The 72,089-nt window shown below is 40.7% G+C and overlaps 2 protein-coding genes and 1 long non-coding RNA gene across 3 annotated transcripts; all 3 read right to left on the reverse strand.

The window, feature by feature from the left end:
• Positions 1 to 43,302: 43,302 nt before the first annotated feature.
• On the reverse strand, positions 43,303 to 49,243 carry LOC142910240 (cyclin-J-like). Its single transcript, XM_076059946.1, has 6 exons — positions 49,047 to 49,243; positions 47,274 to 47,397; positions 46,552 to 46,762; positions 46,317 to 46,429; positions 45,339 to 45,510; positions 43,303 to 43,466 (listed from the first exon to the last, which is right to left on the reverse strand). Exons 2-6 carry the CDS (start codon positions 47,337 to 47,339, stop codon positions 43,303 to 43,305), a joined length of 726 nt encoding a protein of 241 aa, XP_075916061.1. The 5' UTR covers positions 47,340 to 47,397; positions 49,047 to 49,243.
• A 4,274-nt stretch (positions 49,244 to 53,517) lies between these two features.
• On the reverse strand, positions 53,518 to 54,211 carry LOC142910274 (uncharacterized). Its single transcript, XR_012932811.1, has 3 exons — positions 54,123 to 54,211; positions 53,735 to 53,796; positions 53,518 to 53,572 (listed from the first exon to the last, which is right to left on the reverse strand). It is a non-coding gene; the product is annotated as an uncharacterized LOC142910274 (long non-coding RNA).
• Positions 54,212 to 62,549: 8,338 nt separating this feature from the next.
• Positions 62,550 to 66,454, reverse strand: LOC142910241 (uncharacterized). The gene is made up of 3 exons (XM_076059947.1): positions 66,451 to 66,454; positions 63,432 to 64,491; positions 62,550 to 62,565 (listed from the first exon to the last, which is right to left on the reverse strand). Exons 1-3 carry the CDS (start codon positions 66,452 to 66,454, stop codon positions 62,550 to 62,552), a joined length of 1,080 nt encoding a protein of 359 aa, XP_075916062.1.
• Between the last annotated feature and the right edge of the window lie 5,635 nt (positions 66,455 to 72,089).

The raw sequence follows: 72,089 nt of genomic DNA on the forward strand, positions 1-72,089 counted from the left end.
TTTGTATGTTACATTTCCATATTTAGTAAAACTTTTATAAACATCACAAAATATACAGCCTCAATCCAGATTGTATGTTTCATTTCCATATTTAGTTAAACTTTTATAACATCACAAAATAAACAACGCCAATCCAGATTGTATGTTACATTTCCATATTTCGTAAAACTTTTATAACATCACAAAATATACAACCTCAATCCAGATTGTATGTTTCATTTCCATATTTAGTTAATCTTTTATAACATCACAAAATATTTAACCTCAATCCAGATTGTATGTTACATTTCCATATTTATTAAAACTTTTATAACATCACAAAATACACAACCACAATCCAGATTGTATGTTTCATTTACATATTTAGTAAAACTTTTATAACATCACAAAATATACAACCTCAATCCAGTTTGTATGTTACATTTCCATATTTAGTAAAACTTTTATAACATCACAACATATACAACCTCAATCCAGATTGTATGTTTCATTTCCATATTTAGTTAAACTTTTATAACATCACAAAATAAACAACGCCAATCCAGATTGTATGTTACATTTCCATATTTCGTAAAACTTTTATAACATCACAAAATATACAACCTCAATCCAGATTGTATGTTACATTTCCATTTTTAGTAAAACTTTTATAACATCACAAAATACACAACCCCAATCCAGATTGTACGTTACATTTCCATATTTATTAAAACTTTTATAAAATCACAAAATATACAACACCAATCCAGATTGTATGTTACATTTCCATATTTATTAAAACTTTTATAACATCACAAAATACACAACGCCAATCCAGATTGTATGTTTCATTTCCATATTTAGTAAAAATTTTATAACATCAGAAAATAAACAACGCCAATCTAGATTGTATGTTACATTTCCATATTTATTAAAACTTTTATAAAATCACAAAATATACAACACCAATCCAGATTGTATGTTACATTTCCATTTTTAGTAAAACTTTTATAACATCACAAAATACACAACCCCAATCCAGATTGTACGTTACATTTCCATATTTATTAAAACTTTTATAAAATCACAAAATATACAACACCAATCCAGATTGTATGTTACATTTTCATATTTAGTAAAACTTTTATAACATCACAAAATACACAACGCCAATCCAGATTGTATGTTACATTTCCACATTTAGTAAAACTATTATAAGATCACAAAATATACAACGTCAATCCAGATTGTATGTTACATTTCCATATTTAGTAAAACTTTTATAACATCACAAAATATTCAACCTCAATCCAGATTGTATGTTACATTTCCATATTTATTAAAACTTTTATAAAATCACAAAATATACAACACCAATCCAGATTGTATGTTACATTTCCATATTTATTAAAACTTTTATAACATCACAAAATACACAACGCCAATCCAGATTGTATGTTTCATTTCCATATTTATAAAAAAATTTATAACATCAGAAAATAAACAACGCCAATCCAGATTGTATGTTACATTTCCATATTTATTAAAACTTTTATAAAATCACAAAATATACAACACCAATCCAGATTGTATGTTACATTTCCATAATTATTAAAACTTTTATAACATCACAAAATACACAACGCCAATCCAGATTGTATGTTTCATTTCCATATTTAGTAAAACTTTTATAACATCACAAAATATACAACCTCAATCCAGTTTGTATGTTACATTTCCATATTTAGTAAAACTTTTATAACATCACAAAATATACAACCTCAATCCAGATTGTATGTTTCATTTCCATATTTAGTTAAACTTTTATAACATCACAAAATAAACAACGCCAATCCAGATTGTATGTTACATTTCCATATTCAGTAAAACTTTTATAAAATCACAAAATATACAACACCAATCCAAATTGTATGTTACATTTCCATATTTATAAAAACTTTTATAACATCACAAAATACACAATGCCAATCCAGATTGTATGTTTCATTTCCATATTTAGTAAAACTTTTATAACATCACAAAATAAACAACGCTAATCCAGATTGTATGTTACATTTCCATATTTAGTAAAACTTTTATAACATCACAAAATACACAACCTCAATCCAGATTGTATGTTACATTTCCATATTTAGTAAAACTTTTATAACATCACAAAATATTCAACCTCAATCCAGATTGTTTGTTACATTTCCATATTTATTAAAACTTTTATAAAATCACAAAATATACAACACCAATCCAGATTGTATGTTACATTTCCATATTTATTAAAACTTTTATAACATCACAAAATACACAACGCCAATCCAGATTGTATGTTTCATTTCCATATTTAGTAAAACTTTTATAACATCAGAAAATATACAACCTCAATCCAGTTTGTATGTTACATTTCCATATTTAGTAAAACTTTTATAACATCACAAAATATACAACCTCAATCCAGATTGTATGTTTCATTTCCATATTTAGTTAAACTTTTATAACATCACAAAATAAACAACGCCAATCCAGATTGTATGTTACATTTCCATATTCAGTAAAACTTTTATAAAATCACAAAATATACAACACCAATCCAAATTGTATGTTACATTTCCATATTTATAAAAACTTTTATAACATCACAAAATACACAATGCCAATCCAGATTGTATGTTTCATTTCCATATTTAGTAAAACTTTTATAACATCACAAAATAAACAACGCTAATCCAGATTGTATGTTACATTTCCATATTTAGTCAAACTTTTATAACATCACAAAATACACAACCTCAATCCAGATTGTATGTTACATTTCCATATTTAGTAAAACTTTTATAACATCACAAAATATTCAACCTCAATCCAGATTGTATGTTACATTTCCATATTTATTAAAACTTTTATAAAATCACAAAATATACAACACCAATCCAGATTGTATGTTACATTTCCATATTTATTAAAACTTTTATAACATCACAAAATACACAACGCCAATCCAGATTGTATGTTTCATTTCCATATTTAGTAAAACTTTTATAACATCAGAAAATATACAACCTCAATCCAGTTTGTATGTTACATTTCCATATTTAGTAAAACTTTTATAAACATCACAAAATATACAACCTCAACCCAGATTGTATGTTTCATTTCCATATTTAGTTAAACTTTTATAACATCACAAAATAAACAACGCCAATCCAGATTGTATGTTACATTTCCATATTTCGTATAACTTTTATAACATCACAAAATATACAACCTCAATCCAGATTGTATGTTTCATTTCCATATTTAGTTAATCTTTTATAACATCACAAAATATTTAACCTCAATCCAGATTGTATGTTACATTTCCATATTTATTAAAACTTTTATAAAATCACAAAATATACAACACCAATCCAGATTGTATGTTACATTTCCATATTTATTAAAACTTTTATAACATCACAAAATACACAACCACAATCCAGATTGTATGTTTCATTTACATATTTTGTAAAACTTTTATAACATCACAAAATATACAACCTCAATCCAGTTTGTATGTTACATTTCCATATTTAGTAAAACTTTTATAACATCACAACATATACAACCTCAATCCAGATTGTATGTTTCATTTCCATATTTAGTTAAACTTTTATAACATCACAAAATAAACAACGCCAATCCAGATTGTATGTTACATTTCCATATTTCGTAAAACTTTTATAACATCACAAAATATACAACCTCAATCCAGATTGTATGTTACATTTCCATTTTTAGTAAAACTTTTATAACATCACAAAATACACAACCCCAATCCAGATTGTACGTTACATTTCCATATTTATTAAAACTTTTATAAAATCACAAAATATACAACACCAATCCAGATTGTATGTTACATTTCCATATTTATTAAAACTTTTATAACATCACAAAATACACAACGCCAATCCAGATTGTATGTTTCATTTCCATATTTAGTAAACATTTTATAACATCAGAAAATAAACAACGCCAATCCAGATTGTATGTTACATTTCCATATTTATTAAAACTTTTATAAAATCACAAAATATACAACACCAATCCAGATTGTATGTTACATTTCCATTTTTAGTAAAACTTTTATAACATCACAAAATACACAACCCCAATCCAGATTGTACGTTACTTTTCCATATTTATTAAAACTTTTATAAAATCACAAAATATACAACACCAATCCAGATTGTATGTTACATTTTCATATTTAGTAAAACTTTTATAACATCACAAAATACACAACGCCAATCCAGATTGTATGTTACATTTCCACATTTAGTAAAACTATTATAAGATCACAAAATATACAACGTCAATCCAGATTGTATGTTACATTTCCATATTTAGTAAAACTTTTATAACATCACAAAATATTCAACCTCAATCCAGATTGTATGTTACATTTCCATATTTATTAAAACTTTTATAAAATCACAAAATATACAACACCAATCCAGATTGTATGTTACATTTCCATATTTATTAAAACTTTTATAACATCACAAAATACACAACGCCAATCCAGATTGTATGTTTCATTTCCATATTTATAAAAATTTTTATAACATCAGAAAATAAACAACGCCAATCCAGATTGTATGTTACATTTCCATATTTATTAAAACTTTTATAAAATCACAAAATATACAACACCAATCCAGATTGTATGTTACATTTCCATAATTATTAAAACTTTTATAACATCACCAAATACACAACGCCAATCCAGATTGAATGTTTCATTTCCATATTTAGTAAAACTTTTATAACATCACAAAATATACAACCTCAATCCAGTTTGTATGTTACATTTCCATATTTAGTAAAACTTTTATAACATCACAAAATATACAACCTCAATCCAGATTGTGTGTTTCATTTCCATATTTAGTTAAACTTTTATAACATCACAAAATAAACAACGCCAATCCAGATTGTATGTTACATTTCCATATTCAGTAAAACTTTTATAAAATCACAAAATATACAACACCAATCCAAATTGTATGTTACATTTCCATATTTATAAAAACTTTTATAACATCACAAAATACACAATGCCAATCCAGATTGTATGTTTCATTTCCATATTTAGTAAAACTTTTATAACATCACAAAATAAACAACGCTAATCCAGATTGTATGTTACATTTCCATATTTAGTAAAACTTTTATAACATCACAAAATACACAACCTCAATCCAGATTGTATGTTACATTTCCATATTTAGTAAAACTTTTATAACATCACAAAATATTCAACCTCAATCCAGATTGTATGTTACATTTCCATATTTATTAAAACTTTTATAAAATCACAAAATATACAACACCAATCCAGATTGTATGTTACATTTCCATATTTATTAAAACTTTTATAACATCACAAAAAACACAATGCCAATCCAGATTGTATGTTTCATTTCCATATTTAGTAAAACTTTTATAACATCACAAAATACACAACCTCAATCCAGATTGTATGTTACATTTCCATATTTAGTAAAACTTTTATAACATCACAAAATATTCAACCTCAATCCAGATTGTATGTTACATTTCCATATTTATTAAAACTTTTATAAAATCACAAAATATACATCACCAATCCAGATTGTATGTTACATTTCCATATTTATTAAAACTTTTATAACATCACAAAATACACAACGCCAATCCAGATTGTATGTTTCATTTCCATATTTAGTAAAACTTTTATAACATCAGAAAATATACAACCTCAATCCAGTTTGTATGTTACATTTCCATATTTAGTAAAACTTTTATAAACATCACAAAATATACAACCTCAATCCAGATTGTATGTTTCATTTCCATATTTAGTTAAACTTTTATAACATCACAAAATAAACAACGCCAATCCAGATTGTATGTTACATTTCCATATTTCGTAAAACTTTTATAACATCACAAAATATACAACCTCAATCCAGATTGTACGTTACATTTCCATATTTATTAAAACTTTTATAAAATCACAAAATATACAACACCAATCCAGATTGTATGTTACATTTCCATATTTATTAAAACTTTTATAACATCACAAAATACACAACGCCAATCCAGATTGTATGTTTCATTTCCATATTTAGTAAAAATGTTATAACATCAGAAAATAAACAACGCCAATCCAGATTGTATGTTACATTTCCATATTTATTAAAACTTTTATAAAATCACAAAATATACAACACCAATCCAGATTGTATGTTACATTTCCATAATTATTAAAACTTTTATAACATCACAAAATACACAACGCCAATCCAGATTGTATGTTTCATTTCCATATTTAGTAAAACTTTTATAACATCACAAAATATACAACCTCAATCCAGTTTGTATGTTACATTTCCATATTTAGTAAAACTTTTATAACATCACAAAATATACAACCTCAATCCAGATTGTATGTTTCATTTCCAAATTTAGTTAAACTTTTATAACATCACAAAATAAACAACGCCAATCCAGATTGTATGTTACATTTCCATATTTATTAAAACTTTTATAACATCACAAAAAACACAATGCCAATCCAGATTGTATGTTTCATTTCCATATTTAGTAAAACTTTTATAACATCACAAAATAAACAACGCCAATCCAGATTGTATGTTACATTTCCATATTTAGTAAAACTTTTATAACATCACAAAATACACAACCTCAATCCAGATTGTATGTTACATTTCCATATTTAGTAAAACTTTAATAACATCACAAAATATTCAACCTCAATCCAGATTGTATGTTACATTTCCATATTTAGTAAAACTTTTATAACATCACAAAATATACATCAATCCAGATTGTATGTTACATTTTCATATTTAGTAAAACTTTTATAACATCACAAAATAAACAACGCCAATCCAGATTGTATGTTACATTTCCATATTTAGTAAAACTTTTATAAAATCACAAAATATACAACACCAATCCAGATTGTATGTTACATTTCCATATTTATTAAAACTTTTATAATATCACAAAATACACAATGCCAATCCAGATTGTATGTTTCATTTCCATATTTAGTAAAACTTTTATAACATCACAAAATAAACAACGCTAATCCAGATTGTATGTTACATTTCCATATTTAGTCAAACTTTTATAACATCACAAAATACACAACCTCAATCCAGATTGTATGTTACATTTCCATATTTAGTAAAACTTTTATAACATCACAAAATATTCAACCTCAATCCAGATTGTATGTTACATTTCCATATTTATTAAAACTTTTATAAAATCACAAAATATACAACACCAATCCAGATTGTATGTTACATTTCCATATTTATTAAAACTTTTATAACATCACAAAATACACAACGCCAATCCAGATTGTATGTTTCATTTCCATATTTAGTAAAACTTTTATAACATCAGAAAATATACAACCTCAATCCAGTTTGTATGTTACATTTCCATATTTAGTAAAACTTTTATAAACATCACAAAATATACAACCTCAATCCAGATTGTATGTTTCATTTCCATATTTAGTTAAACTTTTATAACATCACAAAATAAACAACGCCAATCCAGATTGTATGTTACATTTCCATATTTCGTAAAACTTTTATAACATCACAAAATATACAACCTCAATCCAGATTGTATGTTTCATTTCCATATTTAGTTAATCTTTTATAACATCACAAAATATTTAACCTCAATCCAGATTGTATGTTACATTTCCATATTTATTAAAACTTTTATAAAATCACAAAATATACAACACCAATCCAGATTGTATGTTACATTTCCATATTTATTAAAACTTTTATAACATCACAAAATACACAACCACAATCCAGATTGTATGTTTCATTTACATATTTAGTAAAACTTTTATAACATCACAAAATATACAACCTCAATCCAGATTGTATGTTTCATTTCCAAATTTAGTTAAACTTTTATAACATCACAAAATAAACAACGCCAATCCAGATTGTATGTTACATTTCCATATTTATTAAAACTTTTATAACATCACAAAAAACACAATGCCAATCCAGATTGTATGTTTCATTTCCATATTTAGTAAAACTTTTATAACATCACAAAATAAACAACGCCAATCCAGATTGTATGTTACATTTCCATATTTAGTAAAACTTTTATAACATCACAAAATACACAACCTCAATCCAGATTGTATGTTACATTTCCATATTTAGTAAAACTTTAATAACATCACAAAATATTCAACCTCAATCCAGATTGTATGTTACATTTCCATATTTAGTAAAACTTTTATAACATCACAAAATATACATCAATCCAGATTGTATGTTACATTTTCATATTTAGTAAAACTTTTATAACATCACAAAATAAACAACGCCAATCCAGATTGTATGTTACATTTCCATATTTAGTAAAACTTTTATAAAATCACAAAATATACAACACCAATCCAGATTGTATGTTACATTTCCATATTTATTAAAACTTTTATAATATCACAAAATACACAATGCCAATCCAGATTGTATGTTTCATTTCCATATTTAGTAAAACTTTTATAACATCACAAAATAAACAACGCTAATCCAGATTGTATGTTACATTTCCATATTTAGTCAAACTTTTATAACATCACAAAATACACAACCTCAATCCAGATTGTATGTTACATTTCCATATTTAGTAAAACTTTTATAACATCACAAAATATTCAACCTCAATCCAGATTGTATGTTACATTTCCATATTTATTAAAACTTTTATAAAATCACAAAATATACAACACCAATCCAGATTGTATGTTACATTTCCATATTTATTAAAACTTTTATAACATCACAAAATACACAACGCCAATCCAGATTGTATGTTTCATTTCCATATTTAGTAAAACTTTTATAACATCAGAAAATATACAACCTCAATCCAGTTTGTATGTTACATTTCCATATTTAGTAAAACTTTTATAAACATCACAAAATATACAACCTCAATCCAGATTGTATGTTTCATTTCCATATTTAGTTAAACTTTTATAACATCACAAAATAAACAACGCCAATCCAGATTGTATGTTACATTTCCATATTTCGTAAAACTTTTATAACATCACAAAATATACAACCTCAATCCAGATTGTATGTTTCATTTCCATATTTAGTTAATCTTTTATAACATCACAAAATATTTAACCTCAATCCAGATTGTATGTTACATTTCCATATTTATTAAAACTTTTATAAAATCACAAAATATACAACACCAATCCAGATTGTATGTTACATTTCCATATTTATTAAAACTTTTATAACATCACAAAATACACAACCACAATCCAGATTGTATGTTTCATTTACATATTTAGTAAAACTTTTATAACATCACAAAATATACAACCTCAATCCAGTTTGTATGTTACATTTCCATATTTAGTAAAACTTTTATAACATCACAACATATACAACCTCAATCCAGATTGTATGTTTAATTTCCATATTTAGTTAAACTTTTATAACATCACAAAATAAACAACGCCAATCCAGATTGTATGTTACATTTCCATATTTCGTAAAACTTTTATAACATCACAAAATATACAACCTCAATCCAGATTGTATGTTACATTTCCATTTTTAGTAAAACTTTTATAACATCACAAAATACACAACCCCAATCCAGATTGTACGTTACATTTCCATATTTATTAAAACTTTTATAAAATCACAAAATATACAACACCAATCCAGATTGTATGTTACATTTCCATATTTATTAAAACTTTTATAACATCACAAAATACACAACGCCAATCCAGATTGTATGTTTCATTTCCATATTTAGTAAAAATTTTATAACATCAGAAAATAAACAACGCCAATCCAGATTGTATGTTACATTTCCATATTTATTAAAACTTTTATAAAATCACAAAATATACAACACCAATCCAGATTGTATGTTACATTTCCATAATTATTAAAACTTTTATAACATCACAAAATACACAACGCCAATCCAGATTGTATGTTTCATTTCCATATTTAGTAAAACTTTTATAACATCACAAAATATACAACCTCAATCCAGTTTGTATGTTACATTTCCATATTTAGTAAAACTTTTATAACATCACAAAATATACAACCTCAATCCAGATTGTATGTTTCATTTCCATATTTAGTTAAACTTTTATAACATCACAAAATAAACAACGCCAATCCAGATTGTATGTTACATTTCCATATTTAGTAAAACTTTTATAACATCACAAAATACACAACCTCAATCCAGATTGTATGTTACATTTCCATATTTAGTAAAACTTTAATAACATCACAAAATATTCAACCTCAATCCAGATTGTATGTTACATTTCCATATTTAGTAAAACTTTTATAACATCACAAAATATACATCAATCCAGATTGTATGTTACATTTTCATATTTAGTAAAACTTTTATAACATCACAAAATAAACAACGCCAATCCAGATTGTATGTTACATTTCCATATTTAGTAAAACTTTTATAAAATCACAAAATATACAACACCAATCCAGATTGTATGTTACATTTCCATATTTATTAAAACTTTTATAACATCACAAAATACACAATGCCAATCCAGATTGTATGTTTCATTTCCATATTTAGTAAAACTTTTATAACATCACAAAATAAACAACGCTAATCCAGATTGTATGTTACATTTCCATATTTAGTCAAACTTTTATAACATCACAAAATACACAACCTCAATCCAGATTGTATGTTACATTTCCATATTTAGTAAAACTTTTATAACATCACAAAATATTCAACCTCAATCCAGATTGTATGTTACATTTCCATATTTATTAAAACTTTTATAAAATCACAAAATATACAACACCAATCCAGATTGTATGTTACATTTCCATATTTATTAAAACTTTTATAACATCACAAAATACACAACGCCAATCCAGATTGTATGTTTCATTTCCATATTTAGTAAAACTTTTATAACATCAGAAAATATACAACCTCAATCCAGTTTGTATGTTACATTTCCATATTTAGTAAAACTTTTATAAACATCACAAAATATACAACCTCAATCCAGATTGTATGTTTCATTTCCATATTTAGTTAAACTTTTATAACATCACAAAATAAACAACGCCAATCCAGATTGTATGTTACATTTCCATATTTCGTAAAACTTTTATAACATCACAAAATATACAACCTCAATCCAGATTGTATGTTTCATTTCCATATTTAGTTAATCTTTTATAACATCACAAAATATTTAACCTCAATCCAGATTGTATGTTACATTTCCATATTTATTAAAACTTTTATAAAATCACAAAATATACAACACCAATCCAGATTGTATGTTACATTTCCATATTTATTAAAACTTTTATAACATCACAAAATACACAACCACAATCCAGATTGTATGTTTCATTTACATATTTAGTAAAACTTTTATAACATCACAAAATATACAACCTCAATCCAGTTTGTATGTTACATTTCCATATTTAGTAAAACTTTTATAACATCACAACATATACAACCTCAATCCAGATTGTATGTTTCATTTCCATATTTAGTTAAACTTTTATAACATCACAAAATAAACAACGCCAATCCAGATTGTATGTTACATTTCCATATTTCGTAAAACTTTTATAACATCACAAAATATACAACCTCAATCCAGATTGTATGTTACATTTCCATTTTTAGTAAAACTTTTATAACATCACAAAATACACAACCCCAATCCAGATTGTACGTTACATTTCCATATTTATTAAAACTTTTATAAAATCACAAAATATACAACACCAATCCAGATTGTATGTTACATTTCCATATTTATTAAAACTTTTATAACATCACAAAATACACAACGCCAATCCAGATTGTATGTTTCATTTCCATATTTAGTAAAAATTTTATAACATCAGAAAATAAACAACGCCAATCCAGATTGTATGTTACATTTCCATATTTATTAAAACTTTTATAAAATCACAAAATATACAACACCAATCCAGATTGTATGTTACATTTCCATAATTATTAAAACTTTTATAACATCACAAAATACACAACGCCAATCCAGATTGTATGTTTCATTTCCATATTTAGTAAAACTTTTATAACATCACAAAATATACAACCTCAATCCAGTTTGTATGTTACATTTCCATATTTAGTAAAACTTTTATAACATCACAAAATATACAACCTCAATCCAGATTGTATGTTTCATTTCCATATTTAGTTAAACTTTTATAACATCACAAAATAAACAACGCCAATCCAGATTATATGTTACATTTCCATATTTAGTAAAACTTTTATAAAATCACAAAATATACAACACCAATCCAGATTGTATGTTACATTTCCATATTTATTAAAACTTTTATAACATCACAAAAAACACAATGCCAATCCAGATTGTATGTTTCATTTCCATATTTAGTAAAACTTTTATAACATCACAAAATAAACAACGCCAATCCAGATTGTATGTTACATTTCCATATTTAGTAAAACTTTTATAACATCACAAAATACACAACCTCAATCCAGATTGTATGTTACATTTCCATATTTAGTAAAACTTTAATAACATCACAAAATATTCAACCTCAATCCAGATTGTATGTTACATTTCCATATTTTGTAAAACTTTTATAACATCACAAAATATACATCAATCCAGATTGTATGTTACATTTTCATATTTAGTAAAACTTTTATAACATCACAAAATAAACAACGCCAATCCAGATTGTATGTTACATTTCCATATTTATTAAAACTTTTATAAAATCACAAAATATACAACACCAATCCAGATTGTATGTTACATTTCCATATTTATTAAAACTTTTATAACATCACAAAATACACAACGCCAATCCAGATTGTATGTTTCATTTCCATATTTAGTAAAACTTTTATAACATCAGAAAATATACAACCTCAATCCAGTTTGTATGTTACATTTCCATATTTAGTAAAACTTTTATAAACATCACAAAATATACAACCTCAATCCAGATTGTATGTTTCATTTCCATATTTAGTTAAACTTTTATAACATCACAAAATAAACAACGCCAATCCAGATTGTATGTTACATTTCCATATTTCGTAAAACTTTTATAACATCACAAAATATACAACCTCAATCCAGATTGTATGTTTCATTTCCATATTTAGTTAATCTTTTATAACATCACAAAATATTTAACCTCAATCCAGATTGTATGTTACATTTCCATATTTATTAAAACTTTTATAAAATCACAAAATATACAACACCAATCCAGATTGTATGTTACATTTCCATATTTATTAAAACTTTTATAACATCACAAAATACACAACCACAATCCAGATTGTATGTTTCATTTACATATTTAGTAAAACTTTTATAACATCACAAAATATACAACCTCAATCCAGTTTGTATGTTACATTTCCATATTTAGTAAAACTTTTATAACATCACAACATATACAACCTCAATCCAGATTGTATGTTTCATTTCCATATTTAGTTAAACTTTTATAACATCACAAAATAAACAACGCCAATCCAGATTGTATGTTACATTTCCATATTTCGTAAAACTTTTATAACATCACAAAATATACAACCTCAATCCAGATTGTATGTTACATTTCCATTTTTAGTAAAACTTTTATAACATCACAAAATACACAACCCCAATCCAGATTGTACGTTACATTTCCATATTTATTAAAACTTTTATAAAATCACAAAATATACAACACCAATCCAGATTGTATGTTACATTTCCATATTTATTAAAACTTTTATAACATCACAAAATACACAACGCCAATCCAGATTGTATGTTTCATTTCCATATTTAGTAAAAATTTTATAACATCAGAAAATAAACAACGCCAATCCAGATTGTATGTTACATTTCCATATTTATTAAAACTTTTATAAAATCACAAAATATACAACACCAATCCAGATTGTATGTTACATTTCCATAATTATTAAAACTTTTATAACATCACAAAATACACAACGCCAATCCAGATTGTATGTTTCATTTCCATATTTAGTAAAACTTTTATAACATCACAAAATATACAACCTCAATCCAGTTTGTATGTTACATTTCCATATTTAGTAAAACTTTTATAACATCACAAAATATACAACCTCAATCCAGATTGTATGTTTCATTTCCATATTTAGTTAAACTTTTATAACATCACAAAATAAACAACGCCAATCCAGATTGTATGTTACATTTCCATATTTAGTAAAACTTTTATAACATCACAAAATACACAACCTCAATCCAGATTGTATGTTACATTTCCATATTTAGTAAAACTTTAATAACATCACAAAATATTCAACCTCAATCCAGATTGTATGTTACATTTCCATATTTAGTAAAACTTTTATAACATCACAAAATATACATCAATCCAGATTGTATGTTACATTTTCATATTTAGTAAAACTTTTATAACATCACAAAATAAACAACGCCAATCCAGATTGTATGTTACATTTCCATATTTAGTAAAACTTTTATAAAATCACAAAATATACAACACCAATCCAGATTGTATGTTACATTTCCATATTTATTAAAACTTTTATAACATCACAAAATACACAATGCCAATCCAGATTGTATGTTTCATTTCCATATTTAGTAAAACTTTTATAACATCACAAAATAAACAACGCTAATCCAGATTGTATGTTACATTTCCATATTTAGTCAAACTTTTATAACATCACAAAATACACAACCTCAATCCAGATTGTATGTTACATTTCCATATTTAGTAAAACTTTTATAACATCACAAAATATTCAACCTCAATCCAGATTGTATGTTACATTTCCATATTTATTAAAACTTTTATAAAATCACAAAATATACAACACCAATCCAGATTGTATGTTACATTTCCATATTTATTAAAACTTTTATAACATCACAAAATACACAACGCCAATCCAGATTGTATGTTTCATTTCCATATTTAGTAAAACTTTTATAACATCAGAAAATATACAACCTCAATCCAGTTTGTATGTTACATTTCCATATTTAGTAAAACTTTTATAAACATCACAAAATATACAACCTCAATCCAGATTGTATGTTTCATTTCCATATTTAGTTAAACTTTTATAACATCACAAAATAAACAACGCCAATCCAGATTGTATGTTACATTTCCATATTTCGTAAAACTTTTATAACATCACAAAATATACAACCTCAATCCAGATTGTATGTTTCATTTCCATATTTAGTTAATCTTTTATAACATCACAAAATATTTAACCTCAATCCAGATTGTATGTTACATTTCCATATTTATTAAAACTTTTATAAAATCACAAAATATACAACACCAATCCAGATTGTATGTTACATTTCCATATTTATTAAAACTTTTATAACATCACAAAATACACAACCACAATCCAGATTGTATGTTTCATTTACATATTTAGTAAAACTTTTATAACATCACAAAATATACAACCTCAATCCAGTTTGTATGTTACATTTCCATATTTAGTAAAACTTTTATAACATCACAACATATACAACCTCAATCCAGATTGTATGTTTCATTTCCATATTTAGTTAAACTTTTATAACATCACAAAATAAACAACGCCAATCCAGATTGTATGTTACATTTCCATATTTCGTAAAACTTTTATAACATCACAAAATATACAACCTCAATCCAGATTGTATGTTACATTTCCATTTTTAGTAAAACTTTTATAACATCACAAAATACACAACCCCAATCCAGATTGTACGTTACATTTCCATATTTATTAAAACTTTTATAAAATCACAAAATATACAACACCAATCCAGATTGTATGTTACATTTCCATATTTATTAAAACTTTTATAACATCACAAAATACACAACGCCAATCCAGATTGTATGTTTCATTTCCATATTTAGTAAAAATTTTATAACATCAGAAAATAAACAACGCCAATCCAGATTGTATGTTACATTTCCATATTTATTAAAACTTTTATAAAATCACAAAATATACAACACCAATCCAGATTGTATGTTACATTTCCATAATTATTAAAACTTTTATAACATCACAAAATACACAACGCCAATCCAGATTGTATGTTTCATTTCCATATTTAGTAAAACTTTTATAACATCACAAAATATACAACCTCAATCCAGTTTGTATGTTACATTTCCATATTTAGTAAAACTTTTATAACATCACAAAATATACAACCTCAATCCAGATTGTATGTTTCATTTCCATATTTAGTTAAACTTTTATAACATCACAAAATAAACAACGCCAATCCAGATTATATGTTACATTTCCATATTTAGTAAAACTTTTATAAAATCACAAAATATACAACACCAATCCAGATTGTATGTTACATTTCCATATTTATTAAAACTTTTATAACATCACAAAAAACACAATGCCAATCCAGATTGTATGTTTCATTTCCATATTTAGTAAAACTTTTATAACATCACAAAATAAACAACGCCAATCCAGATTGTATGTTACATTTCCATATTTAGTAAAACTTTTATAACATCACAAAATACACAACCTCAATCCAGATTGTATGTTACATTTCCATATTTAGTAAAACTTTAATAACATCACAAAATATTCAACCTCAATCCAGATTGTATGTTACATTTCCATATTTAGTAAAACTTTTATAACATCACAAAATATACATCAATCCAGATTGTATGTTACATTTTCATATTTAGTAAAACTTTTATAACATCACAAAATAAACAACGCCAATCCAGATTGTATGTTACATTTCCATATTTAGTAAAACTTTTATAAAATCACAAAATATACAACACCAATCCAGATTGTATGTTACATTTCCATATTTATTAAAACTTTTATAACATCAAAAAATACACAATGCCAATCCAGATTGTATGTTTCATTTCCATATTTAGTAAAACTTTTATAACATCACAAAATAAACAACGCTAATCCAGATTGTATGTTACATTTCCATATTTAGTAAAACTTTTATAACATCACAAAATACACAACCTCAATCCAGATTGTATGTTACATTTCCATATTTAGTAAAACTTTTATAACATCACAAAATATTCAACCTCAATCCAGATTGTATGTTACATTTCCATATTTATTAAAACTTTTATAAAATCACAAAATATACAACACCAATCCAGATTGTATGTTACATTTCCATATTTATTAAAACTTTTATAACATCACAAAATACACAACGCCAATCCAGATTGTATGTTTCATTTCCATATTTAGTAAAACTTTTATAACATCAGAAAATATACAACCTCAATCCAGTTTGTATGTTACATTTCCATATTTAGTAAAACTTTTATAAACATCACAAAATATACAACCTCAATCCAGATTGTATGTTTCATTTCCATATTTAGTTAAACTTTTATAACATCACAAAATAAACAACGCCAATCCAGATTGTATGTTACATTTCCATATTTCGTAAAACTTTTATAACATCACAAAATATACAACCTCAATCCAGATTGTATGTTTCATTTCCATATTTAGTTAATCTTTTATAACCTCACAAAATATTTAACCTCAATCCAGATTGTATGTTACATTTCCATATTTATTAAAACTTTTATAAAATCACAAAATATACAACACCAATCCAGATTGTATGTTACATTTCCATATTTATTAAAACTTTTATAACATCACAAAATACACAACCACAATCCAGATTGTATGTTTCATTTACATATTTAGTAAAACTTTTATAACATCACAAAATATACAACCTCAATCCAGATTGTATGTTTCATTTCCATATTTAGTTAAACTTTTATAACATCACAAAATAAACAACGCCAATCCAGATTGTATGTTACATTTCCATATTTCGTAAAACTTTTATAACATCACAAAATATACAACCTCAATCCAGATTGTATGTTACATTTCCATTTTTAGTAAAACTTTTATAACATCACAAAATACACAACCCCAATCCAGATTGTACGTTACATTTCCATATTTATTAAAACTTTTATAAAATCACAAAATATACAACACCAATCCAGATTGTATGTTACATTTCCATATTTATTAAAACTTTTATAACATCACAAAATACACAACGCCAATCCAGATTGTATGTTTCATTTCCATATTTAGTAAAAATTTTATAACATCAGAAAATAAACAACGCCAATCCAGATTGTATGTTACATTTCCATATTTATTAAAACTTTTATAAAATCACAAAATATACAACACCAATCCAGATTGTATGTTACATTTCCATAATTATTAAAACTTTTATAACATCACAAAATACACAACGCCAATCCAGATTGTATGTTTCATTTCCATATTTAGTAAAACTTTTATAACATCACAAAATATACAACCTCAATCCAGTTTGTATGTTACATTTCCATATTTAGTAAAACTTTTATAACATCACAAAATATACAACCTCAATCCAGATTGTATGTTTCATTTCCATATTTAGTTAAACTTTTATAACATCACAAAATAAACAACGCCAATCCAGATTGTATGTTACATTTCCATATTTAGTAAAACTTTTATAAAATCACAAAATATACAACACCAATCCAGATTGTATGTTACATTTCCATATTTATTAAAACTTTTATAACATCACAAAAAACACAATGCCAATCCAGATTGTATGTTTCATTTCCATATTTAGTAAAACTTTTATAACATCACAAAATAAACAACGCCAATCCAGATTGTATGTTACATTTCCATATTTAGTAAAACTTTTATAACATCACAAAATACACAACCTCAATCCAGATTGTATGTTACATTTCCATATTTAGTAAAACTTTAATAACATCACAAAATATTTAACCTCAATCCAGATTGTATGTTACATTTCCATATTTTGTAAAACTTTTATAACATCACAAAATATACATCAATCCAGATTGTATGTTACATTTTCATATTTAGTAAAACTTTTATAACATCACAAAATAAACAACGCCAATCCAGATTGTATGTTACATTTCCATATTTAGTAAAACTTTTATAAAATCACAAAATATACAACACCAATCCAGATTGTATGTTACATTTCCATATTTATTAAAACTTTTATAACATCACAAAATACACAATGCCAATCCAGATTGTATGTTTCATTTCCATATTTAGTAAAACTTTTATAACATCACAAAATAAACAACGCCAATCCAGATTGTATGTTACATTTCCATATTTAGTAAAACTTTTATAACATCACAAAATACACAACCTCAATCCAGATTGTATGTTACATTTCCATATTTAGTAAAACTTTTATAACATCACAAAATATTCAACCTCAATCCAGATTGTATGTTACATTTCCATATTTATTAAAACTTTTATAAAATCACAAAATATACAACACCAATCCAGATTGTATGTTACATTTCCATATTTATTAAAACTTTTATAACATCACAAAATACACAACGCCAATCCAGATTGTATGTTTCATTTCCATATTTAGTAAAACTTTTATAACATCAGAAAATATACAACCTCAATCCAGTTTGTATGTTACATTTCCATATTTAGTAAAACTTTTATAAACATCACAAAATATACAACCTCAATCCAGATTGTATGTTTCATTTCCATATTTAGTTAAACTTTTATAACATCACAAAATAAACAACGCCAATCCAGATTGTATGTTACATTTCCATATTTCGTAAAACTTTTATAACATCACAAAATATACAACCTCAATCCAGATTGTATGTTTCATTTCCATATTTAGTTAATCTTTTATAACATCACAAAATATTTAACCTCAATCCAGATTGTATGTTACATTTCCATATTTATTAAAACTTTTATAAAATCACAAAATATACAACACCAATCCAGATTGTATGTTACATTTCCATATTTATTAAAACTTTCATAACATCACAAAATACACAACCACAATCCAGATTGTATGTTTCATTTACATATTTAGTAAAACTTTTATAACATCGCAAAATATACAACCTCAATCCAGTTTGTATGTTACATTTCCATATTTAGTAAAACTTTTATAACATCACAACATATACAACCTCAAGCCAGATTGTATGTTTCATTTCCATATTTAGTTAAACTTTTATAACATCACAAAATAAACAACGCCAATCCAGATTGTATGTTACATTTCCATATTTCGTAAAACTTTTATAACATCACAAAATATACAACCTCAATCCAGATTGTATGTTACATTTCCATTTTTAGTAAAACTTTTATAACATCACAAAATACACAACCCCAATCCAGATTGTACGTTACATTTCCATATTTAGTAAAACTTTTATAACATCACAAAATATTCAACGCCAATCCAGATTGTATGTTACATTTCCATATTTAGTAAAACTTTTATAATATCACAAAATATACAACGTCAATCCAGATTGTATGTTACATTTCCAAATTTAGTAAAACTTTTATAACATCACAAAATATACAACCTCAATCCAGATTGTATGTTTCATTTCCATATTTAGTTAAACTTTTATAACATCACAAAATATACAACCTCAATCCAGATTGTATGTTACATTTCCATATTTAGTACAACTTTTATAACATCACAAAATATTCAACCTCAATCCAGATTGTATGTTACATTTCCATATTTAGTAAAACTTTAATAACATCACAACACGTACCACACTCCAGGCTTGTTGACACCCCAGGCTGTACACGTTACATCTTCACGTTGTGTGGTGAGCGCCGTGTCCTGGCCATGGCAGGAACCACCTGACAATCCCACACCACCCAATGGGGGTGAGTCAGCTGTGGGGGGTGAGTCAGCTGGGGGGGTGAGTCAGCTGGGGGGGGTGAGTCACCTGGGGGGGGGTGAGTCAGCTGGGGGGGTGAGTCAGCTGTAGGTAAATCACCTGGCGTGGTTGAGTCAGCTGTGGGGGTGAGTCAGCTGTGGGGGGTGAGTCAGCTGGGGGGGTGAGTCAGCTGAGGGGGGTGAGTCAGCTGGGGGGGTGAGTCAGCTGAGGGGGGTGAGTCAGCTGGGGGGAGGTGAGTCACCTGTAGGTAAATCACCTGGCGTGGTTGAGTCAGCTGTGGGGGTGAGTCAGCTGGGGGGGGTGAGTCACCTGGGGGTTGAGTCAGCTGGGGGGGTGAGTCAGCTGGGGGGGTGAGTCAGCTGGGGGGGTGAGTCAGCTGTAGGTAAATCACCTGGCGTGGTTGAGTCAGCTGGGGGCGTGAGTCAGCTGTGGGGGGTGAGTCAGCTGTGGGGGGTGAGTCAGCTGGGGGGGTGAGTCAGCTGTGGGGGGTGGATCACCCAGTGGTACTGGATCTGGGGGTTCATCATCCAGGGGTGACGCAGCTGCTGAGCCAGCTGTGGGCGGCTCACAAGCTGGGGGTGACTGACAGGAGCCTGGCGATACACCGCCTGGGAGCGACTCCCCCAGGGGGGGAGATTGACCCCAGGTTGAGTCAGGCCGCGTTGACTCCTCACCGGGCGGTGAGTCAGCTGGGAGGGGAGTGGGGACAGAGGGGACAGAGAGAGAAGATGAACATCAGGTAGGTCACCACCACACTCACCACCACACTCACCACCACACTCACCACCACCACACTCACCACCACCACACTCACCACCACCACACTCACCACCACCACACTCACCACCTGCTTCTGCTGTTGGCGCTCTCCTTCTTGTCCTCCCACGGTGGTGGTGGCCCCCAACCCCCCCACCTCCTCCAGCTCCTCCACCTCCTCCTTCACCTCCTCCTTCATCTCCTCCTTCACCTTCTCCTTCATCTCCTCCAGCTCCTTCACCTCCTCCTCTTCCAGCTTCTTCACCTCCTCCTTCACCTCCTCCTTCATCTTCTCCAGCTCCTTCACCTCCTCCTCCAGCTGCTTTACCTCCTCCAGCTCCTCCACCTCTTCCACCCCCTCCTCCTCCACCTCCTCCTTCACCTCCTCCTTCATCTCCTCCTTCACCTCCTCCTTCATCTCCTCCAGCTCCTTCACCTCCTCCTCCTCCAGCTGCTTCACCTCCTCCAGCTCCTCCACCTCCTCCACCCCCTCCACCTCCTCCTTTACCTCCTCCTTCATCTCCTCCTTCACCTCCTCCTTCATCTCCTCCAGCTCCTTCACCTCCTCCTCCTCTTCCAGCTCCTTCTTCTTCACCTCCTCCTTCATCTTCTCCAGCTCCTCCACCTCCTCCACCCCCTCCTCCTCCACCTCCTCCTTCACCTCCTCCTTCATCTCCTCCTTCACCTCCTCCTTCATCTCCTCCAGCTCCTTCACTTCCTCCTCTTCCAGCTCCTTCTTCTTCACCTCCTCCTTCATCTTCTCCAGCTCCTTCACCTTCTCCTTCACCTCCTCCTCCTCCAGCTGCTTCACCTCCTCCCACGTCTCCCCCCTGCACCTGCTGGTGTCTCTGTAGCACGTCACCGATCATGGCACCACCATAGACACCAAATAGCCACCACCAGAGACACCTCCGCTATAGCTACCACCATGGACACCACCATAGACACCTCCGCTATAGCTACCACCATAGCCACCACCAGAGACACCTCCGCTATAGCTACCACCATAGACACCACCAGAGACACCTCCGCTATAGCTACCACCATAGCCCCCACCATAGCCACCTCCGCTATAGCCACCACCAGAGACACCTCCGCTATAGCTACCACCATAGCCACCACCATAGACACCACCATAGACACCTCCACTATAGCTACCACCATAGCCACCACCATAGACACCTCCGCTATAGCAACCACCACCACTGCCATCATAGCGCCACCAGGCCCCCTCTCTGGCAAGTGCACACCACCCTCCCCAACCAGCCCACATCCACGCCCAAGCTTCTTCACCTCCTCCAGATCCTTCACCTCCTCCTTCACCTCCTCCAGATCCTTCACCTCCTTCCACGTATCCCCTCTGCACCTGCTGGGGTCTCTGTAGCACGTCACAGATCGTGGCACCACCACCACCACCTCCACCACCACCATAGACACCTCCACTATAGCCACCTCCACCACCACCTCCACCACCATAGCCACCACCATAGCCACCACCACCACTGCCATCATAGTGCCACCAGGCCCCCTCTCTGGTAAGTCCATGCCACCCTCCCCAACCAGCCCACATCCTCGCCCAAGCTTCTTCACCACCTCCACCATCTCCACCACCTCCTCCACCACCTCCACCACCTCCACCACCTCCTCCTCCCCTTCCTCTCTGATGGTCGCCACCTCCGGCCCTCCTCATCTCCTCCTCCATCCTCGTGGTCCGAGGGGCACCTGGGAGCGAGACAAAGAGATACAGACTTCAAACATTCAGTAGCAGCAGCAGAAGGTGTCGCCAGGGTCGGGATCGAACCCACGGACCTCTGTAGACCAGGCGAGGGAGTTAACATCTCCTAGCCAACCGCGTGGCGAGGATCTCTCACATTGCTACATTTTAAGTTGTCGTGACGTAAAAGGTAAAAAAACAATGAGCCTACTTTTTTCCTACCTTTTACCTTACCACAATACAATCACTCTATCTACCTTTTACCCTTCAGCAGGTAAGGAAAAAGGTTAAAAACAACGAGCCTACCTTTTCCCTACCTTTTACCTTACCACAATACAATCACTCTACCTACCTTTTACCCTTCAGCAGGTAAGGTTAAAGGTTAAAAACAACGAGCCTACCTTTACCCGACCTTTTACGCTTACCCTATACAAATGACCCCATTACAGGGTAGTAATTACTGGGGTACTACTACACATGCAGGTACACGCTAGGTAGAGTGCTTTATTCATATAGAATACTCTCAATGATACTTGAATTTGGAGCTTTCGTGACTGCAGGAATTATATTTAGTGTGCTCCCACGTTTCTCTCTCTCTGTATCCCCTGTTGTATCTGTATCTGTACATATATCTGCGGTTACGTGTCTCCTCGCTCTCGTAAATTTAGCTCTTCTGTACCTGATGATGATTGCTTGTGTTGCAATCGAAACGTCATACACTATTATCTTATTTTATTATTTCTACGTGACTTTACCGGAAAAACCAAAGAATACTCTCACTGATTCCAATTGTACACGCTTTCTTTTAACTCACTCTGTCTGTCGTTGTATCTTCAAATCTTGTAACTCAATTTTAACCCACTTCCCAATGTGGTATCGACTGCAAACTCGATATACTTATGTCATACTGATGACAATACCATATTCTATCATTAAAATAAACATATATCTTAAACATTATTTTGTACATGTTATGTTTCGGCTTGCGTCTAATTGCCCACGGCCCCTTACGTCGTGTCGAGCTCGGGCCCACTGCCCGGAGTCGTGGTGGAGTTCTCATAGTTAGTTCATAGTTTCATTTATTTTGGTATAGCCCTGTGAGCCATTCGGCTCTTGAATCGGGTGCAACCGCAACAAACACAAAAAAACATGAACAAGAAAACATCTTAAAGTGACTTTGTGTGACTGTGCAAACAGAAAATCCAGGGAAAAAAAACCATCAAAAATATTCCTGAAATTGCACCGAACACCAACGCTGTGTGCAAAAAATCCCAGTGGGATGCAAGTCAAACAACAACAACAACTACAAGACAACTAAGATTAAGGCCATCAGTCTAACTCCGTACTACAAAAAACAAAAACATGGCCAAAACCCAAAAAAACTTTTCTAAATCACCAAAATAAAGCCATAAATGCAATGTAACAGTGATCATAGGAACTGTGACCGAATTTTTAACAATAAACTACGTAAATAAATTATAACACCAAAATCTAGAGCCATATGTTAGGCCACTGAATAGCAGTGGCAGCTAGGGGTGTACAACTCCTCTAGAGCAGTTTTGAGTGAAGATATCATAGGTAGTTCTGACATTACTACTCGCACATTTCATTAAAGCGTGTTTTTAATAAAACATTTTTTTAAATATTACTTATTAAATGTAGGCCACGGACAGGGCCACGGAGCTTTGTGGCGGTAAACAAGGCACCGTATTTACCGGGTGATAATACTTCACCTTTACCTTTACACTTTTACCCGGTGACAAAGGTAAATTACCTCACCTTGCCCAAGCCAAGTCGCTAGGTTCGTAGCGCAACGCAGCGCTCACCACTACACCCACCGCTCCCCAAACAAAACAATCGATAATCGATTCGTGGAATCGATGATAGTTTCATATAATCGATTCCACCGCCCACCTTTGTTGAACGGTGGAAGAATCGATTTATGTTTAATAGGAATCGAGCATCGATTACTAGGACGTGCTGGTGGACAGTACGTGCACCTAGCCTGGCACCTACAGTTGGACGTTCGGCCGAGAGCTTCCGACCCCCACACTTTACCCCCCCGCCCCCCTAACCAACACCACCGCCTGGCCCATCGTGGACTCTACAGAAATGCCTCTAGCAGCCCTTAACGTGAGCTACACCTCGCGGGGCGAGTAACAAGCAGCAGCAGCAGCAGCCCGGTACCTGAGTGTGGCGCCGAGAGAGACAAAGGCGGCCGGGCGGGAGTTGTCATTGTGGGTCCCCTTCCTGGTGGTGTCAACAGCTGGGCCATCTTGCTCAGAGCCACTTGCCACGTGCTCTACGGCCACTCCCCCCTCCACTCTAAGCCTCTCCCCCTCCACTCTAAGCCACTCCCCCCTCCACTCTAAGCCACTCCCCCCTCCACTCTAAGCCACTCCCCCTCCACTCTAAGCCACTCCCCCCCGGGGGGGTCACTTGCCCACGTGCTCTATGCCACTCCCCCCTCCACTCTAAGCCACTCCCCCCTCCACTCTAAGCCACTCCCCCTCCCAGGGGTGGGGGGAGGGTCGAAATCCCCGGGCGCTGATTGGCCGAAGCAGCAATATTAAAAATGAAAGCAAAATCCCTAATGAAACGCAGCTGTCGTGAATGTTAACACACGGCAGACTGCATTTTGATCTGATTCTGGAGACTGCAGTACGTCCATTGCCTGGGCTACAGCCCTAAGAAGACACAGACACGTGCCAGCTAGCCTTCACGGCCTCAGCAAGGTGCTGTCTGACATGGCGTTCAAGGTCTGTTTTACCAATCTCCTTGTCACTGTTAACTCTGCACCGTCGCAGATTGAGATCCTTGGTGGAATTCTGGAATTGCAATCAGTTCAGTTTATTTTGGTATAGCCCTGTGAGCCATTCGGCTCTTGAATCGGGTGCAACCACAACAAACACAAAAAACAAAAACACGAACAAGAAAAACATCTTAAAGTGACTATGTGTTGACTGTGTAAAAACAGAAAATCCATGGGAAAAAAAAACAGCAAAAATATTCCTGGAAAAAGCACCGTACACCAACGCTGTGTGCAAAAATCCCAGTGGGATGCAAGTCAAACAACAACAACAACCACAAGACAATTAATTGTTAATTTTTTTTGTTATTTTATTTTCACCTACGTGACTTTACCCAATAGAACCAAAGAGTATGGATCCTAGCAGTCACGAAAGCTTTAAATCTAGAAAAGACAACTTAGATTGAGGCCATTAGTCTAACTCCGTACTACAATAAACAAAAACATGGTCAAACCAAAAAACTTTTCGAAATCACCAAAATAAAGCCATAAATGCAACGTAACAGTGATCATAGGGACTGTGACCGAATTTTTAACAATAAACTACATAAACAACATGTAACACCAAATCCTAGAGCCATAGCTGGCTACATGAGTTACTCCACAAACAACAGGAGCATCGGTCGGAGTATCACATTTCTCAATGCACCTTTAAGATCGGCACGCTAAATCAAAACGCAGATAATACTCATCCGGAGCGAAACATTTTATTTTTCGATTTAAAGCTTTCGTGACTGCAAGGATTCATCTTCTTTGGTTCTTTCGGTAAAGTCACCACCACGTAGAATGAGAATAAAATAATAAATTGATAAAATAAAATAACACAATAAAATTCTCACGACGTTTCGGCCACAACACAAGCGGCCTTCATCAGGTGAAGGGACGAGACTGTCTGGAGGACAGCGCTGGAGTGAACAAAGCCACGCTCAGATGCCGCGACTCTAAGGCGCTTGTTTCTTCTCACACAGCTTAAAGGTCGCAATCTGAGCGTGGCTTTTTCACTCCAGCGCTGTCCTCCAGACAGTCTCGTCTAGAGCAGTATCCACGGGTCCATCACAACAGTGAATGAATCAAGAGATCGCGTGTGGTGGAGTAAACCGCGTGGTACTGCCACCGCCTCCAAGACATCTGACCAACGTGGAAGAGGCAGCTTGGGAATCCCCTTTAGAGGGGGTCTACAGAGCTCCACCCTCCATACTCTTTGGTTCTATTCGGTAAAGTCACGTAAAAAACAACAAAAAATAAAATAACAAAAAATCACGACGTTTCGGCCACAACACAAGTGGCCTTCATCAGGTGAAGGGGACCGTGCTGTCACGAGGACAGCGTTGGAGTGAAAACAGCCAAGCCCAGGACGCGCCCTTTAAGCTGTGTGGGAGGAAGCAAAACGCTTTGACAAAGGAATTAGCGTAGAATTGAGCACGATGTACGTAGGAGGTGCATGGGCCATGATGGACCAGGGGCGGGTGGGGAGCACGACGGACCAGCAGTAGCACGAGGGGCTGCACCCTCCTCCTCGAGTGAATCCACTGACACTGCGCTAAGGCGGGTGTGCCATCAACGTAAGTGCCGAGAAAGCAGCGAGCTAGGCGTCGTCACTAAACTGTATTATACCTTATATATGCGTAGCGATGTATGACGTCACTGCCGTGTCGGGTCCGGTGCGCGCGTGACGTCACTGGCGTGTCGGGTCCAGTACACGCGTGACGTCACTGCTGTGTTGTGTCTGTACACACATGACGTCACTGCTATGTTGGGTCTGTTATGCGTGATGTCACTATGTTGGGTCTGTTACGCGTGACGTCACTGCCTGTTCCGTGTGGAGGCTGTTGACAGTTAGGGGCCGTCCGTAAATGACGTCACGCACCTAGGGGGGGGGGTCAGACATTTGTGACGATGTGTGACAAGGGGGGGGGGGGTGGGGGGTTTGAGAAATGTGACGTCACATCAAATTGCGCAACTTTAAATACGTTCTCCTTAATTAAATAGACTTTTTAATGTTTTCTACCTACAACATCAGAGTGCAGCGCCACATTAACTACGCACTACAATGACAACAATAGTTTAAAGCGATTTGAATCATGTTTTATATTTTTTTTGGGGGGGGGGGGTGCAGAGCTTTGTCCTGGGCTCCCCACGTGATCTCCTCACGCCCACGTGTGCACTGCCCCCTGCCGTCAGCGGCCCTCACACCGTCACAAACCCGCGTTATTACACTACACTATACACTGCAGTACACACTATAGTACACACTACACTACAGTACACACTACACTACAGTACACACTATACTATAGTATACAGTATACACTACACTATAGTATACAGTACACACTATAGTATACACTACACTATAGTACACACTATACTATAGTATACAGTATACACTACACTATAGTATACAGTACACACTATAGTATACACTAAACTATAGTATACACTACACTATAGTATACAGTACACACTACACTATAGTATACAGTACACACTACAGTACACTATAGTATACAGTACACACTACACTATAGTACACACTACAGTATAATATATAGTACACACTACACTGTAGTATACAGTACACTATAGTATACACTACACTATAGTATACACTATAGTATACAGCACACACTACACTATAGTATACAGTACACACTACACTATCGTACACACTACACTATAGTATATAGTACACAATACACTGTAGTATACAGTACACACTACACTATAGTACACACTACACTATAGTACACACTACACTATAGTATACAGTACACTACACTATAGTACACACTACAGTACACACTACACTATAGTACACACCACACTACAGTACACACTACACTACAGTACACTATAGTACACACGACACTATAGAACACACTACACTATAGTATACACTATAGTATATAGTACACACTACACTGTAGTATACAGTACACTACAATATAGTATACACTATAGTATACAGTACACACTACACTATAGTACACACTACACTATCGTATATAGTACACACTACACTATAGTACACACTACACTATAGTATATAGTGCACACTACACTGAAGTATACAGTACACTATAGTATACACTACACTATAGTACACACTATAGTATACACTACACTATAGTACACACTACACTATACACTACACTATAGTATACACTACACTATAGTACACACTATAGTATACACTACTCTATAGTACACACTACACTATACACTATACTATAGTATACACTACACTACAGTACACACTACACTATAGTATACACTACACTATAGTACACACTACACTACAGTAAACACTACACTATAGTACACTGTTGTATATATAGATCATAATACCTTGGTTAATACAACAGTGATTTGTTCCTTAGTTCAAGCATAAACTGTCTGCGAGAGATCCCGGACGACGCCCCCAATATGTTGTATATATAGGTGTTACGAAAATTGATGAAAATAATGAAAATTTAATGAAATTTGAGATTTGCATAATTTATCGGAAATTATGTTAATTAGTGTAATTATGCGCATAAATTATGCTGATTACAGAGATAATTGTATTAATTTATGCGAGTGGGCGTGGTTAGGACAATGCAGGTCGTTATGGATTATCAGGTCGAGCCTCGGTGACGAGGATTGTGTTATGAATTGGAATAACGCAATTAATCGTATGCAGTGACGCAGGGGTTGTGAGCGTGAATGAGAGAGAGTCGATTCGACTCTGCTCTTTAATTCCGTATTATCGATAAGGATACGATTACTCTCGATTGAACATTATGAATTATGTGTGTTATGGATTATGTGTGGTGATAGCGTGCTTATGATAGGTCCCCAGGATTCAGATCTCATACGCAGAACAATATTATGCAGAATTTCAGGAAGAATCACACACAAACCTTCTGCTTTAGTCAATTTTATTTCTAGCTAACTTTAATTTTTGGATAATATAAAAACTCAATCTCGGGATTTTGGAATTTCAACACAGCGTTAACATGATACCATCACGATTGCGTTGTTTCACCTCGATAGCGGCACCTGTGGTTAATTCCCGACGCGTAACGCAATCGATCGGTTGTTGAGAGATTAAAAACATGCGAACTATTCTATCAAACCTTAACTTTATAATATGCAAACTCGTATGCTTGAATTGTTACACAACACGGCACTTGGTCTTTGATTCGTATCCAATCCTTAATACATTCTGATATGCGAAGTTATTATGCTTGAAATCGTCAGCACAGTACCACGTTGATGTTCGTTCATTGATTCATAACGATTATGAATTCAAAGCGTTCGACTGAAATACTTCTAATTGCCTTATCAACACCACTCGATGGCCGCAATGCTTCGTTACTTGAATTGTCACACAACACAGCATTCGGTCATTGATCATGCGCGGCCCTTAATGCAATTATTGTCACGTTGTTAACAATAGGATGACTGATTATTATGCAACGCTACTCGTTGAAAGGGCACTCCAACCAGTATTATTCTTGGAGGCACAAATATGCGTTTGAATTCGTTATTTTATTCGTGGATACCAGCAAGATTATGTAGAAAGAAAAATATTAACGAACGACTCAAGTATTTCTAATCGACTTCTCAACGCAACTCAATGGGTGGCGATGTTTCCTTTTGAGATCCTTATCTCGGGCAAATCTTTTAATTAATTGTGGCCAGACCCTTGACAGGGAACCGGTTGAACCCGCTCTTCACCCCCGCGAGCGGCGCTCCGTGGTGAGGTGCCAAGAATTAATCCTTGTTAATGGGTCAGTTGGTAATTTATGCGGTTAGAAGTACAGCCCTAGCACAATATTACAGAGGAAAATTATGAACACTCTTAAAAACGATGGATTATTCACTCGGTCGTTGCGATGTTTCCACAATCACGGATAATTCAATGGCTTGAGGTTTTAGGCTTTGTTAATGACCCGTGTGTGTGTTGAATGGTATGAGTGGTGAAAGAGTAGGCCAATGTTCAGAATCGATTCTTTGCGTCAAGCAGACGTCTGGTTTGTCGTGTAGTGGGGGGCAGTGTATCATACGTATCAGTTGATTCTTCTTTCAGTAGTTGGTTCGGACTCGACGGACGTTGGTGAATGAGTAGATACGTTGTTGTAGCTGCGATGACCGTCTGGTAGATGGCGATAGAAGCACGCCCGCAGCGGCGCGGTTGTACACGGACGGTAGGTAATGCGCGCAGTGCGTCTGCGAGCAGCTGGCACGCTGGTGCTCCGTCGTCGGCGGTTGTAGATTGCAGGCTCACGATTCGCTCGTGGTGGCGCTGGCCGCTAACAGCGGCAGCGGGTCGCCAATCGGCGACACTCGCCAATTCGGCGAGTTGTAGAGGCGTCTCCGGCGTCGGTGATGGCTGGTCTTCTGCTGAGATGAGTTGAGCGGGTCTTCTGCTGAGATGAGTAGAGATGAGTCTTCTTCTGTTGAGCTGAGTTGAGATGAGTCTTCTTCTGTTGAGCTGCCCCCGAGGGCTGATGAGTTGATTTCAATGCTGAAACGGCTCCTTTTTATGCCAAAAATCTCTCTCCTTCTCGGCTCCCCCTCACGAGGCGGAGCTATCTTTGATCTGATCGTATGTCGGTGGGGGGGTTCGTGTGTCGGTGGTGGGGGGGGGTTCGTGTGTCAGTGTGTATGTTTGTGTGTGTCATTTATGACACGGTTCTGTTCGGGTCTTTCCTCAAGCCATAAACATCAAGACAACAGACACTTCGATTCATCTTGAAGGCGTCTGGTTGTCTACTCCATCCACCCAGAGAGAGGGGCGGGTTCCCCCCCCTTTTCGTACACGTTTTCGACGCACAAAGAAATGGTTACGATTTTTTTTTAAGTTTAACATTTCACATCACAGTTGGTATCTTATCATACACAGTTATGATCATGCTTGTGATTCATAGTATTTGATATGTTTCCAAGTGAAGATGCTCTTCTGAGCGTATGCATTTTATCACGTGCTGCAGGGAAAGACAAAGGTGGCCGGGATCTTCCCATCTCTCTATACTTTGCAAATATCATTTCGACTCCACATTCTACCAGCCTAATCCACCCCGTTACCTTGGCTCTTACTTAGTTTTTTTAATTTTCGTCACTTTGTGTTTATAAATGTGTGACAGTTTATTTAACTTAAAGCACGCTCGCTCTTTTGCTGCCCGTGTGCAGGGTGGGGTGGGGCCACTACTAAGTCCCGTGTGTGGCAGATGGTTCCTGCGATAACGATCTGTTTGCCCTGGCGTGAAATTCCTCTCTCGCGCTCTTCGGGAGAGACAAAGGTGGTCGGGAGCACCTATCTCTTTATACTTTCGACTTATATTTCTCAAATACCATTTGGTCCCATGTTTGCCAAGACTCGTGTTTGTAACTACGTCCTCCCGACACCTCTCGGTTTTACCGAGGTTCGAATTGTTATGATGGAATTATTAAAAAGAAAAATAATTATCATCCTGAGTTTAAGAGGTCCGTTTCTTGATTGTTGGAATCCATATCCCTTGGTTCTGTAAGGTTCTATAATGGAATGTCGTGTAAGGTGAGCACGTTATTATTAATGTTATATTGCAATTTCTTTAAAACTTTGTTTGCCTGATTGCCGTGTGTGGGGTGGGGTGTGCCTCCTCATCAAACCCGGCCGGCTTTTCCAGATGGCCCCTCGTGATAAGGTGTAATTCCTGCTTCTCCGCGTTGCGAGAGACAAAGGTGGTCGGGGTTGCTTGGGATATTGTTTAAACTCTTTCGCAAGTTTGCCCGTTGTCTCATTCCTTCTCGAAAACCTTTGATGTGACTCGGTATTTGTCTCGAAGCTTTGTTTTAACAGTAAGTATTAAAGGTGAAAATCATTTGATAGCGAATTAATTATCGGATAACAATTCACTGATGTATCTGGTGGCCTGGTCTTAATTGGAGTGAGCGTTAGGACCGTTAATTTGATCTTATTCTTGTTGTTGCCTTTTAATTATATATTTTTGTTTTACCGACAAATAAGAAACAAAAAAAATGTATACGATTTACCCTGTTGGCGCCTCCGTGTCTACTCTCTTGGTGTTCTGACCTCGGAGGGACCTTTCCTAAGGGGCCCATCAAACTCTTGTTCATCTGGAGATTTTCGCCGATAGCTGTTACATCCTCGCCTTGAGAGTTTTATTATTTCTTTATATATATGGCCTGTTTATGACCGACATCTGGTTTTTCGTTTTTCTGGCTTACGGGGTTTATTCATTATTAAAAATATATATTGTTTGTCACGAAAGAAGGGAAAAATAAATCTATGTGTATGCATCCGTAAATATTCTTATGGATATTAAATGTGGAAAAAGGGGCCGTATACAACAGTGGTGAGGGTGATGGTGGTGGTGGTGGTGAGGGTGGTGATGGTGGTGGTGATGGTGGTGATGGTGGTGGTGAGGGTGGTGGTGATGGTGGTGATGGTGGTGATGGTGGTGATGATGGTGGTGATGGTGGTGGTGGTGATGGTGAGGGTGATGGTGGTGGTGATGGTGGTGATGGTGGTGGTGATGGTGGTGATGGTGGTGATGGTGGTGATGATGGTGGTGATGGTGGTGGTGGTGATGGTGAGGGTGATGGTGGTGGTGATGGTGGTGATGGTGGTGGTGAGGGTGGTGGTGGTGGTGAGGGTGGTGATGGTGGTGGTGATGGAGGTGATGGTGAGGGTGGTGGTAATGGTGGTGATGGTGGTGATGATGGTGGTGATGGTGGTGGTGGTGATGGTGGTGGTGGTGGTGCTGGCAGGGGGGTTGACAGGCCTCATCAACATCTGGGTCTATGCAGGAGGACCATAAAATCCTCACGCAGACTCTGGGTCATCCTCGCCGCGGCTACAGTCAAAACCACCCAACACAAAGGTGATCACTGCATCATCATAATAATAACAATAATAACAATAGTAACAACAATAATAACAATAATAGGGGGAGGGGGGTTTCCCCTTTTTTTCTGGCAACAAAACTGAAACCTTTTAACAAGGATTCATGTTACTGCATTAACCACAATACCTGCAGTCAAAATGTAAACAAAACACAAATACTATGATAATATTTGATGCATTGTCCTTCAAACTGATTGGTCCACACCAAGGGACGGCTTTCTTTTTATTGCCAGAAAAAAAAGAGGAATAACCCCTATTATTATATTATTATTATTATATTATTCTTGGTTCTTTCGGTAAAGTCACCACGTAGAAGGGAACAATAAAAAATATGTAAAACAATAAAATTATCACGACGTTTCGACTGGAACACAAGCAATCATCATCAGGTGTGAAAACCACAGCAAGAAAAACCACAGCAAGAACAATTTTATTATTTTATATTTTCATTATTTTATTGTTTCCCTTCTACGTGGAGGTGACTCTACTGAAAGAACCAAGAATATGAATCCCTGCAGTCACGAAAGCTTTAAATCAAAATGTATTATTATATTATTATATTACTATAATAATATTCAATTAAAATATTTAATTATTATATATTATATATTTTATATTATATATTGAATGTTATTATAATATTTTATTATTATATTACTATTGTTTTATTATTATATTCTTGGTTCTTTCGGTAAAGTCACCACGTAGAAGGGAAACAATAAAATAATAAACATATAAAACAATAATGATTTGCAACTCTTTGCCAAGCCACTGCTGTATAAAGGGATCTCCACGTGTTGTAGGTGGAGGAGGGTCAGTGGGCTAGGAGCCAGGATTTTGACTTGGGGGGGGTTGCTGACTTCAATATTCTGAGACATCTCAGTGTGTTGAGGTTTTACAATGGGCCGCCACAAATGTATAAAACTAATTTTAATTGGATTTGAACGCGGAGTTCATTAACAGGTGACAGCACACGTGGTGACATCACACGTGGTGGTGACAGCACACGAGGTGGTGACAACACACGTGGTGGTGACATCGCACGTGGTGGTGACATCACACGTGGTGGTGACATCACACGTGGTGGTGACAACACACGTGGTGGTGACATCACACGTGGTGGTGACATCACACGTGGTGGTGACAACACACGTGGTGGTGACATCACACGTGGTGGTGACATCACACGTGGTGGTGACAACACACGTGGTGGTGACATCACACGTGGTGGTGACATCACACGTGGTGGTGACAACACCCGTGGTGGTGACATCACACGTGGTGGTGACATCACACGTGGTGGTGACAACACACGTGGTGGTGACATCACACGTGGTGGTGACATCACACGTGGTGGTGACATCACACGTGGTGGTGACAACACACGTGGTGGTGACATCACACGTGGTGGTGACAACACACGAGGTGGTGACAACACACGTGGTGGTGACAACACACGAGGTGACATCACACGTGGTGACAGCCTGCAGGACAGCACACGAGGTCCCCGACTTACGACGGTCCCCGACTTACGACGACCCCCGACTTACGACGATCCCCGACTTACGCTATTTCGATGTTACGATCTTACGCTAAGACAAAATTGTTAAGATATTTTAAATTTCGCGTGGCAGGCAAACGCAGCGACGTGCGAGGTAAGAATCTTGGCGAGTACAGTACAACATACGATACGCTACGTTCAATGCATGTTTAAAGTTGTTATAGCTTAGATAGGATTGTTTCCTGGAAAAAACTTTATATTAAATTGCAGCTCATAGTCTAAGAATTTACCTTGTTTGTTTAACTTTACATTTCACTGTGCAATACAGTATTGTAATAAATACATGCGGTATATAGTTTATACAGTACTACTGTAAATTATCTCTGTTTTTGCTAAATAATCACCATTCTTTAAGACTCCCGGCTAGGCTAAGGACGATATTTCCGAGTTACGGTGTTGGTCGCTATAACGCAACTCCGTCGTAAGTCGAGGACTACCCTGGAAACGCCTTACACACAATAACAACAACGTTTTATTATTAAACAACGCTTTCTTATTTTAAAGTGCGCTAAAAGGTAAAGAAGAAGAAGTCGAGTGGGCAACGGGAAGTGGACGTCGTTTTGATCACAAGCTTTAAAGATTAACAATAATAACAATAATAACAACAATAAATATATATTCTTAGTTTTTTCGGTAAAGTCACGTTGAAGAGAAACAACAAAATAACAAAATATATATATAAAAAAATAAAAAATTCTCACGACGTTTCGACCATAACTCAAACGGTCATCATCAGGTTTATAACTCACAGCCGTGAGAGAAGGACGTGACGCCTGCTTCCCCGGCGAGGCGATTCCACACTTTAGGGACCGCGGCGTTTCATTGACCTAGCCAAAAAAAACATTAAATTAAATAATCCGTCCATACAAAAAATTGTAATTGCTTTAAAAGAGCCGCTTAATTGATTGATTACTTTATAAATTAATCTTCAACGTGCTACTTTTTTTGTGTGTGTGATGCTGTCCGTAACTCGTTAACACCACGCACACGGAGCAGGTGCGCCTCAGACACGCGGCGCCTGCTCGTCGCGCGAGACGATTCCGCAGTTTAGGGACCGCGGCGTTTTTCCCACCTGCACAAAAAAAATTAAAGATGCTGTCCGTAAATCTTATTTTTAATTGCTGGAAAGGAGGCAATGAATTGATTGATGCCGATTTTAATACAGGATATGCATTGTCACCGCGTGCAACATGTGTGATTGATTGGACGACAGGAAGTAGACTACATTTTTATTACAAGAATTTGACCACGACAAACAGGGGAATAAGTTCGGAAAAAGCGTTGAAATTTTTTTATAAGGGCCAGAAATTACTCCATCGAGAACACAACATTTTAATTCAAACCCAGTCAACATGCAACGTTGAGCCAACGTTGGCATTTGGTTAACATAGATGTACACACACAGTGTGGTTAACATGGTGTACACACACAGTGTGATTAACATGGTGTACACACACAGTGTGATTAACATGGTGTACACACACAATGTGATTAACATGGTGTACACACACAGTGTGGTTAACATGGTGTACACACACACAATGTGGTTAACATGGTGTACACACACACACAGTGTGATTAACATGGTGTACACACACACAGTGTGATTAACATGGTGTACACACACAATGTGATTAACATGGTGTACACACAGTGTGATTAACATGGTGTACACACACAGTGTGATTAACATAGGTGTACACACACACAGTGTGATTAACATGGTGTACACACACAGTGTGATTAACATAGTGTACACACACAGTGTGATTAACATGGTGTACACACAGTGTGATTAACATGGTGTACACACACAGTGTGATTAACATGTACACACACAGTGTGGTTAACATGGTGTACATACACACAGTGTGATTAACATAGGTGTACACACACACAGTGTTATTAACAAAGGTGTACACAGACACTGTGATTAACATGGTGTACACACACACAGTGTGATTAACATAGGTGTACACACACAGTGTGATTAACATGGTGTACACATACACACTGTGATTAACATGGTGTACACACACAGTGTGATTAACAAAGGTGTACAAACAGTGTGATTAACATGGTGTTGTACACACACAGTGTGATTAACATGGTGTACACACACAGTGTGATTAACATAGGTGTACATACACAGTGTGATTAACATGGTGTACACACAGTGTGATTAACATGGTGTTGTACACACTCAGTGTGATTAACATGGTGTACACACACAGTGTGATTAACATAGGTGTACATACACACTGTGTGATTAACATGGTGTACACACACAGTGTGATTGACATGGTGTACACACACAGTGTAATTAACATAGGTGTACACACACAGTGTGATTAACATGGTGTACACACACACAGTGTGATTAACATGGTGTACACACACTGTGTGATTAACATAGGTGTACACAGACACAGTGTGGTTAACATGGTGTACACACACAGTGTGGTTAACATGGTGTACACACACACAGTGTGATTAACATAGGTGTACACACACAGTGTGGTTAACATAGGTGTACACACACAGTGTGATTAACATGGTGTACACACACAGTGTGAGTAACATGGTGTACACACACACATTGTGATTAACATAGGTGTACACACACAGTGTGGTTAACATAGGTGTACACACACACAGTGTGATTAACATGGTGTACACACACAGTGTGAGTAACATAGGTGTACACACACACAGTGTGATTAACATAGGTGTACACACACACAGTGTGGTTAACATAGGTGTACACACACAGTGTGATTAACATAGGTGTACACACACAGTGTGGTTAACATAGGTGTACACACACACAGTGTGATTAACATGGTGTATACACACATACACAGTGTGATTAACATGGTGTACACACACAGTGTGATTAACATGGTGTACACACACAGTGTAATTAACATGGTGTACACAGACACACAGTGTTACTATTATAATGGGCTCATCTTGCCTTAGCAGTATCGTGACATCAGACGCTGCGTTTGTCTTGTGTTTTTTCTCGAGCAGCTTTGAATTAGCCCAGCTAATTGACCTCGCGGTGTGAAAGTGGTAACTCTACATGTGTGGCTTGTCAGAGGCAGTCTTCACTGCAGTGAGCATTGGTGATGATACCACACTGATGAGTCTGATCAATGACTAAATGGGTCTAGAGCTACCCATCTCTGTATTAGTGATGATACCACACTGATGAGTCTGATCAATGACTAAATGGGTCTAGAGTTACCCATCTCTGTATTAGTGATGATACCACACTGATGAGTCTGATCAATGACTACATGGGCCTAGAGGTACCCATCTCTGTATTGGTGATGATACCACACTGATGAGTCTGATCAATGATTACATGGGCCTAGAGTTACCCATCTCTGTATTGGTGATGATACCACACTGATAAGTCTGATCAATCACTAAATGGGCCTAGAGTTACCCATCTCTGTATTGGTGATACCACACTGATGAGTCTGATCAATGACTGCATGGGCCTAGAGTTACCCATCTCTGTATTGGTGATGATACCACACTGATGAGTCTGATCAATGACTAAATGGGCCTAGTTACCCATCTCTGTATTGGTGATGATACCACACTGATGAGTCTGATCAATGACTAAATGGGCCTAGAGTTACCCATCTCTGTATTGGTGCTACCTAACAGTCGGTCAGATTTGCTCAGATTTATTTTGACAGTGACCAAAGGTAAGAGAACCACAATGCACTGCTTAAGAAGAAACCGTTGGTGTTTATTTGCAAGTAAAACATGATTTTACAACCTGCGCTGTTATGATCGGATTTTTTCGTCAATTACATGTTTAAATACTCTTTGATGGTGATATTAAAGGAATTACCAACACTGGATCAGGACCACAAATACGAATATCATGCCATGATCGTTTGAGCAGGAAGACAGTTTTATCAGTAACACAATTTTCTCTAAATTAATAGTCTAAAACAATGAATGATTCCCTTGTCTCACATGCAAGAGATAATTCTGAATCTAAATGCTGTCACCCAGTCACACACAGGATTAAATGTGTCCATTTAAAGGGTACATAATTATCCACAATGAAATTACAGCATTACACCTGTCCGTAGCAGCATCTTTCACATGTCGATGGAGAAAACTGCGAACCTGACTTTGCCATCCCTACAATTACACGTAATTTCATTAATACACATTCTTTCTGAGAGATGCATAAGTGATAAGGTCGCAATATATAAAAACAAGTAGCAGACACAGTTCGCACTGTTTAATGGAAGTGTCTGGGTGGCTTTGGGCTAACACTATGCCCCGAAACAGAGACATGAGATTGGTACAAGTTCCACGCATGGTTATTTTTTTCTCCTCAATTCTAACGGCTAAACAGATGGCACATTATGTTCAGTGTATTTGGTAATGTTGTTCAGTGTAGCGCAGTGATAAAAGTGTCCAACCTATAACCAGATAGTCGTCAGTTCAATTCGCACACAGAGGTAGATTCTGCAATTATTCCAGTTTAACACGTAGGCTTTCGCGACCAATTATTCCTCCGGGATTGACGCAGTAAGTACCGCTTTGTGGAACGGCAACGATCGCTTCACAGACATGTCCTTAAAAAAATATCTTCATTGGCTGAGAAACTCCCGTGAACATAAGCATCAACCAATGCTCACTTCGGCTTGAAGACATTTTCTTACTATGTCTCTTTGGCCATTTTTAATTCATGGCCAAACATAAAATGGCCAGAGCGGAGCCGGGCCCCAACAGCGTGGCTTTTAACTGCAGGCCGACCCACTATTTGTCGGCGTTCGACTGGCCTCTTGACCAGCGGAAGTCGGTTTGCGATGTCACGGGATTGCGCGCGGCACGACGCCTCATCAATTGAAATTTGCGACCGTCGCGAAGATTCTGCGACGCTTTCGTTGCCGGTAATCTACAGCTGACTCCAGCGCTGTCCTCCAGACAGTCTCGTCCCTTCACCTGATGAAGGCCGCTTGTGTTGTGGCCGAAACGTCGTGATTTTTGTTATTTTATTTTTTACCTACGTGACTTTACCCAATAGAACCAAAGAGTATGAATCTACAGCCTCCTTGAACACCCCCCACCCCCCCAGCTTGCCGACCAAAGCTCTGACGGGCTGAGCTTTGACCGACAACTCGCTCCGTGTTCTGCATTCCTGAAATCGGTGCCCTGCCGAAAACGCATCATCAATCACCGCACGGCCTGCTGATGTATCCGTTGTGCGGCTCGATGGCCAGGTTCCTGTTGACACGCGGCTTGCGCGGCCAACTCGTGGTCATCCCAAATGTTGCCAAGGGTCTCTTTGCTGAACGGCAGCGGCGGCGGCGATGACGACGACGACGACGACTCCATCTCCTGACCCACCTCCACAGGTGGCGTCTGCACCGACTTGGGCACCAGATGCTTGGCCGGCACGAGGCAGCGTGGGGGACACGGCGTGGAGGGGCATGGCGTGGGGAGCACGGCGTGGGCACCCAGCGCTGCTGCGCCTCCTGCTGCTGCTGTTGTTGTTGTGGCTGCTGCTGCTGCTGTGGCTGCTGTTGTTGCTGTGGCTGCTGCTGCTGCTGCTACTGTGGCTGATGCTGCTGCTGTGGCTGTGGCTGTTGCTGCTCCTCCTGCTGCTGCTGTTGTTGTTGTGGCTGCTGCTGTTGCTGTGGCTTCTGCTGCAGCTGTTGCTGCTGCTGCTGTTGCTGCTGTTGCTGCTGCTGCATCATTTGTTTCTGCTGTTGCTGCTGCTGCTTTTGCTGCTGTTACTGTTGTGGCTGTTGCTGCTGCTGTTGCTGCTGCTGCTGTTGCTGTTGTGGCTGCTGCTGCTGTTGCTGTGGCTTTTTCTGCTGCTGTTGCTGCTGCTGTTGCTGCTGCTGCTGCATCATTTGTTGCTGATGTTGCTGCTGCTGTAGTGGCTGTGGCTGCTGCTGCTGCTGTTGAGTTGACTGGTGAAGAGGCACACGTGGTATGGCTGAGGCTGAGTGGGAGGGCTGCTCAGAGTGGACAGCAGGATTTTCCTGAAGCTCCAGGACCTGCTTCCTGTTGAAGTTGTATTTACTGAAGAGTTCGAACACAGGGGGAGGACGTAGAGTTAGAACAGACACACAGGTCCATGCCTGTGGGTCTAATCATGTTAGGTTCAAGCCCATCTTGACACACACAGGTCCATGCCTGTGGGTCTAATCATGTTAGGTTCAAGCCCATCTTGACACACACGGGTCCATGCCTGTGTGTCTAATCATGTTAGGTTCAAGCCCATCTTGACACACACAGGTCCATGCCTGTGGGTCTAATCATGTTAGGTTCAAGCCCATCTTGACACACACAGGTCCATGCCTGTGGGTCTAATCATGTTAGGTTCAAACCATCTTGTTATCCTTGAACCCAATATCACACCGTGCCCTTGACAGCAATATAATAATTTAACATCAATAAAAACATCTAGGATGTACTGCAGTAATTAACACCACTGCATAGTACTGTCCTTTGTAGTAGTTTGTCCTCAATATAACATAAGTGGAAACAACCCTGGGGCAAAATCTGAAAAGCATACTCTCCAATCTCTAAAAATTAAGAGTGTGCAACTTAATGTTGTTATGTTTAAATAACGGTCGCTAAGCACAGGCCCAAAATACTAAGAAGCCAGCAACAGCACCGTAAGAATGTCTAATCGTTTAGCGTTCATCTGCTTATTTAATTCAGCAAGGTGATGAGAAACCTCAACCATAAGGGCCCATCTACCAATGAGTCACAAGGCACCATGGGTAATGCTGGAGCGCCTCACCGAGTCTCAGGGCATCCGTGATGGACTAGGACGTGAAAATTCGCACGCACAGGAATCCACATATCAGCTTCATTTAGTCGTCATGGATATTGCTTAAAATATTTGCCATCTGTTGCACAATGGCATACTCTTTTCGATTTGAAGCTTTCATGACTGCAAGGATTAATCTTCTTTCGTTCTTTCGGTAAAGTCACCACCACGTAGAATGAGAATAAAATAACACAATAAAATTCTCACGACGTTTCGGCCACAACGCAAACAGGTCTGTACCAGTCACCTGAAGACGGCCGCTTGCGTTGTGGCCGAAACGTCGTGAGAATTTTATTATTTTATTTTATTATTTTATTCTCACTCTACGTGGTGGTGACTTTACCGAAAGAACCAAAGAAAATGGCATACTCGTTGTTTTTAGTCTCTTGTCATGCCAACTTGACAACAGTATTTGTCCTCTGGAGACACTGGCCTCCACCGTGTGAATGTTGAATCGACACGACTACCTCGGTCCCACCGACATCGCTCATTTGACCTGGGAGACAACTTTCACTTTGACTAACAGTTAATCTTAAAGCAGTGATGGTTTGGGCAGCAGTGATGGTTTGGGCCGCGACGCATAACCTATATTCAATTTAACTTGGGTAAATTCGGCTTTAACGGGTAACCGGTATTGGTTTGTAAACATAAATTGTGGAGAGAAAAGAGCGCGTTGCTGCCTCGTGAGCCACAACTCAGTCTTAATAGGTCTCTTAAACGGTCACTTAGGAGAGCTTTGTGTTGTTTTGTCGTGCAAATCACCAAATCAGCTGCTCCACGCACGGCAGGATCATCTCCCAGGCGAGGCCAGTGAAGTGTTGCATGTACAGAGTCCACGCAGAGGGTAGCTTCACTTCTATACGGGCCAATGCTATGCTTGCAGCCGCCACCACGGATGGCCGGAAACTCAGGAATACGTGGTCTGCATACACACAAACAAAGACAAAAACCCTCCGTTTAGCCTTAACAGACTGTTGGGGCAAGTGCTGCTGGCGAGTAGCAGCAGCTATGAAGGCCGGCACTGTGGCACACGAGGGGGTGGGTGGCCAGCACCATGCCCGGCCGCCTTTGTCTCCCCAGTGCTGGCGATGTTTACACACCGCATTGAGTTACTCATTTGAGGCCGAGTCGACCTAGGGTAGGCCCAGGACCGGTTCAGATAATTGTCACCGGTGATAGCCGTGAGCGGGCATTGAACCAGGGTGTCCAGGGTCGTAGCTGCAGCGTAGCGCTAACTGCTACACCACCTCTACCCTGCACACAGGAATGACAGGCAGGCACACACACAGACGCTTAAACGCACAAGCACCCAGTGAACGAGGAACGTTGGGCCAACGGCACCCTGAACATTTGAACAAACATTCCGACTAGAATTTTGATTTAAAGCTTTCGTGACTGCAGTAATTCATATTCTTAGCTCTTTCGGTAAACTCACGTTGAAGGGAAACAATAAAATAATAAAATATATAAAACAATAAAAAAATTCTCACGACGTTTCAACTATAACACAAACGGTCATCATCAGGTGTGAAAACCAACGGCAAGAAACATTTGAAAGAAGTGGCGTTTCCTATTTATTTATTTATTTTTGAACGGTGTGCCGCTTTTATTTATTTACTTTTAGACATCAGCGCCACGGGCAGCGATTTGGCAGTTTGTTTAGAAGGACTAGTCCATCTATGTGTAGTGGGTTCGAATTAGGTGCACACACGACTCCTTGGGAGGCAACGCTAATTTATTAGAACGGTAAGTAATATAACACTGTACATAAGGTGGTGACCACCGATCTACTCTAGCTAACACATACTTCTCAAATACTCTAGCGTGACCCAGCCAGGTGGGCTACTGCCAGGTCCGCTGACTGGAGGCTTGACTCTTCTTGGCGTCTTCACGATGCATCTTCGTTCTTGATACGGGCAGCCTCGAACCTCGTGAGGAGGCTGCTTATATGGGCCTCGGCGTGCCCGGGCCCCGCCCCGGCCACGCCTCCCTTCGAGAACCCTCTCGAAGCCCCCCTGCTGTCCACGTGCCCTCCGAGGTGCCCCCTAGGCCCCCGGCCCCCACTGGGGTCCAGTCACGTGTCCAGCCGGGGTCACAGAGTGCCACGGCCTCACACCACCCTCGTGGCCTCCCGAGCCCAGCACCGGCCCTGACGTCATTCCCGCATCCAGCCGGGATGACGTCATGCGTGTGTGTAGACCCGCGTGGTCATGATGCTCCCCCACATAGTGACGTCACGCTTGTGCGTGTGTACACAGTAGTGATGCTACCATCACTACATATGTTCTGAAAAGAGGAGGGGGGAGACGAAAAATTAATGTATGCTGTCTGAAAGCCACCGTAAGCGTGACCAGGTCTTAATTGATTGTTCACGCTTACGGTGGCTTTCAGACAACATACATTAATTTTTCGTCTCCCCCCTCCTCTTTTCAGAACATAGATGGACTCGTCCTTCTAAATAAACTGACAAATCGCTGCCCGTGGTGCTGACGTTTTTTTATATATAAATAAATACCCCATTTAAAAATAAAGAAATTAATGCAAACTGACACACCTGATGACGACCGTTTGTGTTATGGTCAAAACGTCGTGAGAATTTTTATTGTTTTATATATATTTAATTGTTTCCCTTCAACGTGACTTTACCGAAAGAGCTAAGAATATCAACATTCCGACATTGGACAAAAAATATATATATTCGGTGACGTTTCAGGCACTGCCCCTTCTGTCGCTGGTCACCTTAGCGCTGCAAGGCCGGTGCCTACGAAGCGCTCCTCTACAGCTCTGCGAGCACCTTGCAGGGCGAGCTGAAGGAAGTGGGCCGTGTACTTGGTCGTGTACGCGTGCCGGTAGGACGAGCCTCCAGCCGGGGCGTCCTCACGCCGCGACAGCCACAGGAAGTAGTCCACGAAGTGCGCCGCTGTGGGCGTGCACAGGTTCCAGTCGAGTGTACGCAGCAGCAGGAACTGTGCAGGGGGGAGGCAGATGGGAGAGTGGGCTGGCACAGCACAGCTGCCACCACTCCGTGAAGCATTCAGTCCGCCACGCTGCTGTGTGTTGCCTGGAGGGTTTATTCGGTGCATGGCTCGCAAAACAGTTCAAATGTCTGGTCAAGGAGTCAACTCGGCCCTTCGTCTGCATGGGTAAATGCAATGACCGTCATATTCTTTTGGGTCTTTCGGTAAAGCCACGTAGATTTGAAAAATTAATAAAAAATATCACGACGTTTCCATCGCAACGCAAGCAAATCGTCACGGGGTGATTGTTTTACGGAGAGACTGAGCCCCACCATAGGAAGGGAGAATTTCCTGCACTTGTTCCAGCGCCGTGCAAATAAATGAGCACCACTCCACGTGCATTTGTCAGGTCTGCTGTGGTAATGTTATCCTGCAGCTTTTGCCTTCCTGTTATCTAGTAAGAAGACACGCTTCTATATTCAAATTCGGGCTGTACATTCAAATTGTCTACGGAATAATTAGTTGGCATGAAACAGAGATGATGTGTTCATACTCTTTGGGTCTTTGACGTTTCGATCGCAACACAAGCAATCACCTGAGGACGACTGCTTGTGTTGCCATCGAAACGTCGTGATTTAAAAAAAATATTTTTCCATCTACGTGACTTTACCGACAGACCCACAGAGTAAGATCGTAAAGTAACAAGACAAAACAATTGGTTTCTTGAATCAAATCGTGACCTTGAATCATGACAATGCACGGAACGGTTCTGGGGTGAAACATTGCATGCCGAATTAACAGGGGCATGCAGCTACCTCCGTCTGCTGCAATTCCTCCTTGGACAGACTCAGCCCTTGCTTGGTCATCACCTCCAGCCGGTTCACCCAGTCCAGTCGCGGCACCTGCTCATCCATCTCCTCGAACTTGGCTGCGCAGGGTGTCAGGGACACGCATGCCGACGGTGAGCAAGCGACCAAGCGTGCGAGCGAGAGATAAGCGAGTGATCGGGTGATCGGGTGGGTGGGTGGGTCACGTGAGCGATTGACCGACCTGCTATAATGAGGTAGCAGATTGAGCAGGTGTAGAGGCAGCGGATGGTGATGTCGTGGCGGTCGATGAACACGTCTAACATCGGGATGGCCAGGTGGTGCGTGGCCACACTCAGCTGCAGGCGCTCGCTCAGCGTTGCCAGGAGGTCGACGAAGTGGCGACGGAGGTGCAGCTGGGGCGAGCGTGCGCAAAACCGAGGCAGCGACAGCTCCTGCGAGGGGGAAAAAACAGAGGACACGGGGTTGGGAGAGCAGTTGGGACGCTGCGGAGTTGGGTCAAGAGGTCAAGTGTTTTGAAACGATAATAGATTATTCTGGGGGGTCTAAGGAGGCGACGCGCCTGGTTACGGTGGGCCACAGCCTTTAATTTTCGCCGTCACGCAAACCAAGAGTGACAAAAGCCACGGCCAAATTGTCTCCCTGTTCAAGCGAGTGAAAGATGGCGAAGAACTCATTCGGTAGTCCTCAGCCTATGATGAAAAAAAACCATAAGGTGTGGAGATCCGTACCTCCAAAGCACAGCCACTTTTATTCTTCCACAAGGTACCGTATCGCTCGTGTTATAGTCCCCGGAGAGATAGGGGGCCGGGTCGACCCGCTGGCCAGGATTGAACTTGCAACTTTCCCACTGCGAGTCGAGCACTCAAACGTACGTGCCGTGTAAATCAGTTCGTGGGATTTGCGTCTGCGTGTAGGAGGCCTATTAATGAGAGAGGCGGATACCTTCTCTCGAAGGACGCGGTAGACGTCGTCTGCCAACTCGCCTTGCCACCACTCGCTTCTGTCCATGTCTTGGTTAGTCGCTCGCGCCTCGTGCTCAGGAGTTTATTACTTGGGCAGGCACGTGCTGGGTACACACAAGTGTTCACGTGTGGAGTTTATTACTTGGACAGGCACGTGCTGGGTAGACACAAGTGGAGTTTATTACTCGGACAGGCACGTGCTGGGTACACACAAGTGTTCACGAGTGGAGTGTATTACTTGGACAGGCACGTGCTGGGTACACACAAGTGGAGTTTATTACTCGGACAGGCACGTGCTGGGTACACACAAGTGTTCACGAGTGGAGTTTATTACTCGGACAGGCACGTCCTGGGTGCACACAAGTGTTCACGAGTGGAGTTTATTACTCGGACAGGCACGTGCTGGGTACACACAAGTGTTAACGAGTGGAGTTTATTACTCGGACAGGCACGTGCTGGGTACACACACAAGTGTTCACGAGTGGAGTTTATTACTTGGACAGGCACGTGCTGGGTGCACACAAGTGTTAACGAGTGGAGTTTATTACTCGGACAGGAACGTGCTGGGTACACACAAGTGTTCACGTGTGGAGTTTATTACTCGGGCAGGCACGTGCTGGGTACACACAAGTGGAGTTTATTACTTGGGCAGGCACGTGCTGGGTACACACAAGTGTTCACGTGACAGATTTGACGTCACAGCTCACTTGCCGTGCAAAAATTAAATGCATTATTGAGCCCCCCCCCCTAAAAAAATATACAAAAGTGTATTTTCATAATGTTTGCATGGTGTACAGTCTGGAAAGTACCCACATGGCAAATTTCCAGTTTGTTGCATGTGGAGAAGTACAGACAACACACACAATCACAACTTTGCCTTTCATATATATGGAGATTACCACAGGTTATACCCACGGGCACTTCGTGCTCAACAGAGCATTAAGAATTCATAATAAAGGTTTTTGGGTTAGATCGCGTTTATTTATAAATGTGTCGTAACCCTCCACCACCCGACACGGCCAATCAGCAAAAAAAGTGTCACGTTGACAAAAGACAAATAATTCACTACTTCAGCCCACCGGTGTGTTGAAGAGTTAATCCACATTTACAGTTTGAGTACGACGTTTCGCTGGTAAATACATCCAGCATCATCAAGCAATTCGCCAGAATGGTAAAGCCCTCGCTTGCTCCCGGTTTTTATATAGAGCAGCAGGGTGACGTCATCACTTAACTCATATCAGGTGCAGTGATTAGAGGCAGAGGGGGGGGGTATTGTAATTATATAATCGATTAGTAATCAGTCATTGGTTTTGATTAGTAGATGAGTTGTAGATTAGTAATTCTTTAAATGTAATGTGTATTATAATGTGTATGTGTATTATTTAATAAACGCGATCTAACCCAAAAACCTTTATTATGAATAATATTGGTCGCGAAAGCCTACGTGTTAAACAGAGCATTAAGAATAAAGGCAGAATTTTCACAACACTTGGAAAAGAAACTACATTTACAATTTTTGCAAAAAAATTACACATTTTCCCACGCGTAAAAAATTCAATCGTTATTGACACGTGTGCAAACTTCATAATGTGTTTGCTTGAGCAACACCGATTACATTATTGACGAAATCTTAAAAGTGCTCATGCTAAACCGGCTTCCAAACGTCTCAAGCTCACACCCTACCCCCCGCTATGCATGTGGAATAATGTAAAAAATGTGTCCCGTTATGATGAAAAACAAAACAAAGTCTTACCAAACACTGTCCATTATTACACGGCGGGAAGGGAAATCGTTCAGTTAACAAACCGTGATTGTTTTAACGCCTCAATATGTCACGATATAGTCTAAATACAGCAAGTCTCAAGTCTTTCACGGTAACTACGGACGGAGCGGGCAGCACGCAGCCACGTGGGAGTCGTCACGTGACGCAGCCGCCGACTCCCAGGACTCTCCACGCCCCGGAAGTGCTGCTGAGCGCCGGAAGCCGGAGGTGACGCGTCATCCGTGAGCCAGGGACTGCTGATTGGATGAGGTGTGGGCGTGGCCGCACCCGAGGGGGAGGCGACGGCCAGGGGATAAAGGGGGGGGGAGGGAGAGACCCACAGAGACCCATACTCATAGAGACCCACACAGACACCCACAGAGACCCACAGAGACTCATAGAGACCCATACTCATAGAGACCCACACAGACCCACACTCACAGAGACTCACACAGACACCCACACTCACAGAGACCCACACTCACAGAGACTCACACAGACCCACACTCACAGAGACCCACACTCAAAGAGACTCACACAGACCCACACACACAGAGACCCACACTCACAGAGACCCACACAGACCCACACTCACAGAGACCCATACTCACACAGACCCACACAGACCCACACTAATAGAGACCCACACTCACAGAGACCCACACAGACCCACAGAGACCCACAGAGACCCACACAGACCCACAGAGACCCACACTCACACAGAACCATACTCACACAGACCCATACTCACAGAGACCCACAGAGACCCACACTAACAGAGACCCACACTCACAGAGACCCACACCCATACTAACAGAGACCCACACTCACAGAGACCCACAGAGATCCACACTAACAGAGACCCACACTCACCCACACCCACAGAGACCCATACTCACAGAGACCCACAGAGATCCACACAGACCCACATTCACAGAGACCCACACAGACCCACATAGACCCACAGAGACCCATACTCAAGAGACCCACACCCACAGAGACCCACACTCACAGAGACCCACACAGACCCACAGAGACCCACACTCACAGAGACCCACACAGACCCACAGAGACCCACACTCACAGAGACCCACACAGACCCACAGAGACCCACACTCACAGAGACCCACACAGACCCATAGAGACCCACACTCACAGAGACCCACACAGACCCACGCTCACAGAGACCCACACAGACCCACACTCACAGAGACCCACACAGACTCACAGAGACCCACACTCACAGAGACCCACACTAACAGAAACCCACACAGACCCACATAGACCCACACTCACAGAGACCCACACAGACCCACACAGACCCACACTCACAGAGACCCACACAGACCCACATAGACCCACACTCACAGAGACCCACACAGACCCACAGAGACCCACACTAACAGAGACCCACACAGACCCACATAGACCCATACTCATAGAGACCCACACTCACAGAGACCCACACAGACTCACAGAGATCCATACTCACAGAGACCCACATAGACCCACAGATACCTATATTCACAGAGACCCACACAGACCCACATATACCCATACTCATAGAGACCCACAGAGACCCATACTCAAGAGACCCACACCCACAGAGACCCACACTCAAAGAGACCCACACAGACCCACATATACCCATACTCACAGAGACCCACATAGACCCACAGAGACCCATACTCAAGACACCCACACCCACAGAGACCCACACTCACAGAGACCCACACAGACCCACAGAGACCCATACTCGCAGAGAGCCACATAGACCCACAGAGACCCATACTCACAGAGACCCACACAGACCCACACTCACAGAGACCCACACAGACTCACAGAGACCCATACTCATAGAGACCCACACAGACCCACACTCACAGAGACCCACACTAACAGAGACCCACACCCACAGAGACCCACACTAACAGAGACCTAAGTAAAACTAAACTAAGTGTATTGCCACCAGGGTGTAAGGGGGCCCCCCACTGAGCTGCTGTGCCAATCTTGGTCCACGCGAGCGGCCTGCCCTGCACCAAGTGAAAGCAGCTCCGTCAGGTCGCTCGTCACGTGGCAACAGCGTTAGAGCGGCCAGGAGAATAATCCTCGCACTCTTAAGACGCACCGCTCGGATCGCTAGGGATGGGTTAGCGCGTCTCCCACGTGCGTGTGAATATACACAGAGGGTGGACGTGGATGTAAGATAATTTTGTCGTGACGGTGGTCGCAGCTGCTGCGAGCTGCTAAGAGACACTTGCCCCTACAGTCTGTTAGAGGGCCACACGGGGGGCCTTCACTGGAGGGGTTTGCTTTGCCACACCACCGCTCCCCACACACACACACACACGGTGAACTCGTAAAGTGATGACAGGAAACGATGACGTTAAATGTGCAAAAGTTTAATATATTAAACGGCAATAAACGCATTCAAGAGTGCGAGTGAGGTAAAAAATATATCATTTCTACATTGAGGTAAACTTTTTTTATATTCTGAGGTAAAAACAAATCTTTTTTACATTGAGGAAAAAATTACATTCTGAGGTTATTTTTTTTTTATAAACATTCTGAGGTAGACAAAAAAATATTTTTAACATTACGAGGAACATTTTTTTTTACATTCTGAGGTAAAAACATGAACATAAAATTTCCCTTAAGTAGACATAAATTAACAAATGCTCTCTGTGTATCTGTCTCTCTCTCTGTCTCTCTCTGTGTCTCTCTGTGTATGTGTCTGTGTGTCTTTGTGTATCTGTCTGTGTATCTGTCTCTCTGTGTGTCTCTGTGTGTGTATCTCATCTCAGTCAGTCGACCCGTGGCACCTGGGTCTGCCCCGTGACCTCCTGCCAGCGGTCGTTCGACACTTCACGTGGCCTTAAGGTGCACATAGCCTGGCACAAGTGTCGTGGTGACGCGATTCGCCACTTAGTGGCGAATGGCGGTTGTTGTTGTTGTGTCTGTGTATTTTGTACCATCGGACACTCCACCCCCACAACTCCCAATCGGTGATGGGGCAGTTGTGGAGAGAGTGGAGAGTTTCCCATACCTGGGCAGTGTGCTTATGACTGGCTCCAGTTTAACAGCAGAGGTCTCACTCCGAATCAGTCGAGCGGCAATATCTTTTCATCGGTTGCGTAACGCTGTGTGGAAGCTACCTGGTCTGTTGCTCCGCACTAAGCTTCAGGTCTTCTCGGCCACAGTCATTCCCTCCCTTCTCTACGCTTGCGAAACGTGGATCCCCCTAATGGAACATCTTCGCCGGTTAGAAACATTTAGGCTGGCCTGCCTACGATCCATCCTGGGTTTAACCAGACTGGATTGTGTGAGGAGCTCACAAATCCTTGAAAGATCTGGGCAAGGTCCCATCGGTGAGCTCCTCCGGCGGGCAAGGCTGCGATGGCTGGGTCATGTAGCCCGCATGCCCGGCCACCGCATGCCGAAACAGCTTTTGTTCGGCCGGATTGAGGGGGCTAAGCGGGTGCGGCACGGGCTAGAGAAGAGATGGAGTGATGTGGTACAGGAGGACGTGGAGCTGAGTGGACTTGCCGATGACTGGTACCAGCAGTGTCAAGATCGGCCTCTGTGAAGGAGGCTCGTGAAGGATGCTACTGGGCAGTTGGAGGTAGTCACCCTCCAACAACAATGGAGGGCGGAGGAGCGACGCTCAGAACGAGCGGAGCGCCGGGTGGCTAAAGCACAGCAGGTTGGCACAGTAGGGGGCACAGGTGGTGCATCAGCCAGTCATCTCAGTCAGTCGACCCGTGGCACCTGGGTCTGCCCCGTGACCTCCTGCCAGCGGGCGTTCGACACTTCACGTGGCCTCAGGGTGCACATGGTCTGGCACAAGCGTCGTGGTGACGTCACCGCCACTTAGTGGCGAATGGCGGTTGTTGTTGTTGTTGTGTCTGTGTGTGTGTCTGTGTGTGTCTGTGTGTGTGTGTCGTGTCAGGACAGGAACGTGTGCACCACAGAGTGGATCTCCCTGCGGCAGAGTGGGCAGGCCATGCCACGCCCCTGCAGCTCCAAGGCGCAGCGGCGGCACGTGGCAAGATGGCCGCTGTCGCCGTGAACTAACGTGCAGCTACGCGGCTCACTCCGGCACACCACGCACTCACCCACGACAACACCACCAGCACCACTCACACCACCAGCACCACCACCCACACCAACACCACCAACCACACCAACACCACCACCCACACCACCAGCACCACCCACACCACCACCATCACCCACACCAACACCACCACCCACACCAACACCACCGCCACCACCACTGCCACCACCACCCACACCAACACCACCACCCACACCAACACCACCAACCACACCAACACCACCACCACCACCGCCACCACCACCCACACCACCACCATCACCACCACCGCCACCACCACCCACACCACCACCCACACCAACACCACCACCCACACCAACACCACCACCAACACCACCGCCACCGGCTGGAGCGCAAGATGGAGAGGAAGTGGTGGAGGTGGTGGTGACGTTGACACCGGCTGAAGGGGAAGAAAAAGAAGAGAGTGAGTATGTGAGTGAGTGAATGTGTGAGTGTGTGTGAGTGTGTGACTGTATATGGGTAGCGGTAGTGTAGTAGTAGTTAGCGCTACGTCGCGCTATGAACCCGGGGAGGGCTTGAGGAGGAGGGAGGGGAACTTCACCTCGCCTGCTGTCGGCCGTCACTATGGAGAATGACTTCACGAACAGCGCTGCCACCGAGTGTCTGGAAGAGAGAGACAGGGAGATCCAGGCTGGGTTTGGATGCAGGCTCTATCTCCCGCCCCTCTCTCTCTCCACCCCTCTCTCTCTTGTGCTTGTTTATTTTTATTTCACTTTTTTATTATAATTTTTCTATCTACGTGACTTTAGTGAAAGAACCAAAGAATATTCACCCACTCAATCACTCGCCCACTCAGTAAATAGCTCACCCACCTACTCAATAATTCACTCCCCCACTCGCCCTCCCACTCACTCACTCACTAAATAACTCATCCGCTCACCCACACTCACTCACCCACCCACTCTCCACCCTCTTTCTATCTCCCTCACCTGGGATCTCTGAGTGAGAATCCCTCCACACCAAACACCTCCCCCAGGGGGTCCCCGCCACACCTCACCAGGTACGGCCTCTCTACATCGTAAAGTTCTCCACTTGATGTATTGTCCCACGTAGTGGTGCGCCTACGTGGGACGCACACACACACACACGCATGCACACACACACGCATGCATGCACACACACGAGTGGGTGACTGAGTGGGTGAGTGGGTGAGTAGGTGGGTGGGTGAGTGAGTGGGTGAGTGAGTGGATGAGTTAGTGAGTGGGTGGTTGAGTTATTGAGTCGGTGAGTGGGTGGGTAGGTGAGTGAGTGGGTGAGTGAGTGGGTGTGTGGATCAGTGAGTGAGAGGATCAGTGAGTGGGTGGGTGGATCAGTGATTTAGTGGCATGGGCGGAAGAGATGGACTAGTCAGTGAGTGGATGGGTTAGAGGGTGAGTAGAGTGAGTGGTTTGGTAAGTGAGTGGATGAGTGAGTGGTTGGGTGAGTGTTAGTGTGTGGGTAAATGTAGTGGGTGAGTGGTTGGGTGAGTGGGTGGCTGAGTGAGTCGGTCAGTGAATGAGTGGGTGGACGAGTGGTTGGGTGAGTGGGTGGGTGAGTGTAACGTCTGTACTATGTTGAACTTCTTTCGCACCGCACGTAGCCATCTGTGATAATCGTGCAAATGCAAATTATACAGCAGGTGTCAGGGTCATGATGGAACCCACGACATCCTGTACACCAGGCGAGGTAGTCAACATCTCCTAGCCACGCAGATGATGATGGTGTTGGTGGTCGTGATGGGATCCACCTGCTCCCACGTGAATGTGTCGCCCTCGACACCGACCGACTGCAGCAGACGAAGCATCGCAGGCACCGGCTTCAGCTGCATCCCAGCGGACAGAGGCATCACGGAGCCACATGTCATCACTCACACAGACACAAAGGTCCCCCGTGTAGCCTCGGCAGGCTATAGGGGCACATGAGGGGGTGGGTGGCCAGCACCACGCCCGGCCGCCTTTGTCTCCCCAGTGGCTTTGTTTACTACGACACACCGCTACACCAGCTACTCTTTTGAGTCAACCTAGGGGAGGCCCAGCACCCATTGTAGTGTATAGTAGTGTATATTACATTGTAGTGTATAGTAGTGCATAGTGTATAGTAGCGTATAGTACTGTAGTTTATAGTAGTGTAGGGTATAGTGTAGTGTATAGTAGTGTAGTTTATAGTAATGTAGTGCATAGTAAGGTAGTGTATAGTAATGTAGTTTATAGTTGTGTATAGTATAGTGTATAGTAGTGTAGTGTATAGTTGTGTATTGTATAGTATAGTGTACAGTGTATAGTTGTGTATAGTATAGCGTACAGTGTATAGTGTAGTGTATAGTAGTGTAGTGTATAGTAATGTAGTGTATAGTAATGTAGTGTATAGTAGTGTACAGTGTATAGTAGTGTACAGTGTATAGTAGTGTAGTGTATAGTAATGTAGTGTATAGTAATGTAGTGTATAGTTGTGTATAGTAGTGTACAGTGTATAGTAATGTAAAGTGTATAGTAGTGTACAGTGTATAGTATAGTCTACAGTGTATAGTAGTACACAGAGCACCGGTGAGCCCCCCCTAAAAGCGACTCACCAGAATGTTCCTGTGAGCTCCAGCAGCGGCCAGAGACAACCTGGAGTCACCGGCACTCATCACGGCAGCTGTGGAGACAGCAGGAAGACAGCGACACTCGTCACGGCAGCTGTGAGACAGCAGGAAGACAGCGACACTCGTCACCGCAGCTGTGGAGACAGCAGGAAGACAGCGACACTCGTCACGGCAGCTGTGAGACAGCAGGAAGACAGCGACACTCGTCACGGCAGCTGCGGAGACAGCAGGAAGACAGCGACACTCGTCACCGCAGCTGTGAGACAGCAGGAAGACAGCGACACTCGTCACGGCAGCTGTGAGACAGCAGGAAGACAGCGACACTCGTCACGGCAGCTGTGGAGACAGCAGGAAGACAGCGACACTCGTCACGGCAGCTGCGGAGACAGCAGGAAGACAGCGACACTCGTCACGGCAGCTGTGAGACAGCAGGAAGACAGCGACACTCGTCACGGCAGCTGTGGAGACAGCAGGAAGACAGCGACACTCGTCACGGCAGCTGCGGAGACAGCAGGAAGACAGCGACACTCGTCACGGCAGCTGTGGAGACAGCAGGAAGACAGCGACACTCGTCACGGCAGCTGCGGAGACAGCAGGAAGACAGCGACACTCGTCACGGCAGCTGTGAGACAGCAGGAAGACAGCGACACTCGTCACGGCAGCTGTGGAGACAGCAGGAAGACAGCGACACTCGTCACGGCAGCTGCGGAGACAGCAGGAAGACAGCGACACTCGTCACGGCAGCTGTGAGACAGCAGGAAGACAGCGACACTCGTCACGGCAGCTGTGGAGACAGCAGGAAGACAGCGACACTCGTCACGGTAGCTGTGGAGACAGCAGGAAGACAGCGACACTCGTCACGGCAGCTGTGAGACAGCAGGAAGACAGCGACACTCGTCACGGCAGCTGTGGAGACAGCAGGAAGACAGCGACACTCGTCACGGCAGCTGCGGAGACAGCAGGAAGACAGCCACACTCGTCACGGTAGCTGTGGAGACAGCAGGAAGACAGCGACACTCGTCACGGCAGCTGCGGAGACAGCAGGAAGACAGCGACACTCGTCACGGCAGCTGTGAGACAGCAGGAAGACAGCGACACTCGTCACGGCAGCTGCGGAGACAGCAGGAAGACAGCGACACTCGTCACGGCAGCTGTGAGACAGCAGGAAGACAGCGACACTCGTCACGGCAGCTGTGAGACAGCAGGAAGACAGCGACACTCGTCACCGCAGCTGCGGAGACAGCAGGAAGACAGCGACACTTGTCACGGCAGCTGTGAGACAGCAGGAAGACAGCGACACTCGTCACTGTGTGTGTACACTGTGTGTACATTGTGTGTGTAAATAGTGTGTACACTTTTGATTTAAAGCTTTCGTGACTGCAGTAATTCATATTCTTAGTTTTTTTCGGTAAAGTCAAATGCGAAACGAATTCTTTTCAAAACTAGCTTAGCTCTTATCTCAGAAAAAATCAGACTTATACGCACAGAACTAGATCAGTTAGACAAGAATTTTTTATTGTTTTATATATATTTTGATATTTTGTTGTTTCTCTTCAACGTGACTTTACCGAAAAAACTAAGAATATGAATTACTGCAGTCACGAAAGCTTTAAATCAAAATTTAATCGCCTCTACGGGGAGGGTTTTCACATAACTTTAAGATCCTTCAACAAACTCCGGGATAAGAAAGCTCAGCTGATCGAGTCTCTCACCTTCCTGAAGAGATGCCGCGACTCTGGGGTAATACCAATCGCATTTACACTGACCTCTGCTGCTGTAACTTCTTCTAATGCGAAACGAATTCTTTTCAAAACTAGCTTAGCTCTTATCTCAGAAAAAATCAGACTTATACGCACAGAACTAGATCAGTTAGACAAGACACTCTACAAATCACACTTATCATTGACGGCAATAATGTCCACATCGGATTGGGAACATGTAGACAATATGACTGCCTCTTCAGCTGCTACTATGTCGACCAAATGTAAGGAAAACCTGATTTCCAAATTTAACCTCCTCTTCAACAAAAGACCGGACCCACACACCAACAAGTTAGACGTTAATAAAGTCGTAATTAATCGCAGTAACAGTTCTATTTCCGATGGTCTGAAATCCGTTTTAGCTAAAGGTCTAAACTTTGCAGTCACACCTAAACACATACCAGTTAATGATATAATTGCCCAAGTAGACGTTGCTCTCAGGGGCCTGGGTCACATCGCTGCAGACGTAGCAAGATCTGAAATCGCTGCAACCCTCAAAAACGCTAAGATGCCAGCTAGCAACCTCAGCAAAGATGAGCGTTTTGAATTATATAAATTAAAAAAGAGGAATGATATTGTAGTTCTCTCAGCTGACAAAGGCAATGCTACTGTCATCATGGATAAAATAGAATACAACAACAAAATTAAAGAATTACTCGACGATGGTAGTTATACAAAAATAAAAAGAGATCCCACCAACAGCCTCGTCACACAAACCAACAAAATAATTTCTGATTCAACCGCATTAATTGATCAATCTAAACAGTTTTCGTTGAAACCTTCTGCTGCCAGGCCACCAAGATTATACGGCTTACCAAAAATACATAAAGTTGATACACCTCTTCGTCCCATAGTCTCTACTATCAGCTCCCCCACCTACAAACTAGCTCGTTTTTTGTCTGAAATCCTGCGTCCTTTCACTGGAAAGACCACCTCTGCGGTACAAAATTCTACTCACCTGGTATCAACAATCAAGGGTATTTCCCTGTCCCCAGACGACCTGCTTGTCAGTTTTGATGTAGTTTCCTTATTCACCAAGGTTCCTTTACCTGACACCATTGCAATCATTGAAGACTTGGTTCATCAAGGACTAAACACTGAGGTACCCCCCCTGGTGAGACACTGTTTAACCAATACATACTTCACTTGGAATGGAACTTTCTACAAACAAACTGAGGGCACCCCAATGGGCTCCCCCCTTTCTCCAGTTATAGCTAACATTTTCATGGAGAAATTTGAGACTGACGCCATCCAAACTGCCACTCTGCGCCCAACCTTATGGAAGAGGTACGTGGATGACACTTTTGTCATCTGGCCACATGGCCGGCCTGCTCTAGACCAATTCTTCGACCACATCAATTCCATACACCCAGCCATCAGATTTACCATGGAAGTCGAAATAGATGGCAAGATACCTTTTTTGGATGTCCTAATTAAAAAGAGACCTGATGGTTCAATGAGCCACTCTGTCTACAGGAAAGCTACCCATACGGAAGCTTATCTGAAACCGGATTCCCACCACCATCCATCACAGAAGAATTCTCTCATCAAGACTCTGTTTCATAGAGCCCAATGCATATCCGACCAGGAACACATAAGCAGTGAACTCAAGCACGTACACCAAGCTCTTAGGGCTAATGGTTACTCCGACTATACAATCCGCAAAGCTATCACTCAAACCATGAAGAAGAACCCTCTTGAGGAGCCTTTCAAAACCATCACTTTACCCTACATTGCTGGGATCACAAAAAAGATCTCCAAAATCTTGAATAAACACAAGATCCAGGTCCGTTTCAACACATTACATAAAATCCGTGATCTGGTTCCGTCTGTAAAAGATGTGATTCCGGACATACAATACCCTGGTGTCTACAAACTAAGTTGCCTCTGTGGTAGTAGTTACATTGGAGAAACCAAACGCCATGTCTCGGACCGCATTCGTGAACATAAAGCAGACCTTAAACACGGTAGGACCAACACCTCGGCCGTAGCAGATCATTGTTCTAATTCAGTAGGCTCACATGCCATTGACTTTTCCAAGACGGAGGTTATTTGTAAGCCATCTGGCTTCCATGAGAGATTCGTTCATGAGGCTATCCACATATACAAGCACAGAGACAATTTCAACCGAGAAGATGGATTCTATCTTAGCAATCATTGGAAAGATTTGATAAATCATTTCAGTTCTTGATTGATTGTTCACGCTTACAGTGGCTTTCAGACAGCATACATTATAAAAAATTTCGTCTCCCCCCTCCTCTTTTCAAAAAATAGATGGACTAGTCCTGGGCAAACTGCCAATCGCTGCGCGTGACGCCAACGTTTTTTTTATTTTATAAATAAATAAATGTGCCGTTTAAAAATAAATTTATGCAAACCGACACACCTGATGATGACCGTTTGAGTTATGGTCGAAACGTCGTGAGAATTTTTTATTGTTTTATATATATTTTGTTGTTTCTCTTCAATGTGACTTTACCGAAAAAAACTAAGAATATAGTGTGTACACTGTGTGTCTACACTGTGTATGTGTACACTGTGTGTGTACATTGTGTGTGTACACTGTGTATACACTGTGTGTACAGTGTGTGAACACTGTGTATGTACAGTGTGTGTACACTGTGTGTGTGTACACTGTGTACACTGTATGTGTACATTGTGTGTGTACACTGTGTGTGTACACTGTGTGTGTACACTGTGTGTACACTGTGTGTACATTGTGTGTGTGTGTGTACACTGTGTATACACTGTGTGTGTGTAGTGTGTGAACACTGTGTGTATGTACACTGTGTGTGTGTATACTGTGTGTGTACACTGTTTGTGTCCGCATTGAACCGAACCCCCGGCAAGGACATCTACTTAATGACGAGAGAAAATTCACATGAAATGTCCTTTTCAATGAAGTCTTCCAGATGTAAATTGATACAAGCTTTTAATGAAGAAATAAAATAATTTAATTCAAAACACAACACGATTCAAAGATGTTTCATTTTAAAACTTCAAAACGGAGCATGGGGTACTTGCGTGAATGCGTCCTTCGTGTGCCGGAAATGTTGTGACTTTCCTGGCCTGAAGGCCGTCAATGTGTTGGACCCTTATTGGTGCACAGTGTCTCAATAACAGCAGTGGGGTTTGCTTCAACCGATAGGTACGAACATCCAGATAATTCGTGTTGTAGAGAATGTACCTCCTCCTATACGTGTAACTTTCAAGTAGTATGCCTTGTAACTGATGAATGATCCGAGCGTGCTCCCTATTTCAAAGAGAATGAGTTGCTCCAGAGGCAGACGCTTCGTGAAACACAAAAGTACCCTTTGACCTGTATCACAAGAACAACGGGTCTCACCTGAGTTCTCTGTACAGGTTACTTCCAAAACACACACACTTTGTCCTAACATCACTTATTAAATGTTTGACCCTCAGATAAAATGATACATGTACAAGCACAATCAGACAAGTATTCATTCTAAATCATTGACGGGCATATTAACAAAATTGAATTACTGCAGCGAAATTGACTGCATCACGTTACATCGTATTAACAAGAAGTTATTTTACAAATACGCACCGTCTGCTTAACAGTGTATGTACAACGTACTATTGTTGCGTCATTCAAAACGAATAGACCGTTGCATGCTGGCGTCTGGGTCAAAATGTAGCAAATTCTAAACATTACGCTACAAATAATAAATCACGGCGTTTCGATGGCAACACAAGCAATCGTCATCAGGTGGGACAAGCACAGCAGCAACAAGAAACTGCTGGAGTAGGCGCCTACTACTTCAGCAGTTTCTCTTGCTGTGGTTGTCTCACCTGATGACGATTGCTTGTGTTGTGATCTAAATGCCGTGATCTGTTATGTTTCTACCCACGTGGTGACTTTACCGAAAGAACTCAAGAGTGTGGATTCCTGCAGTCACGAAAGCTTCGAATCAAGATTGCCTACAAACTACACAACTGAGATGACGCATCAATCATCGCCCCCTACTGACATGCTCTTGTCCACATGCAGGCCGGTGCAGGGCCACCACCCTGTGCCACACAGGGGCAGCTGCTACTTGGGGATGCTCTTCGAGTGTTTCAGACGAGGTACGACACAAAATTCCGAGTTGCCGAGGCGATAAAGCAAGCACCGTGTAAATGCAATTATAACATAGTGAATGCTGGGGGGCGTATTGTCTCTCGCTCCTGGTTAAAGTTCTACCCAACCCACAGGTCCACAAAGACTGGCCGCTCTTACTCTGCAGGTTGCACCTAGCAACTGAGTGTCCAACTTCACGTTCTTGTCATTAAAGGCCTGTGACAAAGGTGCATCTATTGGAGCGACATCATCTCAAGCTTACACATCTACCGGGTCTCCACTTGACTTTGTATTGTCTCGGAGGAAGTCCACCCACACCTCCACTTCCACAAACTGCTGGGAGTTGCCTCGCTCTGCCTCACAGTCAGAATTCTCCTCCTGCTTTACGTTGCCTCCATCGATGTGAAGGTCCGATTTTGGAGTTGAATCATCTTCACATTTTACCTTCACTTCTTCGCTCTTCACCATCACTTCTTCCCTCTTCACCATCACCTCTTCACATTTCACCATCACCTCTTCACATTTCACCATCACCTCTTCACATTTCACCTCGATACCTTTAAAAGTGTCCAAACTGGGATTTTCTTCCGGTTCGTGTTTCATGAGGGGTGGGCTAATTGCGGCACGTTGACTTTCACAAGCTGATTTCAGACTGCACTCCATGTGGATCTTCTGATGCTTCTGTGTTCTCTGGTGTACTTGAAGATTTGATGAATGTGCAAATGCCTTCCCGCACACACTGCACTTGAAGGGTTTTTCTCCCGTGTGTGTACTCTGGTGTGTTTTAAGAGCAGATGAATCTGAAAATGTCTTCCCACACACACCGCACTTGAAGGGTTTCTCTCCCGTGTGTGTTCTCTGGTGTTTTTTAAGAGTAGATGAATCTGAAAATGCCTTTCCACACACAGTGCACTTGAAGGGTTTCTCTCCTGTGTGTGTTCTCTGGTGTGTTTTATGAGCAAATGACTCTGAAAATGTCTTCGAACAAACACTGCACTTGAAGGGTTTCTCTCCCGTGTGTGTTCTCTGGTGTTTTTTAAGAGAAGATGAATCTGAAAATGCCTTTCCACACACACTGCACTTGAAGGGTTTCTCTCCTGTGTGTGTTCTCTGGTGTGTTTTAAGAGTAGATGAATCTGAAAATGTCTTCCCACAAACACTGCACCTGAAGGGTTTCTCTCCCGTGTGTGTTCTCTGGTGTGACTTAAGAGTAGATGAATCTGAAAATGTCTTCCCACAAACACTGCACTTGAAGGGTTTCTCTCCCGTGTGTGTTCTCTGGTGTTTTTTCATATATGAATCTGGAAATGCCTTCCCACACACACTGCACTTGAAGGGTTTCTCTCCTGTGTGTGTTCTCTGGTGTTTTTTAAGATTAGATGAATCTGAAAATGCCTTCCCACACACGCTGCACTTGAAGGGTTTCTCTCCCGTGTGTGTTCTCTGGTGTGTTTTAAGAGCAAATGAATCTGAAAATGTCTTCCCACACACAGTGCATTTGATGGGTTTCTCTCCTGTGTGTGTTCTCTGGTGTCTTTTAAGATGAGATGAATCTGAAAATGCCTTTCCACACACACTGCACTTGAATGGTTTCTCTCCTGTGTGTGTTCTCTGGTGTGATTTAAGAGTAGATGAATCTGAAAATGCCTTTCCACACACACTGCACTTGAAGGGTTTCTCTCCTGTGTGTGTTCTCTGGTGTGATTTAAGAGTAGATGAATCTGAAAATGCCTTTCCACACACAATGCACTTGAAGGGTTTCTCTCCCGTGTGTGTTCTCTGGTGTGTTTTAAGAGTAGATGAATCTGAAAATGTCTTCCCACACACAGTGCACTTGAAGGGTTTCTCTCCCGTGTGTGTTCTCTGGTGTGTTTTAAGAGCAGATGAATCTGAAAATGCCTTCCCACACACACTGCACTTGAAGGGTTTCTCTCCCGTGTGTGTTCTCTGGTGTTTTTTAAGAGTAGATGAATCTGAAAATGCCTTTCCACACACAGTGCACTTGAAGGGTTTCTCTCCTGTGTGTGTTCTCTGGTGTGTTTTATGAGCAAATGACTCTGAAAATGTCTTCGAACAAACACTGCACTTGAAGGGTTTCTCTCCCGTGTGTGTTCTCTGGTGTTTTTTAAGAGAAGATGAATCTGAAAATGCCTTTCCACACACACTGCACTTGAAGGGTTTCTCTCCTGTGTGTGTTCTCTGGTGTGTTTTAAGAGTAGATGAATCTGAAAATGTCTTCCCACAAACACTGCACCTGAAGGGTTTCTCTCCCGTGTGTGTTCTCTGGTGTGACTTAAGAGTAGATGAATCTGAAAATGTCTTCCCACAAACACTGCACTTGAAGGGTTTCTCTCCCGTGTGTGTTCTCTGGTGTTTTTTCATATATGAATCTGGAAATGCCTTCCCACACACACTGCACTTGAAGGGTTTCTCTCCTGTGTGTGTTCTCTGGTGTTTTTTAAGATTAGATGAATCTGAAAATGCCTTCCCACACACGCTGCACTTGAAGGGTTTCTCTCCCGTGTGTGTTCTCTGGTGTGTTTTAAGAGCAAATGAATCTGAAAATGTCTTCCCACACACAGTGCATTTGATGGGTTTCTCTCCTGTGTGTGTTCTCTGGTGTCTTTTAAGATGAGATGAATCTGAAAATGCCTTTCCACACACACTGCACTTGAATGGTTTCTCTCCTGTGTGTGTTCTCTGGTGTGATTTAAGAGTAGATGAATCTGAAAATGCCTTTCCACACACACTGCACTTGAAGGGTTTCTCTCCTGTGTGTGTTCTCTGGTGTGATTTAAGAGTAGATGAATCTGAAAATGCCTTTCCACACACAATGCACTTGAAGGGTTTCTCTCCTGTGTGTGTTCTCTGGTGTGTTTTAAGAGTAGATGAATCTGAAAATGTCTTCCCACACACAGTGCACTTGAAGGGTTTCTCTCCCGTGTGTGTTCTCTGGTGTGTTACAAGATTACATGACTGTGTAAACGCCATCCCGCACATCGTGCACCTGAATGGTTTCTCTCCTGTGTGTGTTCTCTGGTGGTTCTGAAAAACTGATGGCCATGCAAATGCCTTGTTACACACAGTACATTTGAAGGGTTTCTCTCCTGTGTGACTTCTCTGGTGCCGTGTCAAATTTCCAGTCCGATCCGTGCTGTATGCACGCTGGTCGCATTGTTGACTTGTCGTACCGAGCTGCGCTGAGTGCCTTTGCTCCATCAGACCAAATCTGCAGAGGAAGCGTCAGCTGCAGACAGAAAAAAAGAATATCCACACCATCTACACGTCAGGCACAGAGGAATGCACACGTGACTTACACGTCTATACTTATTAATATATTCATGATGTGGTGAAAAAGTTTCCCAAATTCATCAGATTTGATGAATCTGCAAACGCCTTCACGTACAGAGTGCACCTGAAGGGTTTCTCTCCACGGGCTGCTATGGCACACAATGAGAGGGAAAATGTCATTAATATGCCTGGAAGCCTTCATATCTTCCAAGATGAATGTTAACCCAAAACTCTAAGCACACAATTTCGGCTGTCTGACTACAAAAGGAATATTTATGAAAGCTAAATTCAGCTGACATAGCAAAGGGTGTTGAAAACAATACTATTTGTGTTATGCAGAAATGCATAAATTAATGTTCAATCGCAACTTAGAGGTGTGAATCCAGGCTCAGATGTCCTTGAACGCTGGGATGAACAGATCTGACTTCAGCTGCATGTGTGTGCTGTGTTCACCTCCTGTTTCCATTCTTAGTAAGAGTTCCAGAGGAAAACAAAAATCAACTATTGTTTTGATATAACCTCCGTGTTTAACAGAGTAAACAGACTTTACTTCAAACACAAACTTGACACTGTCACACACTGCCATGAGTAAACAGGTGGCGGTGTGACCAGAACCATGCCTGGCCACCTTCATCTGCTCAGCATTAATTCTTCCTCACTCCACCAAGTAATGAATCGAGGATCATCAACATAGCCGAGGCTATCCATGTCTCTGTCTCTCTCTCCCCGTGGTGAAGGTGTTCCCCTCCACACATTCAGAGTCAACAGCGGCACGCGCTTAGCGTCTTTGACCGATAGATACATTGACACACGTATTGTTGGTTCTTTCAGTAAAGTCACGTAGATAGAAAATAAAAATAACAGATTAAATCCAATAAGATAAAGACCACTTGTGTTGCGATCGAAACGTCGTGGGTTTTTTGCTTTATTTAAAAAAACATTTTTTATTTTATTATCTGTTATTTTATTTTCTATCTACGTGACTTTACCGAAAGAACCAAGAATATTAATTCCTGCAGTCACCAAAGTTTTAAGTCAAAACATTCACACACGTTGACAAAGCCTCACCTTGTGTTGTTGTGGGCAGGTCGCTTCTGATGACAAGAGCGGTATAGCAGCTCAAGCGGGTTTGGCCTGGTGAAAAAAGAAAATAAAAACTGCGTGAATATTTACAATAAAACAAAGTTACAAAGTGGCGAGCCGGGTGAAGACAAATTAAACTTAAGCGAGATAATTAAAGTGAATGCAATCAGGTGAGGGCAGGAGGCAAGGCCCCGCGTGGCTAGGCCCCGCGTTGTAAAGTTCCAACCTGGACATCGATTCCCATGCTCGCTGCTACTCAACTGACATCCCTACGAGAGAGAGAGAGGCTCTACCTTGGTAAACCACAACAACCACCACCACAACCACCACCACAACGATGAGAATTTCTCACCTCGGATTTCAGTGCAAGCGCGTACACGGCAGCTTCCTGTTACCTCGCGACAGCAGGAAGTAGTATGACGTCACTTCCCTCCCACGAGCGGCTCTGTAACTGAATAAATTATGTTAATGAGGCGGGCCCATATTTCGAGCGTTGGGGGCGTGGACGCTGATCCCGTCGCAATAAACTCGCGACGGCTTTAACGGATACATTATGTTAATGAGCCACCAGTCACTGGGCGTAGCTTTGCCCAAATAAGGATTGCCACTGGAACGATATCGGCAGTGACCCAGGCGGGGGTGACGTCACGTCAAGAGGACGGTGGACGGGGGTCGGGTGAATACCTTGGTGAACTGACGTCACTAGCGAGGTACACCTCACCCTGGCGTTTCACGCCAATGAGGTAATGCAGAGTGGTGACGTCACAGAGTTGGAGTTTAAGTTGATTTAGATTCATTTTCCATTGCTCCCTCCCTTGGGTGTGTGAGCTCAGCAACAACGTGGACATTATTGTGTATACACTGTGTGTGTGTACACTGTGTGTATACACTGTGTGTGTCACTGTGTGTCACTGTGTGTCGCTGTGTGTGTCACTGTGTCACTGTGCCTGGCACAAGCGTCGTGACGTCACCGCCACTTAGTGGAGAATGGCGGTTGTTGTGTCACTATGTCATTGTGTGTGTGTCACTGTGTCACTGTGTGTACACTGTGTGTGGACCCTGCGTGTACACTGTGTGTGTACAGTGTATATACACTGTGTGTACAGTGTGTGTACACTGTGTGTGTACACTGTGTGTCTACACTGTGTGTGTACACTGTGTGTGTACATTGTGTGTGTGTACACTGTGTGTCTACACTGTGTGTCTACACTGTGTGTACACTGTGTCTACACTGTGTGTACACTGTGTGTGTCTACACTGTGTGTCCGCATTGAACCGAACCCCCGGCAAGGCCATCCATTTAATGACGAGAGAAAATTCACACGAAATGTCCTTTTCAATGAAGTCTTCCAGATGTAAATTGATACAAGCTTTTAATGAGGAAATAAAATTGTCTAATTCAAAACACAACACAATTCAAAGAGGTTTCATTTTAAAGCTTCAAAACGGAGCATGGGGTACTTGCGTGAATGCGTCCTTCGTGTGCAAATGTTGTGACTTTCCTGGCCTGAAGGCCGTCAATGTGTTGGACCATTATTGGTGCACAGCGTCACAACAACAGCAGTGGGGTTTGCTTCAACCGATAGGTACGAACATCCAGACATCAATCAGCAAGGAGCATTTCTAGTCCTAGCTAGACAAAATCTACGTCAACACGTAAGATAAAACTACAATTCGTGTTGTAGAGAATGTACCTCCTCCTATACGTGTAACTTTCAAGTGGTATGCCTTGTAACTGATGAATGATCCGAGCGTGCTCCCTATTGCAAAGACGATGAGTTGCTTCAGAGGCAGACGCTTCGTGAAACACAAAAGTACCCTTTGACCTGTATCACAAGAACAACGGATCTCACCCGAGTTATGGGTACAGGTTACTTCCAAAACACACACGCACTTTGTCCTAACATCACTTATTCAATGTGTGACCCTCAGACAAAATGTTAAATGCACAATCAAACAAGTATTCATTCTAAATCATTGACGGGCATATTAACAACATTGAATTACTGCAGCGAAATTGACTGCATCACGTTACATCGCATTAACAAGAAGTAATTTTACAAATACGCACCGTCTGCTTAACAATGTATGTACAACGTACTATTGTTGCGTCATTCACAACGAGTAGACCGTTGCATGCTGGCGTTTGGGTCAAAATGTAGCAAATTCTAAACATTACGCTACAAATAATAGATCACGGCGTTTCGATGGCAACACAAGCAATCGTCATCAGGTGGGACAAGCACAGCAGCAATGAGAAACTGCTGAAGTAGGCGCCTACTACTTCAGCAGTTTCTGTTGCTGTGGTTGTCCCACCTGATGACGATTGTTCGTGTTGTGATCTAAACGCCGTGATCTGTTATGTTTCTACCCACGTGGTGACTTTACCGAAATAACTCAAGAGTGTGGATTCCTGCAGTCACGACAGCTTCGAATCAAGATTACCTACAAACTACACAACTGAGATGACGCATAAATCATCGCCCCCTACTGACAGGCTCTTGTCCACATGCAGGCCGGTGCAGGGCCACCATCTTGTGCCACACGGGGACAGCTGCTACTTGGGGATGCTTTTCGAGCGTTTGAGATGAGATACAAAACTCCGAGTTGCTGAGGCGATTAAGCAAGCACCATGTAAAAGCAATTATTATGATAAGATAGTGAATGCTTGGGAGCTTATTGGCTCTTGCTCCTGGTTAGAGATCTACCCAACCCACGGGCCACAAAGTGTTCAACTTAACATTCCTGTCATTAAAGGCCTGTGACAAAGGTGCATCTATTGTAGCGACATCGTCTCTGGCTTACACATCTACCGGGTCTCCGCTTGACTTTGTATTGTCTAGGAGCAAGTCCACCCACACCTCCACTTCTACAAACTGCTGGGAGTTGCCTCGCTCTGCCTCAGTCAGAATTCTCCTCCTGCTTCACGTTGCCTTCATCAATGTAAAGGTCCCATTCTGGAGATGAATCTTCATCTTCACATTTTACCTTCACTTCTTCGCTCATCACTTCTTCATATTTCACCATCACCTCTTCATATTTCACCTTGATACCTTTAAAAGTGTCCAAGCTGGGATTTTCTTCCGTTTCGTGTTTCATGAGGGATGGGCTCATTGCGGCACTTTGACTTTCACAAGCCGATTTCAGACTCCACTCCTTATGGATCTTCTGATGCTTCTGTGTTCTCTGGTGTACTTGAAGATTTGATGAATCTGAAAATGTCTTCCCACACACACTGCACCTGAAGGGTTTCTCTCTCGTGTGTGTTCTCTGGTGTACTTCAAGATTTGATGAACGTGCAAACGCCTTCCCGCACAGAGTGCACCTGAAAGGTTTCTCTCCCGTGTGTGTTCTTTGGTGTTTTTTAAGAGCAGATGACCGTGAAAATGCCTTCCCACAAACACTGCACTTGAAGGGCTTCTCTCCCGTGTGTGTTCTCTGGTGTGTTACAAGATTACATGACTGTGTAAACGCCATCCCGCACATCGTGCACCTGAAGGGTTTCTCTCCCGTGTGTGTTCTCTGGTGTTTTACAAGAGCAGATGAATGTGCAAACACCTTCACGCACACACTGCACTTGAAGGGTTTCTCTCCCGTGTGTGTTCTCTGGTGTACTTTAAGATGTGATGACTGTGCAAACGCCTTCCCGCACAGAGTGCACTTGAAGGGTTTCTCTCCCGTGTGTGTTCTCTGGTGTTTTTTTAATATTAGATGAATCTGGAAATGCCTTCCCACACACACTGCACATGAAGGGTTTCTCTCCCGTGTGTGTTCTCTGGTGTGTTTTAAGAGTAGATGAATCTGAAAATGTCTTCCCACACACACTGCACCTGAAGGGTTTCTCTCCCGTGTGTGTTCTCTGGTGTTTTTTAAGAGCAGAATCAGAAAATGTCTTCCCACACACACTGCACAAGAAGGATTTATCTCCCGTGTGTGTTCTCTGGTGTGTTTTAAGAGCAGATGACCGTGAAAATGCCTTCACACACACACTGCACTTGAAGGGTTTATCTCCCGTGTGTGTTCTCTGGTGTTTTTTAATATTAGATGAATCTGTAAATGCCTTCCCACACACACTGCACATGAAGGGTTTCTCTCCTGTGTGTGTTCTCTGGTGTGTTTTAAGAGCAAATGAATCTGAAAATGTCTTCCCACACACACTGCACTTGAAGGGTTTCTCTCCTGTGTGTGTTCTCTGGTGTGTTTTAAGAGCAGATGACCCTGAAAATGCCTTCACACACACACTGCACTTGAAGGGTTTCTCTCCTGTGTGAGTTCTCTGGTGGGTCTGAAGAACTGATGGCCATGCAAATGCCTTGTCACACACAGTGCACTTGAAGGGTTTCTCTCCTGTGCGAGTTCTCTGGTGCTGTGTCAAATTTCCAGTCCGATCCGTGCTGTATGCATGCTGGTCGCATTGTTGACTTGTCGTCCCGGCTTGCTGTGCTGAGGGCCTTTGCTCCATCACACCAGCGTCAGCTGCAGACAGAAAATAAGAATATCCACACCATCTACACGTCAGTATCGAGCCATGGAGGAATTAATATATACAGTCACACATGACTTACACGTCTATATTCATTCATGTATTCACGACTAGCTGTACTACCCGGCTTCGCCCGGGACTTGGATCCACCACATCCGGCCGCCTTTGTCTCCCCAGTGGCGATGTTCACACCACAACAGTTACTCGTTTAAGGCTGAGTCGACCTAGGGGAGGCCCAGAAGCGGTTGAATTAATCATCACCGGTGGTGGCCGTGAACGGGAATCAAAACTCGGGTCGCCGGGTTCGTAGCGCGGCGTAGCGCTAAACGATACAATACAATGCATTACGCTTCCACACACAGACAGACACACACACAGACACACACACAGACACACACACAGACACACACACACAGACACACACACACAGACACAAACACACACAGATACACACAGACACACACACAGACACACACACACAGACACACACACACACAGACACACACACACAGACACAGATACACACACACAGACACACACACACAGACACACACACACAGACACATAGACACACAGACACAGACACACACACACACAAACACAGACACACACACACAGACACACACAGACACACACACAGACACACAGACACACACACACAGACACACACACACAACAACAACCGCCATTCGCCACTAAGTGGCGGTGATGTCACCACGACGCTTGTGCCAGGCTATGTGTACCCTGAGGCCACGTGAAGTGTCGAACGCCCGCTGGCAGGAGGTCACGGGGCAGACCCAGGTGCCACGGGTCGACTGACCGGCAAAACAACCCCCAGCCATCAGATTTACCATGGAAGTCGAAATAGACGGCAAGCTACCTTTTTTGGATGTCCTAATTAAAAAGAGACCTGATGGTTCAATGAGCCACTCTGTCTACAGGAAAGCTACCCATACGGATGCTTATCTGAAACCGGATTCCCACCACCATCCATCACAGAAGAATTCTCTCATCAAGACTCTGTATCATAGAGCCCAATGCATATCTGACCAGGAACACATAGGCAGTGAACTCAAGCACGTACACCAAACTCTTAAGGCTAATGGTTACTCCGACTATACAATCCGCAAAGCTATCACTCAAACCATCAAGAAGGACCCTCTTGAGGAGCCTTTCAAAACCATCACTTTACCCTAAATTGCGGGGATCACAAAAAAGATCTCCAAAATCTTGAATAAACACAAGATCCAGGTCCATTTCAACACATTACATAAAATCCGTGATCTGGTTCCGTCTGTAAAAGATGTGATTCCGGACATACAATACCCTGGTGTCTACAAACTAAGTTGCCTCTGTGGTAGTAGTTACAATGGAGAAACCAAACGCCATGTCTCGGACCGCATTCGTGAACACAAAGCAGACCTTAAACACGGTAGGACCAACACCTCGGCCGTGGCAGATCACTGTTATAATTCAGCAGGCTCACATGACATTGACTTTTCCAAGACAGAGGTTCTTTGTAAGCCATCTGGCTACTATGAGAGATTCGTTCATGAGGCTATCCACATATACAAGCACAGAGACAATTTCAACCGAGAAGATGGATTCTGGCTTAGCAATCATTGGAAAGATTTG

The sequence above is a fragment of the Petromyzon marinus genome, unplaced genomic scaffold, assembly GCF_048934315.1.
Source record: "Petromyzon marinus isolate PM22_M1 ecotype Great Lakes invasive population unplaced genomic scaffold, UKy_Petmar_22M1.pri1.0 PM_G_Scaffold_14, whole genome shotgun sequence".
In the NCBI taxonomy this organism is placed as follows: Eukaryota; Metazoa; Chordata; class Hyperoartia; order Petromyzontiformes; family Petromyzontidae; genus Petromyzon; species Petromyzon marinus.

Excerpts from the sequence above, each read along its gene's own strand:
- LOC142910240 (XM_076059946.1), bottom strand. The coding sequence starts at position 47,339 with ATGGACAGAAGCGAGTGGTGGCAAGGCGAGTTGGCAGACGACGTCTAC. Across the intron at positions 46,430-46,551 it reads CTGCTACCTCATTATAGCAG|CCAAGTTCGAGGAGATGGAT; the intron begins GTCGGTCAATCG and ends CACCCTGCGCAG. Across the intron at positions 43,467-45,338 it reads CCTTCAGCTCGCCCTGCAAG|ACCACGTATTCCTGAGTTTC; the intron begins GTGCTCGCAGAG and ends GTGTGTATGCAG.